The sequence below is a fragment of the Schistocerca gregaria genome, chromosome 7 (genome assembly GCF_023897955.1).
Source record: "Schistocerca gregaria isolate iqSchGreg1 chromosome 7, iqSchGreg1.2, whole genome shotgun sequence".
Lineage (NCBI taxonomy): Eukaryota > Metazoa > Arthropoda > Insecta > Orthoptera > Acrididae > Schistocerca > Schistocerca gregaria.
In genome coordinates this window covers 459,457,050-459,529,138 of record NC_064926.1, presented here as the reverse complement: position 1 = coordinate 459,529,138, position 72,089 = coordinate 459,457,050, and positions in this window count along the sequence as shown.

The window sequence follows — 72,089 nt, the reverse complement described above, 5'->3', positions numbered from 1 at the left end:
ATGAACTAACAGGAGAAGATTACTCGAAGCTGGGTTGCGATATCGAGTCTTATACGGCTCACTCCATACGAGTAATTCCAGAAATAATGCAGAGTTGCATGGAGTACGTTCAGAATCAACTGGGTTGTCGAGCCATTCTGTGGTGTTCAGTGAAGAGTCTCGCTTCTACCTGTGGTTGTCATGTTGACGTCAGCGTGTCCGTAGGCGAAGGAGGTAATGGTCATAGCAGCAGCGATTCTTGAGACCAATACGTCTCCAACTCCTTGATTCATGCTGTGGGGAGTTATTGGATATGACAACAGGACCAATTTGGTAATGTCAGACAAGTGTGGTAAGAGCGGTAAGCCTTGCTGTCGTACTCTTCTTGACCAGGTTACCAGATGCCATACAAGAACCCACACTGGAGTGCACATCATAAACATCTTCAGGAATACACGGATCCTAGATTCCCCTTTCAGGTCGCTGATTTGGCACCCATAGAGCATGTCTGGGATGCAATGGGAAGATGTACACTATTACACCAGTCTCTAGCCATGAATCTTAAGCAACATACATAACTTTTCTTTCGGGCATGGTAACAAATGCCTCAAGATGTCATTGAAAGGTAGCTGATTCCATGCAATAAGGAATACAAGAGTGTATTATGCCTGTGAATGTCTCACCTCATACTGATGATAATGGACATCAGTTCCGAATGAAATGAAAGTTTCATTATTTAATACCCGTTACATGATAAACATCTGCTTAACCTTCGAAAAAACAACGCTTCCCATTTCTGTCACCTCAGCTTTATTTTGTTCTAAATTTTTCGGTGCCTTACATTACTTAACATTGGATGACTAAACTGTTGTTGCATGTAAAATAATTTTCTACTTGAGACCTACTGGGAGATTCAAAACTGTGAGTAGAACTTGCAACCTCACCTTTCACGGGAAATGCGCATACCGGCTTATGTCTATCCATGCACTACTCACGACCTGCCTTCACCGATGGTTTTGAGGTGTTTGGAGCAGGGAGGAAGCGGTAAGAAGCTGGGCCTAAATTATGTTCCACAGATTGTTTAAAATAAATTATTCCATATAAATTAAAACTTCGATATTAAAACCCAAAAAACTTGTTTTAACTTGTCCAGAATGAATAATACCTGCTCTGTTCTTCATATTACAATTTCTGAATGACATAATGCTACAAGTAATAACAGTTTAACAGTCTGATGGGGATCCACATGAAACCAAGCTGTAACCACAAATATTGCACACTGAAGAATGAGAAGGTGTCAGAACTAAAATTACTTTAAAAGACTTTAGATAACAACTGTGAAATAACAGCTACACTGTTTATACAAGTTAGCCGCTGAGATGAGCCATGTAACTGTGCTTACGACATTTCTACGTAATCCAATTACAATATTCCCACCTGATCAAGCTAGTATGAACTTTTAACTATAATATAAATTATGTTCTATGCAGTGAACAGATTTTAAGAAATTAGAACAACAGGTGTATGACTTCAACTAGTGAACAACTCTTAAAATTTAAATCCTGAGTACAAAAATACGAAATAACAATAATCAGAAGCACAGAGTCTTTTCCAAGTGGTATCTGCTTACAGAAGCCGATTTACTGTATCACGAGAAACCATATTCAATGCGTCAGTTCAAGAAACAGTATTGACAGTGTGGAATTAAACAGCAAATTTTCCTAATTAATAATCTCCACAGTGTACAGAACCCAAATAGGAAAGTAATAATTGCAAATGACTAACTGAAAATAGGGTGAAAAATAAAAAAACCAAATTACTTAACTTAAGGATCTGGTTCCAAATAATAACACAGGCTATTCCGTGAGCTTTCTTTTTAAACATCAGTTATCAGTGTAACCTTTACAATGTATTAAACAGAGCAGAACATTTGGATAGAAATACCTGAAACATAAGTTTGTTACTATAAATATACCACAGACCTAAAACCTAAGGGTGGGCGCTTATACACTAACAAGATCGAATTAGTTGTACCTCTTGCACACAATAGCTACTGATTTAAAACTTAACAAAACACGACCAAGTTGACTTCACGACACTGATCAAAATTTGAGAGGAGAGTAAAACATTACTCAGACTTCAGGTGTAACCAGGACACGGGAACACTATAATAAGCACCGCAATTCTCACCGGTTTCTGGTGAACTCGTAAGAGGAGCGCCAACCACCCCATAATTTAGATCTCAAGACATATTAGAAATGACATCGTGACCAAAGGCTACCAGAATGAAGAAGGATTTTCGAGACTTCCGTAATAGTCCGCCAGAACGTCACCAACTCATTGGGGGGTCCACAAGATTCTGAGCCAAAGAATTCGAGAACATCAGGCAGCACCTCGACGTGTTCTTCAAGTTGCTGACAGAGCCCTTCGAGACACATGCGCCTCTAGCAGTCGCAAAGCGGCCCACGCTATTATTGAACGCACCACCGTCGACGGCTCCTGTCACCACACTCCGTTTCACTCATGGTACCTGGCGGGGGAGACACCACACAAACCAGGCGCTGCAATCCAAGACTCCCTAACGACAACGTGAACGCACCCACATAGCCTCCCGCTTTCTGTAAAAGAAACCCTCTGGCGGGAAGTTTCGAGAGCACGACCGAAGCAACCACGGAGGTAGAAGGCACAGCAAAACCATCACATAAACGAACTGCTAAAAGCTAGCCAAGGATGGCACTGGTTTTATCAGCCAGGTTGTTCCAAAAGTGGTGCAGAGTAATAAATTCGATATCGAAAACGGTCCTAGAATATTGTGAAGCCATTTCTTTGTCATATCCTTTCTTTCAGGAGCGTTAGCCCACCAAAAAGCGCAGGACAAGTTCTGCAAAATTTGGTAATGGTGATGTGTCCACACTGGGGGATTGCTGTGAAGCCTGTGCGGATAGCTGAGTCGGTCATGACATTAGTTACAAAGGCAAAGGTTCGAGATTCGAGTCGCGGTCCAATACACAGATTTACAGATTTAATCTGCCACAAGGATTAGAAATTGCACAGACGTCGCTGCATAGTGAAAACTTGATTTCTTTTTTTTCTGTTTGTGTGGGATAGTAGCGCAGTAAAATTCAACAAACATGTTGTGAGGGCGAGCTTCATAAGAAGATTAAACACTGTCTCGAATGGAAGAAAAGACGGCGGAGGAAAGTGTCCTTAGTCTTGTTGAAGGAAAAACCCCAGCGTCAGATTAGAGTGAAACTGGTCGAGAGAAACGAGGTGGAGCCTGTGGGGAACTGGTTGGCAATGTAACGTGGTGTGCCGCCTGTCGAAAAATCCATACTATCGTTGCTCAGACGAAATCCAGCAGGAAAATTTAGAAGGCAAAATTCTGAAAATGAGGTATTAATACTGGGCTCAGGTCGTAATGAAGCAATACCGGTAACTATAGTGCATTTAATATGGTCAGTAGAAAAAAATAGAAAGCAAAACTTAATACGAAAACTGATACGCCTGAACACCAAACTTTGAGTGCAAGAACATGCTTATGTGTTTGCTCCTGGTTGCGAAAACATTTGGTTAGCTGACAGTGCTGCGTCACACAAAGAGTGGTTCAAAACATTTAAGCCAATTCAGTTGAATGACTCATTTATTCAAATTGGACACAACTCGATCGTCAAAGCAGAAGGCATTGGATCAACTGAAGTATTGATGTGAAATGGGTAACTCGCACTTTGGAAAACACATTATATATTCCTAAGCTAAAGAAAAATTTAGTTTCAGTAGGAGCAGTCACAAAAATGTTGTTTAAATGTCCAAATATACTACAGACAAATCCTGATTCCCTGAATTCCGCTATGATCTGGCATGAGAGACTTGGGAAGATTAATTTCAGTGGTCTCAAGAATTTGGCTGATCTGAACTTAATACCTGGTTTCAGCATGAAGAAAGTTGAAAATCTTCGTTGTGAACCGTGTCAGTATGGCAAGACGAAAATTCCTGGTGAATGTATTCATGTAGGTTTGAGTGGATGGATGAGAAAACCGTCTCTTGGGAGTGCACAATTGTAGATAGTTCTCAAGGATGATTGCACTTCATACAGGTTCATGTATTTTCTTAAAAGTAAGCATGATACTTTCCCTGAGTTTTTGGAATTTCAGAGACTGAGTGAAAGACAAAATGGAAACAAAATCAAAGTTCTGAGAAGTGAGAATGTGACAGAACTCATAAAAAACCAATTTGAAGATTATTTCAACCAAAACAGTATAATACATGAGAAAGCAAGTCCCTATGCACCACAGCAGAGTGGCCGACTTGAACGAGAAAACAGGTCCATTACTGAGTGTGCCCGCACTATGTTATTAAGTACTGACTTGTCTCACGAATTGTGGACTGAGGCAGTAAACTGCGCTGCATATATCTTAAATCGCCGACCATGTAAAGCAAACAACAATGTTACTAAATATGAAAAATGGTTTGGAAAACCTCCTTCTTTAGGACACGTGAGGAAATTTGGATCAGTAGTATACGTACATGTTCCTGATAAATTTAGATCAAAATGGGACGGTAGATCAAAGAAATTGATCATGGTTGGCTATGATGAGTATAGTACTAATTACCGGCTCTACAATCCTGAGTCAAAGATAATTACAAACTTCTTCAATGTTTCTTTCAATGAAGAACAAACCCACAGCTTAAATAAAGAATAAATATGTACTGAATTTTATCTGGGAGACCATGCTGCAGAAGATGTTCAAGAGAACTGTAAAGAGAATGATATTGGTGAACAAACGAAAGAAAATCAAAGGATGAATCTGAGAGATCAGTCTAATCTGCGAGCACCTGCTCGTTTTTGGGACCAAGATATACCTTGTTGTGCCTTTATCTTTGAACCTCAAACTTCTGAAGAAGCAATGGCATCGAAAGAGTTATCACTGTGGAAATAAGCAATGGAAGAGGAAATTGCATCCTTGAAGAAGAACAAAACTTGGGATCTAGTACCATTACCACACAACCGCAAGGCAGTTGGATGTAAGTGGGTATATCTGAGGGAATAACTGACCGCTTTAAAGCTAGATTATGCCAAAAGGTTATTCACAACGAGAGGGCATTGATTATGAAGAGACATTCTCTCCTGTGGTCCGATATGATTCAATCAGAGTTTTATTAACCAGTTTCACAATATATGAAAATTAGGCAGTTTGATGTTAAGACTGCATTCCTGAATGAGGATCTGAAAGAAGAAGTTTACATGGAGCAACCGAAAGGTTTTGTTGTAGAAGGCTCAAATAATGTTTGCTAACTGAAGAGGAGTCTTTATGGACTCAAACAATCACCACGTTGTTGGAATCAAAAATTTGTACAGTTTCTGACAATGTTTAGCTTTGTGCAACTGAATGCAGACAAAAGTGTTTTCCATGCTTTGACAGATGACACTGATGTTTACGTGGCACTTTATGTAGATGATGGCTTGCTTATTTGTAAGTCTCCAAAAACACTGGAAACTGTTTTGACAGCACTGGGAACAGGGTTTGAAATTACTGTGGGCAATGGAAAAATACTTCTGTGGATTGAAAATTGAACACAGTCCTTCTACAAAAGAAATCTATACATACGCCAGCAAAGATACATCAGTTGTTTACTTCAGAAGTTCAACATGGATGATTCAAAACCGAACTCCACTCCTTTTGGTGTTGGAACCAATGAGGTGAAGAGGATGGAAAGAAAACCTAAACTCCAGGGAGTTGGCACCTTAATGTTTGCAGCAACTGCCTCACGACCACACATTATGTTCGCTGTGAGCATGGCGAGTAGGTTTCTACATAATCCGGGTCTCGATCATTGGCATGTTGTTGAAAGGATTATGAAATATCAACAGGTGGTCAGGGACCTGGCCATAAGGTACAAAGATAACTTTACTGGACTGGTGGTCTAATCAGACGCCGATTATGCTGGTGACTGTGACACTCGTCGCTCAACAACAGGCTGTGTGAGCTTGTTAACATGTGGGCCTGTGACATGGTGTTCACGGCTGCTGAAATGTATAAGCGGATCAACAACGGAAGCCGAATACATAGCAGCTTCAGAAGCTGCTGCTGATGTTGTTGTTTGGTTGCGTAGTTTTCTCAGTGAACTTTCCAGTTAGACAAACCAACAACACTCCATATTGACAATCAAAGTGCTATTCGCCTGATTAAAAACACAGAACATCACAAACACACCGAGTACAATGGCATTAAATGCCATTATATACGTGAACACGTTGAAAATAATGGGATTAAAGTCTATTATGTTTATTCTGAAAATCAGTTGGCAAACTTACTCAGAAAACCTTTAATTAGAGACAAATTCAGATCAAATAGAACAGCTCTGTCAATGATCTCAAAACAAACTCAATAAAACAGGAGTGAAAGTGTCGACAGCAGTGAGCTTGTTGTATTGAGTTTTCTTTAGTGGCTTCATTTTCTGTTTTCGTGGTGTGAGTGCACCAGATACTTAAGTTCATTCTGTGTGCAGCCGCGTTCTGTGATATTATAAAATTATATATTCGTTTTCTTTGTTTCTGTTGTTACTGTTACAGTGTAACTTTGGTTGCAATAACGAAAGGACCTGTAAGTTATTTTTAGTCCAATATACCGTATTTCTCTCAGTGATTTTCTGCCAGACAAAATTAAAGATATCAGGATGTGTAACTACGTGTGTGTGTGTGTGTGTGTGTGTGTGTGTGTGTTTTGAGGGATAAAGTACATTCTTTCTAACTCCTTGCCCCCCAACCCCACCCTTCCTCGGCCTGGCTACTTATAAGTTAAAATAACGACAGATGTCACTGGAGTGAAGGCATAAACTGTCCGTCCAAAAATTTCGTAAATTGATTTTATCCCTAGTTTTCAAATTACGTCTGCGCCGTAACAACGGCGGCAGGTTGAACTAACAACTTAAACAACAAATGTGCATTCGAACAATCAGTTGTGAGCAGGCAGAGTTATATAGTGGACTTGCAGCTATAGTGTGTCAGTGTTGTTGTATCACAAATGGCAACGGAGAAACATCTCTAAATCAAGTGTCTGTGGTATCATACAATCACATGGTCACACCAACGTTGGCAGCGCGAATCGATACCACAGATATTGTCGAGGGCTGGCAGCATTCCGCAGGGACGTACGGGAGGCGCTCCTGAAAATCACACCTCCCTTATCAGCGTAGCAGCGCCCTATTTCCAGTTTCAGATCAAGAGGTGTTTCATTCACTCAGTATTTCGATATGCAGAATTCAATGTGTTTATGTAGATGTCAATGGATGATGATGCACCTAGGTGTAACAATTCACAGGAGTGGCGACTGTTTACTGACACCAGCTTGAAAGGAGTACTACTGCATAATGACAATGCATTTCCATCCCACCTTTGGTTTACGCAGTAGATATGAAGAAACGTATGAAACCATGGCTTTACTGCTGGAGGCAATCAAGTGTAAGGAACATCAATGACTGCTTTGCTGTGATTTAAAAGTTGTTGCACTCCTTACAGATTTACAGGCTGGGTTCACAAAATACTGCTGATTTTTGTTCCTTTGGGACAACCGTGACACCAAGAACCGCTATACAGTCAAGGAGTGGCCTATAAAGAATTCATATGATCCTGGGAACATGAATGTGAAGAATACTTATTTGGTTGAGCCCGATAACAAGCTTCCCAAATTAAGTGAGGCAAAGCTGAAACAGGGTATATTTGTTGGATCACAAATAAGAAAATTGTTGAAAGATCCAACCTTTGATACCAAACTCACAGATGTCTTTTAAAGCATTTGTGAAGGGCTTTTTGGGTAACAGAAAACACAAAAACTATGTTATCATTATGAATGATCTGTTGGACTACCATAAGAGCATGATGTGTAGAATGTCGCTTAAAATTCGCCTTTTAAATTCTCACCTTGATTTCTTCCCAGAAAATTTGGGAGCCGTAATCAATGAGCATGGTGAACGCTTTCAGCAAGACATTATATCCATGGAACATCGTTATCAATGCCATTGGAAACCTTCGATGATGGGTGACTACCGCTGGGGTCTTGTTAGAGAGAGTGATGAATCGACAAACAAAAAAAAGAGCTCCGTCGTCGTATTTTTCAAAAACTGAAGACGACAAAAGGTGAAAACATCTTCTGAACTAATTTGGACCTTTTATTGCCAACATGCCCATATATACATACAAAATAGTATCGGTTTCAAACGTTCTGATTGTGTATTTTAGTTTGACTTAATTGTGTCCATTTCACTATTACCATTCTTTATTCTGTTGTGTATCTAGGAAATGCGACGTCATAGAGAAAAACTGATTTTACCAGTGTAGTCAGGACTCCAAAATTAGGCAAGTCCACCCATTTACAAACTAGATACAGAAAAAAAGCTTAAATTTGTTTACTAGTGCCATAATTCAGTCTCGAAACTTTTGAACTGGCCAGGTAGAAGAGTAGTGGCAACGTTAAGATGTTGAAAGGGGAGGCCACGACGTGCGTTCACGGATCTACTTCAAACTTTGTACACCTTTAGTAGGTCATTAAAAATAAACTTAATGTGTGAGTTGTAAGGTGCACTACTTGGAAAATTCCGGGAAATTCGTAAGAGGAATTTTACGCATCTGTTATGTGCGTAATGCGGACGTCTGCGTTTATAGTGGCCAAGTGGTTAGCATTCGAGTGTCGTAATACGAACGTATATCACGCGACGTTTCAACTCCCGCGCAGACTTTAATTTTGATCAGTAGTTTCTTCGTCACTGGTGATACATGGTTTGCATCCAAACTATCGGAAGAAAGAGAATTTTTAAAAATGTCAGCAAGGTGTGGTTTCGCTTGGAAACACTGAACATTCCCTGTAAATGTGAGAAAAATGCATTCATTCGAAGTAGTAGATTCTGTATCGATTTACGTTTACCGTAACTGTATTACAAATACCATACTGCAACGTGTAGTGCCGAGAGCACACCAGAAAAGTAATTGTACATTACTCTTACGACCTAGCACATTGTGACTTAGCTATATTACTGAAAAACTTCTGTCGCATCATTATTTATGGAGGTTTGAGTTGGGCCTTCCAGACCCGTCCCTTGTCCCTAAAAATTTGAATAAAAGAGCAATAGTAAATAGTGAAATAACATACGAAATTCATTACAACTTCATGAAAATGCATGTGATTTTTTCCATTATACTACCTCTCAAATGTCATATAAATTAAAAATGTGACCAGTGATGAAAAGAAAAGTATATTGAGAAATAAGAACGAGAGGGATTCGAAAAATCACCTTCTTTTATTTATAAAGTCGTCGTGCGACTTGTAGTTAAAGACCAGTTCTTACAGGAGCGCCTGAGGTGTCTCCGCCTACAGCAGGCAGCTCGTCCAGACGTGTCTTTTCATTGCGTAGGCGTGGGTTCTGGGTAGCAGATCTATTCAGTTCGGATCGCTTAATACAGTTTTCAGCTTCTCAGGGCTTGGACGTTCCAGCTACGAGGTGGGTCATCGAATGTGCTCCGTAAGAAATTGGAAAAATATTGCTTATAGCGTGGGTTGCGTATCAGGACTCAGTGTCGTTCGTTGCGATAAGTCCAATATCCTAGCGTAGACTTGTCTCCAGAAGTAAAAAGATAGCGGATCGTGTGGCCACAGATCCAATTCACAGAGTGAGTTTTGGCGGAGGGGTATAAAGTCTTATCGGGGTACAAAAGCATGTGGACGTCGATCTGAGCTGCTGTCTGTCGAGTAAGGAACGCCAAAATTCGCCGCGCAAGTGTCCAGACGTCGAACGCTGTGCCACAGTGGAACCGGTGGACATCCGTGTCATGAGGATGAATCGGCGAGATGGATGCGGTACAGACGATCTCGGTTAACTTATTTGCCATTCACGATGATTTACCACGGTGATTGAACGTCTGATTCGAGAAAACGCGCATAGATCGCCTTCCATATGTGTCGCCACACGTACTGTGGATTCTTACGTTCGATGGGGTTGGACGGGCGGCACTGTTGTAACAATTTTTCTCGACGACACACTCACTGAGTGTGAACGCTAATCACATGACCACACTGACTCCGTACAGCTGATAGCTTCACGCATATACATACGGCACAAAGTAGACCTGTAAAACTTCTCTTGCGATTTTCTCGGCACTGCCAGAGGTAGTGCACCTTTCTGCTTGCACAGAATGTTGTTTTAGTGGCCTACTAAAGGTGTACAAAGTTGGAAGTAAATCCATGAGCCCACTGCCGTGGCCTTCCCTTGCTAGTGCCGGGTTCGTTATTTGTGGCGGACAGCGTGCGGTCTAGCACCTCGTTTCGCTTCCTCCTTTCTCTCCCAAAAACTAGCACGCACGCGCAAACACACACACACACACACAAAGGACCTGTTTGCAGCTCGCAGCGACACAATTGAGCCTCGGGGCCGCTTCGGGGAACAGCCTTTGCTAACATTTCCTTAATCTCCCAAAACCGAGCAAAAGGACCGACAACTTGTATGCAGAGGCCGGGCCCGCTCAGCACGTCAGCTTCGCAACGGCTTCCGCCGAGAAGACAAACAAAAGCGTCAGAGGGTGCGCAGTACGACGGTCTAGCCGCTCTGGAGAAAGACCTCTCTGACTATTATGCTTCCTCATCCGTCTTAGTTCCCGCGAAACTCGCCGTACCAGTAAGGGGAATAGAGATCCATGTCTGGCACGTCTGACGAGGGGAGACAGAGAGAGAGAGAGACAGAGAGAGAGAGAGAGAGAGAGAGAGAGAGAGAGGTGGAGGAGAAAGAAAGGGACAGAAAGAGAAATGGCAGCACCAGTGCGCGCTGAACAAGTAGCGAGCAGCGCCGCGTTTTAAAAGGCTGTCTGTCTCCACTGGGCGGAGGACGCAAAAAGTTCCGCCGCCGACGGATGAGTCCTCGGAGCGCTGCCGCGCTGTTCCGTTCCGTCGGCGCGCGCAGACAAACTTTTTGCAACTTTCTCCCCGGCCGCGCCGCCCGCGCACAGTCTTACTGCGTCAGCTCCGCCAGTCACAATGAAAGGCGGCCATTGTGCTGAATGAAAGGTTTAAATTGTTCCGTTCTCGGAATACTGAGGTGCGCGAACAATACTTCCTGCCCCGTCGCCATCGCCGGAGACGTCGTTCTGCATCCAGATGAGCAGCTCCATCCGCAGATGGGAGGGTGGCTGACAGCTTACCCCGCCCGTAACCGGTCCCTCGCCGCGGAAGGAAAAAGCTGCTCGCGGCTCCTCGCGGCAGGGATTTAGACCAGCGCAGCCACGAACGTTACTGGGATTTCACTTTTCTTGCACTCCGGGAAATGAGTTGTTAATGCGCGGTTCGTGACTTGTCAAATACTGCCAGCCTCAAATAGCGTGGCCTACACTGGTAATTTGCCCTGTGCAGTAAATCAAATTATGGGAATTAACGTCTGCCTGTTACCGCGAACAGTTTTTCATTTTTATGCCCGAATATACACGGTGGGTGAGAAGTCACTCCCTAGTTTTAAATGTCCGTACTGTGATTGCTGATATTTATTAATGAACGTTGAAACGTCTCTGTGCAGTCGTTTCATAAGACCAATGTCGAATTCACCACAGCTTATTCACTTTACTACCTGGTTTTATCTCAATGCATGAACTCTTCCAGAAAGGCTAAGCACTCAAATACTTACTTACTTTCTGTGTCCGGAACTAGACTTCAGACTTCCAAAAATCAGCAGCCAATATGGCCTTGTCATTTCCCTCCCATAAGTCATTCATTGTGCAGGGCTGGTCTAAATATGGACAGATAAGCAGGTGTTGAGGATCTTGGTCAGAACCACACAGACAGAGAGTGTTCTCATTCTCTTTTAGGAAACCCCATTGCTGCAGGTTTGTCTTCCACTTCGGCACTTCTACTCTCATACGGTTTAGGGTTCTCCAGACTGTGTAAGGTAGGTCTCCACCAGGCGCCAGTTCTTCTTTTACATCTTTATGGGGGTTTCTCAGGTCGATTTCCCACCTTTTCAGGCTATTCTCTGCAGCCGACCCTTCCAGGGATCGGGTACGTGACAGGAAACTCTTCCTCGAACAAAGCCGTCGGTCAGCAGGCTGGCGTCCATGTAGAGGGTGACGCATGTCCTTTTCTTGCTTGGTTTCTTCGGCTTTGGCAGCGATGTCACGTCGTATGCTGGGCGGTGCGATCCCCATGATTAAGTACATCTTGTGCACTGAGGTTGGACTCAAGCATCCGGTAACAATCCGTGCCATTTCATTCACCGCGACATCAACTTTTCTCGCGTGTGTTGATCCAGACCATACTGGAGCGGCGTATTCCGCGGCTGACACACTGGGCGCAAGGGCTGAAGTTCTCAGGACTTTTGGGTTTGCACCTCAGAATCCGCTGGTTAGTTTCCTGATGATATTTTTCTAGTTGAGACTTTTTCCCTTGTGGCATTACAATGATATTTATAGGTCAGTGTGCGATCCAACGTGACGCCTAGCTATGTGGGCGTTTTACAATGCTCCAGACGTTCACCTCTCCATATTACATTTAATTCACGATTTGCCTCCCTGTTCTTTAAATGGAATTCACAGACCTGCGTCTTGGAAGGGTTCGGCCTTAGGTGGTTTGCCCCATAATACTGGGAGAGAGCTTCCAAGGTACTGGTTAATTTCTCCTCTACATCCATAAAATTCTTATCTTGGGCTGCAACTGCAGCGTCATCGGCATACATAAATTGGCGCATGATGTTTGGCACTGGTTGGTCATTTGTGTATATATTATACAGAGCTGGGGCGAGGACGCTTCCCTGAGGTAGGCCATCCCTCTGATTTCTCCACCTGCTCTTCTTACCATGGAGACAGACGAAAAATCTCCTATTATGCAGGAAAGTACCTATCAGTGATGTCACATTATGTACTTTCCTAAGGAGCCGCCGATGGTTTACAGTATCATATGCAGCTGAATGGTCTATAAATGCCACTCCGGTGATCTCTTTCCTCTCAAACCCATCCTCGATATGTTGGGTCGGGTTCAGAACTTGACCGCAGCACGATTTGCCTGGTCGGAAACCTGCCTGCTGTGGGATGATCTGTTGTTCCAAGACGCTTTCTATGCGACTTAGCGTCAGGCGTTCCATGATCTTAAAACAGTGACATAAAAGAGACACAGGTCAGAAGTTTTTTTGGATCATCAGAGTCCTTTCCTGGTTTCAGAAGTGCAGCCACTCGGGCTTTCCTCCACATCTTTGGAATATGGAACCTTTCTACACATGCGATTATCAAATATAGCAGCCACTGTAGGGTATTACTGCCAAAGTTTTTAATTTTCTCGACTCTAAGTTCATCGATACCAGGAGCTCTGTTAATCTTCAAGCTGGAAAAGGCTGCAGTAAGTTCTGACATTGTAAATGGTGCCTTCAGGTGATAATTTTCCTCTGCAGTCACGTGCTAATGGCTCTTGGTACTTTCTGCCGTGGTTTTTGCCATTCATAAGGAGTGTAGTGGCGACTTGGTCTGCCGTGACGTTAGTAAATTTATCGTTTGACTTTGTGGCGTCACCGTTAAGGTTCTTTAACAGTTTCCAAGCCCGCCTACTGTTCACTTTCATGTCCACCTTCGCCACGGGGTCATACCATTTGGCTTTACGGTTCTCAGCTATGACTGACAAGAGTTCATCGCCTGCTAGAAGTGTCTCATCATCAGATGGGTCGTTATCGAAGAGCTGCTGGTATCTTTCCAGTAGTGGCTTTGCGTCCTCAGACAGTCCCATAATCTACTGTGTTCTGCATCCTCGTGGTATTGTTTTCCTAGACACCTCCTCAAATAAGGCCTATTGAATATTATATGTGTGTTTTAATGTGCGGTTTCGGGTTTGTTTTGTGGGAAACGCTGAGTTGGTCATCGTCTGCTGGGAACAGACGATGTTGCTTCTCGTTGGAAGGAGAGCACAGGATGACCAACTTAGGTTTCCAATACCTGAACAGAGAGGTTTACGCATCTTAGTCGAAGGCTGTTTTTGTGTGTGGGGTTGGTGACGGGGGGCTACCCCTGTGGTATCTACCGCTGCACGGGGAAATAGGTAATCCCGAAAGAGAAAGGGGCACTCTTCAGTGAACGCTTGGTGAGTACGGATCATAGCTCTTAGGGGGGATTTCAGGTGATAGGAAGCAGTTTGAGTTAGGACTTCGTTATGTTTAACTGTTGAAATACTTAAGAACTTCAGCTTAACTGAAGCGTGTGAGGCGAGTTATTTTTCCGAATGTGGCATAAATATATTCCTTTAAGCGGGGTAGAACGTCAACTTGGAGCAGGAGAGGCACCACAAGACATTTTAATTTCCACTCTCTATACTTTTACAAATTCATAAAACTTCGTCAGCATGACCAGGAAGGATTCAGAATTCACACTTATAGCAGTGGAAGTTCGAAAACATAACGAAGTAATTTTTTTACATGTGAAATTTCATCATTTTTTTCACTTACTAATGGCTGCATTTGTTGCTATAGGTACACTTTTCTTCATAAGTTAGAGAGACTGTTCGATGAATTTTGCACAGCATACATACCATACTTACAGGTGTATGGAACTCTAGAATTTTCCAAATCTATTAGAAACTGTGGTAAAAATTGAGGTAATTAACTACAAAATTTGTGTTTTTTCTAAACACGAAGTTTAATATACAACAGATCATTCGTTTTCTCATAAATTAAATAAATTCTAGAGTTTCACACACCTGTAAGTATGGTATGTATGCTGTGCAAAATTCATCGAACAATCTCTCTAACTTATGAAGAAAAGTGTACCTACAGCAACAAATGCAGCCATTAGTAAGTGAAAAAATAATGAAATTTCACACGTAAAAAAACTATTTTGTTGTGTTTTCGAACTTCCACTGCAATGAGTGTGAATCCTCAATCATTCCTGGTGATGCTGACAATGTCTTATGAATTTATTTGTAAAAGTCTAGACAGTGGAAATTGAAATGTCCTGTGATACCTCTCCTGCTCCAAGTCGGCCCATTGACGTCCTACCCCCCTTAAATAGGCGATCTTTGGGTGTTTGAGTTAAAAGTGTGGAAGTTACTTTGTTGATTTTGAACAACGGTGAAGTACAATTTCAAACGGTAAATCTGATTAGGAAAAGCTGGCCAGCATCACTTCAACCGTACGTGAGTGTAATACTGTGTCGACGCGAGTATGATTTTTAATGATTGTTAATCTTATATTTTGTGGAAGTTGCTTTTGTCGTTGTGTGTCGATTTTGTGCCACGTGTTTGGTAATTAGTGACCCTTCTGGCCCACCACGGCACCGCAAATAGGCTTTATTTTAACAGTTTGCTTGTTTAATGAGCTATAATTTCTGCAAGAATCTCTGTTCTCTCGTGCGCTTCCTACAGAGCAGCACAACAGCTTGATTCGGAATGCACCACGTGCTCTAGTTCGGCCGTTGTTTGCAAGCAGCAGAGGCAGTTAGTATGTTGAATAATTATCGCGCAACCTCGTGCATTGGTTAAACCTCTGTCCAGAATAGTGCGTGCGTATAATCATAATGGGAAGATCACTGAAATATTTTTATGGTATGAATGCAATGGAGATGATAGCATTATTGTCTCCCAACCCCGTTTTCTGTGTTTCTTCTTGCTGTAGTTAAGTTGTGCTCTGTTACATTCTCACGTATTTCTTACTTAAATATTTCTAGTCAGGCACTAGTTAAGTGTAGTTAGGATGTGCAACAAAATACTTAGATACAATAGATAATCTACGTGAAAGATAAATTCTGTGGTGTTGATCTAACCCACTGACTCCCATTTCCAATCCTGAATTAATCAAGTTGCTTCATGCACGACATGGAGTGCGATTTATCTGGCTACTTAAAGAAATTTGCGTACTTGTACTTAAATTATTAAAGTAATTAAACTAAGAATTTTCCAGGTTCGTTTTTCTTTCTAAAGGGTTAGGAAGGGCTTGGACTGGTGTCGACCCTGAATTTCTGAATTTTTGTCATTATTTGTGTGAGAGAAGCAGCTAGAAATGAGAGATTACGTATATGGCTCGATGAAAAACGTCGCCGTTGTTGTGTGTTTTTTTTTTTTTTTTTTTTTTTTAACAGTATCCCTGAGAATACTTCGACCATCCGTAGCATCTTCTTACGGTGAACGATGAGAAGGCAACAAAATTGACTTTACAAGAGCGTGGCTAGCCCACTTAGTGGTTTGAAGTGTGGCCATCCGTAGCTCTTGTTCAGCGACGGTGACGTGGTGTTCATGGCTCTCATGCTAAAATCATTAGGAATTTTCACACGAAGCTAATGACAACTGCGCCAGTTGTGGGTAAACCACGAGGACGATGATCTTCTGTGGCGCGATCTCCAGAAAATGTAGCGGCACTGAGGGACACCTTCACGCACAGTCCTGGTAAATCAGCACGCCATTCGGCGCGTGTGAATGGAGTCAGCAGACACACAGGGCGTTATGTTAAAGAAGGATCTGCTCTGGAAACACAGGAAACCCCATTATCTTCAGGAGTTATCGTTGAGGGACTGTTGCTCGCGTATGGAATATGGGGAAATTATGCTGTCAGGGCATACCCGTTCGCCGGAACTGTTCGAGCACATTATTTGGAACGATAGGCGGTGTTTCACGTTGGAGGCTACTGAAGAATCGCAAAGTTGAACAAAATTGACAGTCTCTTGCGGCGAGACACCATCAACAGCTACAGATACTGCCAGATGCTTAATGAATGTCTGTGGCCACTGGCGTTGCGAATATTCTTTTTCAGCAAGACGGATCACCTCCTCATTTTGCCTGCATCGATCCCGATTGGCTGTAAGAACACTTTCCAGGAATTTTGCTGGAGTGGCGAGGATCCCATGAATGGCCGCCGAGAAGTTTCGACCTCACCCTTGTGACTTCTTCTTGTGGAGTAGGACCAAAGAAGACGTGTAGCGAACAAACCCACGCACTCTCGACTGATTAGAAGAGAGGATCACAGTAATCCTTGGACATTTACCAGTGACTACCCTGCAGAAATCAATTGATGACATTCCTACGGTATACATTTACATCGTTTGGTCTACAACGCAGGAGCATGTGTGTAATTGTAATGTAGTGCACATTTTGTCATCACCCTGATTAACGACTACAGCTTGTTCCACGCCCAAATGTTCATTAATAAAAAAGTTATGGACGTTTAAAATTAGGGAGTGACTTCTCACCCAAGTCACGTATCAGGTATACCTCGGTAGCTACGCGGTAAGCGCGACGAATTGTCAAGCGAAGGGCCCTGCGGTGGACATTTTCTTCGCTTGGGGACTGGCTGATGAGTTGTCCTTACGTTTGTATCATCATAACTGACATTACACCCTTGAAGTGCCTGAATGGGAACACCACAAAAGTCAACAAATTGCAGAAAAGAAAATATATATATGCGGACATGTGTGACACCATGATAGGATACTTGTGGTCAGTTCTTATTCTTTAAAATATTTGATACTGTAGTACTTTTTGCATTATTATGTAGTGCGCCTTACCTCTCCTCGTGGATGTTTCAAGCTGTAACAGAAAAGAATAGTTCAATGGAAATTGTTTCTACAATATACGGCCATGCAGATGAGCTATATAATAATGCACAAAAGGTACGAGGGATGCCGGAAAGTAAGGTCCAGTATCTTATAAATATAAACCATCACAGATCCTTTTCAAAAAACAGTTGTTATTTAATTCCTTGCATCTTTCTCCATTTTTCTAATTAGCTTAAAATTTGTCATAACGTAGCCCTAAGCATAGACGTCTGCCGCCTCTGAGCAGACCTTTGCAGCTTTCCAGAGACAATTTTGTGCAAAGATTGTAACCTCCCAACAGATGAATTCCGTAACCTCCCAATAAAAAAGCGACTAACCTCCCAATAAAAATGTGACTCATATATAACCTTTCAACAGAAATCTCGTAATGTAACCTTTCAATAATTGGCTGACTGTGAATCTAAACTGGTAAATCTGGACGTCAGCAGTGCTGCGTCATGGTCCTAAAAATCATTCTGAATAAACTGAAAATTCTTACCTCAATCGTGTTGCCGGATACGCGTATATATCTGTTCCTATAAGAAATTTTTCTGGCACAGCCCAGTGCAATACTGGCCATTATATTTTGTTATGTACGAAAAACAATTGACATTCTTCACGATAATGGGGATGACTATGGATAGGAAAAATTAGTAAAAATTTTAAATTCAGATGAATGACTGTCAAAAGTTATCTTTACAAAAAGATTATTATTGAAAGATTTTTTGAAAACATTTACATGAGACTTCGATATAACAAGAGTACAAAAATCAGTTGTAGCAATTAACACCTGCGCGCGGCAATAAAGAACAATAATACTTGCGTTTACCTTATACTATATCTCTCAGGCAGGCCTTGGTAGTTCCATAACGCTACCGCCCTTCGCGAGCTACAAAACGCCACTACTGGACTGCATTGTCCGAACCCCAGGACACAAGCGCCCTGTGTGAGCTATACATCTCGACAACTGCTCTCTTCGAGCGACCTTACCCAACCGCCCGACCGCGGGCTACTACCACTACTACTACTACTACTACTACTACTGCTACTGCTACTACCACTTCTGCCGACACTGCTCTCTGGTCTGCGATTATAATGTAGCTTACATATCGCAGGCAGCGCGTGAGCAATCCATCGAAGTTACATCTCCTCGCGTGCGCTAGCAATAAATTCCTTAGTCATGGACCTCTTACACGCTGTTCTACCCACATTCGGAAATTCCAGTGCAAAAGTTGAAATTACGAATCTACGGTTTCACGAACCTTTTCACCCACGGCTTTGATTAAAGCTCCTGATTTCACTGATGGTCGGCCTGATTATGGTTCATCATGGAAATTTTCCTGGCAGTCCTTGAATGCTCTCATCTACTTCCGCACTTTACTGTCACTCATCGCACCGGGGTCATGCACCTCACTTATCTGTCGAAGAATTTCCGATGCAGCAACGTTCCTTTAGGTCAAAAACCGAATTATTGACCGTATTTCACAGTGGCTGACTAATCAATTTTTGTAAACGTTTTGAACTGATGATGTAAACAGCGCCCTACAACAGTAACAACGAAAATGTAGTCGTTTTGTGAGCAAGGCATGTTGGGAGTCGGTGCGAATGAGCGTTTCAGTGTTTGCGCAACCTTCGATGAGCTACGGCGATTCGGATCTTACTTTTCGAATAACCCTCTGTCTGCAGAATCTAACATTTTGAAGAACAAGATCTGAACCTACTCTGAGACTATAAACGTGCTGAAACATTTGGACATGACAATGTATAGTTGCTTGTATAAAGGACGAAACCAAGTTTAATAATTTTAGCTAAACTCTTCTCGGTACTTACACCGCGTCATGTATCTTTTATCTCACGACGTTTCGAACCCTCTGAAGAGTCGAAATGGGGACCTTTACCTTTCGCGGGCAAGTGCTCTACTATTTGAGCTACCCAAGCATGATTCGCGACTCGCCCTCTCATTCTGGAATCATCCCTCAGGCTGTGGCTAAGCCATGTATCCGCAATATCCTTTCTTTCAGGAGAGCTACTTCTACAAGGTTTGCAGGAGAGCCTTTGTGAGGTTTGCAAGGTAGCAGACGAAGTACTGGCCGAATTAAGCTGTGAGGAAGCTCGTGAGTCGTGCTTGCGTAGCTCAGATGGTAGAGCACTTGTCCGCAAAAGGGAAAGGTCCCGAGTTCGAATCTCGGTCCGTTACGCAATTTTAATCTGCGAGGAAATTTCAGGACTGGCAGTCTTTACCATTTCCCCTAGCCGTCCGAAACCAGAGAGAATCTCCTCCAATCCAAAGCGACACACGTCACTGGTATGTGCGAATTGCCACTTTGCCTCTTGTGGGAAAATCTTGTGACTTAGTTTCACAAAAGGAAGGAAGATTAGTGGCTAACGTCCCGTCGACAACGAGGTCGTTATATACGAGACCCAAATTGGACTTAATCTGTAGTAGCAGTCCTTGACAAAGCACCGATTCGGGCTAAACTGATGAGCCATAGCATAGTGATCGTCCTCTGAATAACATGTTGCTTCGCTTTTGTAATGCATTACAGCAGCGAATCTGTGTGCCAAGGATTCGGTAAGGTCCTGGTTGATTTCCAGAGCTATGTGACACCAGATCTCTTTGCACAGGTCACGTAGTTACCTTTGGCGCGCATCAGGCGATCGATAGCGTCACACATGTGCTGCACTGGGTTCTGACTGGTGGGTTTGGTGGCGAAGAGTTCAACATGAGCTTAGTGACATGTTCCTCTATTCACAGCGGCACGATTCTGGGGCAGTTATCCTATTGATAGATGGTGTGAACGTCGTGGAAGATACCAATCATGCTCAGGTGCAGGTGATTCGCAAACGATGTTCAAGTGGTGCACGGCTGTCATGGTGCCTTCGATTTTTGCTCTGGTACCCAGCGGCGCGGGTTTCGAATCCACGCCAGACGACATGGAACTCGATGACCACTAGCGGTCTCTGCAGCAGTCGCGCCGTAAGCCGTGGCAGCGCGCGCCCCTGGCTCCGAGTCTAACATGAGGACGCCACTGTGGAGCACGTGGTCCCAGCGGCCAATAGCGACATACCTTGTGGTGTATTTAGGTGGCTGTCTCTCACTCAGCAAGGCAGTCTGGCATTCGCATTGATTCGGTTGATATCTCCTTTACAGATATCCTGTTTACGTTGCATTCCGTTTACGAGTGGGCGTTGTTTTGATTTCGTGAGGTTATCTCGTATGACGCTGTTGCTTAATACATTGTTGTTGATCTTGGTGTCGTGTTCTGTTGTCTGTCGTTGTCCCTGTCTTTCCATTCCCGTTCGTCCGTCTTGTTTGTTCGCGGGCCGATCCCGTTGGGTCCCGCCGCGTTTTCGCTGGCGGCAACCCTGGGACCGATCCTGCCGCGGTTACAACAATTGCCAGAAGCCCCATGGAAGCCCGTACCATACTAGTGCCTCCTCCGGACTGTCACCGTGCTGCACTGCATGTTTCGAACAGCTGTTCACCTGGATTTAGCCTGTCCAGACATGATCGTATAACGAGTCACACTCCTCTAACATTACCTATTTTTTATTGCCATAACCGATCCTATGTATACTGTCGATTCTTGCATAGGTTAAAATTATGTCAGCTGTTTCACAAAAAGAATTCATATGATTTGGTATACGATGTATTATATTTCAGGCTAAAATGTATAAAAAGAAATTAATGTGTTACAATCGATATGTATTAACAGTTAAAATTACTCCTCTTTAAAAAAAAATTTCAAAATGCGATATTACTGGCACATTTAAAATTCATATTATTAATTGTACAATCTAATGCTAATTATTAAATTTATTTCTGGACTCAAATATAAAATAATGTTGTATTTTGGTTATGATTTTTCTGTTGTCAAGAAAATATGTAAAGTCTTTTGTTCTGTAAATTTTTTTGGAATAGTGTTAGTACCGCAGAATGTAAGTGGTGGTAGCATGCCTCAGATGGAAGCAGTCGTTTTTAAAAGTTTGTCACCAACAAAGTAATTATTGGTTTTTGAATGTGGAAATTATAAGTCGGTGTGATTTAGAAGAACGGCATGAAATAAAAAAGATATTCATAGCAACAGGCAACTCTTCATCAGTTATTTCGTCTTCGCCGGCCGAGCGGTTCTAGGCGCTCCAGTCCGGAACCGCCCTGCTGCTATGGTAGCAGGTTTGAATACTGCCTCGGGCATGGATGTGTGTCATGTCCTTAGGTTAGTTAGGTTTAAGTAGTTCTAAGTCCAGGGGACTGCTGACCTCAGATGTTAAGTCCCATAGTGCTCAGAGCCATTTGCACCATCTTTTATTTCTTCTTCAAGAGCTCGCAACATCAAATTAAAATTTCCAGCAGCTATAATGTCCTCCTACACACAACAAGATTTTGAGCCAGCTACAGCAACATCGAGATAGCCAAGATAAGTAAAAAAGTTCTTCTTTTGTAATCTTACTCCTTTCAAAGTTTTCAAAATATCTGCAGAGAATGAAAACTTTAATGGTTATGAGTGGGAGGGTAGGATTACAAAAGCGATTCATCCGACCAGGAAACACATTTCCACTGACCCACTGTCAGATCTCAATGATCCCATGCCCATGGCAAAATTAATTATGTGACGCCGTAGGCTTTCCCGGTATAATAAGTCTCAAAAGTCTCTTCGGGTTTGCTGTCGGACACTAAAATCAACGTACTTCTAGAGGTATGTAGATGACAATTTTTTTCGTCTGGCCACAAGGACGTGATGATCTCAAAAGTTTTTTTCTTACCACTTCAACCATCTTCATCCCAGCATTATATTTACCATGGAGGTTGAAAGTGATGGGAAGCTTCCATTCCTGGGCGTTATGGTACCGAATGGTACTCTCGGACATGGTGTTCACCGAAAGCCGACGCACATTGATCAGTATATGCATGCTGAGAGTTGTCATCCATTATACCAACGCAGTGTCGTCCTTAGGACCTTGATACGCAGAGAATATGCCATTTCTGACGTTGACAGTTTTATCCAAGAATCTGATCATTTGACGGCTGTTTTTAGGGAAAGTGTATGCTCTGAGAGCAGATTCGTCGGGTTATGAAGTTTGGACCATGAGCGGAGGTGGCTGTAGAGGAGCATGGATCGGTGGTCTTTATTCATGATGCTGTAGGCATATCGTTCAAGACTTGAGGAATTTTAGGGATTTTTTACATTATTAGTGTATTCCGTCCATCCTCGGCTCTGTGAAAGATAATTTGGGGCTTAGGGAGCCTGTTATATACAAAATTCCGTTTCAATGTGGAAAGGCCTACATCGGCCGTTCGATTCGCGCAGTTCATGACAGGTGCGTGGAACATCGCCGTCATGCGAGGCTACAACAGCCGGAAAAGCCGACGGTGGCAGAACGTAGCTTAAACGAGGGATACGGTATGAAATTTGACGAAGCTGTGACAGTTGGAAACACTTCCGGTTTTTGTAACAGTGTTTATAAAGAGGGAATTGAAATTAGATTGACGGATAATTTGATTAATAGAGTCAATGGGTTTCCTCTTAGCAGGACGTGGAATCCTGTACTACCCGCATCAAAACAGAATGTTCTTCGGTGCGGCCAGTCCGACTGTTCGAAAATCGTCTCTGATTGCGATATATCGTTGTCGCCGGTGTTCTACTAAGGGCGGCACCACCTGCCCAGCCCCGGAGGGCAGCAACTGTGATGGACGGCGCATTCGCCGTGTACGGAACGGAGGCCTATGTAGGTCGTCGATCCGCTCCCTTGCCATCAGTTCGCAGCGGGATCACAGCGTTCTCCTTAAGATGGCGAACAGCTTGATCACCGAAATATTGAATCGATTTGATTTTATTATCCGGCAGGAAACCCGAAGAGACTTTCAAGAGACATCAACTGATTATGTAGTTGGTAGAACATGAGAACGTGTGGAGGTTGTCTGCTGCAGTACGCCATACGTGCTCCGAAATATTTACGCTTGGTACAGCATTGTACTCTGTCGTAAGATAGGTCACAGATCGCTGCCTATACTGCTTTACATAGCGAGTAAGCCTCCACTCTTCACGTTCCGGATGAGGCCTGGACTTTGCGCCTCCTCGTGGCTTCAGCATCCTTCAACCACCTTTCATATATGCTCACGACAGTAGCATACGGAGAGCAGAACAGTTTCTTAGGCGCCTGACCATGCCAATACTCACTTTGCCGAAGTCTATTATGTCAGTGGTTTTCCCCATTTGCGGCACATATCGTCGTTACAATGACTGTCCATTCTGTTCTGAACTCTTGTGTACATACATTCCTTGCCGCACTACGTGCCTGTAAAGCACCAAGCGGTACTCAGTCTCGCGGTGGACAGAGGTCGTAACGTTTCGACTCAATATACACTCCTGGAAATGGAAAAAAGAACACATTGACACCGGTGTGTCAGACCCACCATACTTGCTCCGGACACTGCGAGAGGGCTGTACAAGCAATGATCACACGCACGGCACAGCGGACACACCAGGAACCGCGGTGTTGGCCGTCGAATGGCGCTAGCTGCGCAGCATTTGTGCACCGCCGCCGTCAGTGTCAGCCAGTTTGCCGTGGCATACGGAGCTCCATCGCAGTCTTTTAACACTGGTAGCATGCCGCGACAGCGTGGACGTGAACCGTATGTGCAGTTGACGGACTTTGAGCGAGGGCGTATAGTGGGCATGCGGGAGGCCGGGTGGACGTACCGCCGAATTGCTCAACACGTGGGGCGTGAGGTCTCCACAGTACATCGATGTTGTCGCCAGTGGTCGGCGGAAGGTGCACGTGCCCGTCGACCTGGGACCGGACCGCAGCGACGCACGAATGCACGCCAAGACCGTAGGATCCTACGCAGTGCCGTAGGGGATCGCACCGCCACTTCCCAGCAAATTAGGGACACTGTTGCTCCTGGGGTATTGGCGAGGACCATTCGCAACCGTCTCCATGAAGCTGGGCTACGGTCCCGCACACCGTTAGGCCGTCTTCCGCTCACGCCCCAACATCGTGCAGCCCGCCTCCAGTGGTGTCGCGACAGGCGTGAATGGAGGGGCGAATGGAGACGTGTCGTCTTCAGCGATGAGAGTCGCTTCTGCCTTGGTACCAATGATGGTCGTATGCGTGTTTGGCGCCGTGCAGGTGAGCGCCACAATCAGGACTGCATACGACCGAGGCACACAGGGTCAACACCCGGCATCATGGTGTGGGGAGCGATCTCCTACACTGGCCGTACACCTCTGGTGATCGTCGAGGGGACACTGAATAGTGCACTGTACCTCCAAACCGTCATCGAACCCATCGTTCTACCATTCCTAGACCGGCAAGGGAACTTGCTGTTCCAACAGGACAATGCACGTCCGCATGTATCCCGTGCCACCCAACGTGCTCTAGAAGGTGTAAGTCAACTACCCTGGCCAGCAAGATCTCCGGATCTGTCCCCCATTGAGCATGTTTGGGACTGGATGAAGCGTCGTCTCACGCGGTCTGCACGTCCAGCACGAACGCTGGTCCAACTGAGGCGCCAGGTGGAAATGGCATGGCAAGCCGTTCCACAGGACTACATCCAGCATCTCTACGATCGTCTCCATGGGAGAACAGCAGCCTGCATTGCTGCGAAAGGTGGATATACACTGTACTAGTGCCGACATTGTGCATGCTCTGTTGCCTGTGTCTATGTGCCTGTGGTTCTGTCAGTGTGATCATGTGATGTATCTGACCCCAGGAATGTGTCAATAAAGTTTCCCCTTCCTGGGACAATGAATTCACGGTGTTCTTATTTCAATTTCCAGGAGTGTATGTTAGCATACTGAAGAATGTAGGTACATTTTAGAAAGAAAATAGATGGAAAATGATGTAAGACTATTGCTGCAACTGCCAAAAGGCCCTCTATGGGTAGCAAAAGAGTCTGAATTGAACCAGGGACAAGCAAGGAGGTTATACCACCACAGAAAGTTTTGGAACCTGATCTGGAAGGAAGAAAGGGAGATTAGGGTTTAGCATTTTCTAGGCGACAGGGTTGTTAAATATGGAGGTATTAGGTTAGAACAGGAAAGAAAATCGCCCGTGTTCTTTTGAAAGGAATTGTGACGGCTCTCGTCTTAAGTAATTTATACATAACGATGAGCAACCTATGCAGGGGAGATTTGAACAGCCGACCTCCTGAATGCGAGCCCTGTGTCTTGTCAGTGCGCCCACTCACTTGGTCCCAAAACTGGAGGAAAGAAGACGCCATAAATCCTATCGGAACACGCCTGAGCCACGCTCATTTTGCTGATGCCTTTGTACCCGGTGCCTCCAGTATGCATAAATTTTAACAACCAACTGGAAAATGGGACTAGCTGAACGATAAACTGCACCCGGTGGTTGGAACAAAGCACTAGTCACACCCACGAGGGCGTGCTAAAAAGTAATGCCTTTAAATTTCTTACTCTTCTCAATCTCGACTGACGTATCAGATGCCATGCGTGCTACTCTCTCGACTTTTCTGTTTCACTAGCGCAAGTTACAGCCATCTGCCGCTGGATGGCCCCGGATAGTGGGGGTGTAACATGGTTGTGAGTAACATAAACGTGTCGGCGTGCGAGAATCAACGTAGACGAGCTTCCAACAGAAGAAAATTTGCCTCCAGTTGAAATCTGTGTACAGTGATGATTGTGTCGATATGAGCACTGTGCTACGTTGGGTAGTTCGTCCTCGCAATGAAGGAAACGGTCGTGCTAACTTCAACTGTATGACAGAGCTCATCTGTTTCCAAAACTTAAAGAACACCTTCGAGGACTTCGCTTTGTTAGCGATCAATCTGTGCAAGCACAGGTGATGTGGCTCCGTCGACAAAGTGAAATATTTTAGCGCGGCGGTCTCAGCAAACTGGTCTCTCGTTGGGGGAAACGTCCTCGTCGACAAAGTGACTGTTGAGAAATAAGTAAGCAGACATGAAGACTAAACACGTAGGATGCGAATAAAGCTAGTTTTATTATAAAAGTTTTAAAGGTTTTCACGTAAAAAATCCGGGGGCATTACTTTTCGTCACGCCCTTGTGTATTACCGAAATGCTACCCCGGAACGAAGAACCTAGCACCAGTTGCAGTGTAGGGGCAATAAAAATTTCCAAATCTTCGCCTTGTTTTGGCCGCATCTAAAAACAAAAATGCTCTTATAATCTACTCATTAATAGATATAATCTTATGTTAAAAATGGTCTTTATTCAGCCAATATTTAATAACGAGACCAATTAGCGATTTTCAGCAAAGCTTACACATTACACTTTACGGAACTATTTCTTACAGATATCCTCCACGAAATGATGGTGTGGTCCCATACTCCGAGGAGCGTAGGGAACTATGCGGGAGACCCGCACCGCTCACTAGGCAAAGTCGTAGCGGAGGTGATTTGGCACTGCCTTCCTCCGACCGTAATAACGATGAATGATGATGATGAAAAGAAGACAACACCCAGTCATCTCGAGGCAGGAACAATCCCTGATCCCACCGGGAATCGAACACGGGACCCACTGCGCACGAAGCGAGAATGCTACCGCAAGACCACGAGCTGCAAACAATAAGACAAGGAAATTAAGTTCATCACAAATGTTTTCGCTGTTCATACAGTCTTATTTCGGCATTAGGCATGACCTTACCCCTTTGCTACTCAATCTATTCGCAACACAGTTTGCACACAGTATCCACATATATCACCCTATGTACTTACAAAATTACATTATTACAACACGTTGGTGAGGAGATTGATTTACACTATTGGTCCATAAAATTACTACACCAAGACGAAATGCAGATGATAAACGGGTATTCATCGGAGAAATATATTTTACTACAACTGACACGTGATGACATTTTCACGTAATTTGGGTGCATAGATCCCGAGAAATCAGTACCCAGAACACCCACCTCTGGCCGTAATAACGGCCTTGATACGTCTGGGCATTGAGTCAAACAGAGCTTGGATGGCGTGCGCAGGTATAGCTGCGCATGCAGCTTCAACACGATACCACAATTCATCAAGAGTAGCGCCTGGCGTATTGTGACGAGCCAGTTGCTCGGCCACCATTGACCAGACGTTTTCAATTGGTGAGAGATCTGGAGAATGTGCTGGCCAGGGCAGCAGTCGAACACAGGACGTGCAACATTCCGTCGTGCATTATCCTGCTGAAATGTAGGGTTTCGCAGGGGTCGTAACACATCTGAAATGTAACGTCCATTGTTCAAAGTGACGTTAATGCTAACAAGAGGTGACCGACAGGTGTAACCAATGGCACCCCATACCATCACACCGGGCGATAAGCCAGTGTGGCGATTACGAATACACGCTTACAATGTGCGTTAACCGAGATGTCGCCAAATACGTATGCGACCATCATGATGCTGTAAAGAGAACCTGGATTCATTCGACAAATGACGTTTTGTCATTCCTGCACCCAGGTTCGTCGTTGAATACACCATCGCCGGCTCTCCTGTCTGTGATGCAGCGTGCGCGGTAACCGAAGCCATGTTCTCCAAGTTGATAGTCCATGCTGCTGCAAACGTCGTCGAACTGTTCGTGCAGATGGTTGTTGTCTTGCAGACGTCCTCATCTGTTGACTCAGGGATCGAGACGTGGCTGCACGATCCGTTACAGCCATGCGGATAAGATGCCTGTCATCTCGACTGCTAGTGATACGAGGCCGTTGGAATCCGACACGGTGTTTCGTATTACCCTCCTGAACCCACCGATTCCATATTCTGCTAACAGTCATTGGATCTCGACCAACGCGAGCAGCAATGTCGCGACACTATAAACCGCAATCACGATAGCCTACAATCCGACCTTTATCAAAGTCGGAAACGAGATGGTACGCAACTCTCCTCCTTACACGAGGCATCACAAGAACGTTTCACCAGGCAACGCCTGTCAACTGCTGTTTGTGTATGAGAAATCGGTTGGAAACTTTCCTCATGTCAGCACGTTATAGGTGTCGCCACCGGCGCCAACCTTGTGTGAATGCTCTGAAAAGCTAATCATTTGCATGTCACAGCAAGTTCTTCCTGACACCACGTCATCTTCGTGGTGTAGCAATTTTAATGGCCAGTAGTGTAATAAACATTGAGATGTGTGGAAAATTAATTTCTCTTTAAAATGGACCGAAATTTCCCCTGTTCGTGTTCATACAGCTTTTGATAATAGGAGCATTTAGCGACGTACAACAAACTGAGCATGATTTGAAAGCTTTACTAAATCTTTTCTCGCTTATACGCTTAAACACAAATATTTAAAGCATTAACTCATTTGTGTAGTAGTTAGACATTTGAACCTGTTTTATACATGAAAGTTAGATTCTTTAAACAATCGAGGATTTGCTGGTGCTTTCCTAAAGATCAAAAGCAATGGACTCCGGAAACATCGGTCACGCGGAACCCCATTCGCACATTTCTACGTAACATCTGAAAGTCATTTATCAAAGCAATCAAGTGAAAGCATTATTTCGTGACCTCCGAAACGTATTGCACTCAGTATCATATGATTGCTTGTTAATGGAACTACGATCATGTGGGATATCAAATGTTACTTGTGACTGAAGATTTCTTGATAGGGACGATGTGCCCACCGACCAATGTTTATTAGTTCACAGATAATGGCGTAACTACGCCCCGAGCTCCTGCACACAAGCAAGGCGAGGTAGCGCAGTGGTAACGCACGGGACGCTTATGAAGCAGAACGGCAGTTCAGATCCCCGTCTGCTCATCCGGACTTTGATTCTCTGTGGTTTTCCTTAATCGTGTGACTCGAATGATGGGATGGTTCCTTTAAAAAGGCAAGGTCGGTTTCTCTCCCAAACTTACCTCGTGATCCGTTTTTAACGACCGCGATGGTGACTGGATGCGAGACAGCTAATTCGCCCATTTTTTTTAAGATGACGTGCCTTAACCGTTAGAAACGAATCCCTTATAAGATTACTCTGTTGTCCGTCTTCCTGTCCAGCTGTTATGACCCGTTTTTCTAATGAACGATTACAGTCATCAAGTTGAAATCTTCTACTTTTTTCTGCAAGTTTTCTACACCATGCGACGTCTCTCGCACACAAGTTGCCACATCATTCCATTCTTCCGGCCCTCTTCTTGCTTGGCCCTGTCCTGCATCGCACGCCTCGCTCCATCGTTCCATTGTAGCAGTGGTCTTCCTCTTTTTCTTCGTCGTGGAGGTCTCCAGTGCCACATTTTAGAGGGCCGTCTTTCTTCTGGCGTTCTTCTAAGATGTCCATAATATGTTAGCTGTTTATTTTCAATTGCACGACGCTGTCTTTCGTTAACTCCCATATGTTCTCGCAGCTGTTCATTCCTTATTTTCACTCTACTTCATTTCCATTGTCTTTAATTTCTCCTCATTCATCATGGAGACTTGCCACAGTTCAGCACAATACAGAGCACTGCTCTCAACTACAGTTACGTGTATCCTCCGTTTCAGATTTTTTGACGTCGTTTTATTCGAAATAGTTGAAGTGTTCCTGCTTAATTGCCACCTTTTCCTTTCCTGTTCTGTGCTTGAGTTCCTTGTCGCCCTCATCTTTATGCGAAGTGGTTGTTCCTAAGTATTTGTGTGAAATACTAAGTTCGACGGTCACTCGGCAGTGTAAAAAGTTCATGCTTCTAACTTAATGCAATCAAAAGACACGGTTATTTATATCACATTTTGACACTCGCAAACTCACTCATCAAAACTTGTAGAGTGCCTCCCGTTGACCTAGAATGATGAAATTTGGCAAAAAGCAAGCTTCAAAGCACAAATATAGGTAAAACTCCGAAAATTATTACTTTTTAATGATATTACATAAAATATTTTTAAGCAATTTTTGTCTGTCTGTCCGTCTTTTAATATCCCCTCCTTCCTCAGGAACAGTCAGAGGTATCAAGTTGACAGGTATAGCAAACAGTAAAGTCTTCGGTCCCTTGGCGATGTAAAAAATTTGAGCTTCTAAGTCAGTGCAATCAAAACGACCATTTATGTCACATATTTTGACAGGCAAACTCACTCATGAATATCAATAGATGAACTGTCTACGTACACAATTAAGTTCATTCATGTATTACGTTAATATAATTCACTCTTATTTGGCTTGGGACTTTTGTTTCATTGCAGTTTAGAAAATTTAATTACACCATATGCATAGTTGGGAGGAACATCTGATTATTACGTAGACTACTGGAAAAATGGTATTACTTATCTTTTAAAATAAAATTACAACGATGCTCCGCTGATGTTGTCAATTTTGAAAATCAGGCACTTTTGTGAAAATACTTTTAGTCACGTTTATTAGTCAGCCATTACTAAGACGTAACTGAGACAAAACTGAGATTGAGATATGCAGTCATGTCACTGTTAATATTTACAAGTCTTTAATAACGAATATACTTATCGTATTCGTTACAAATATAGTTACAACTTATTTTATAACAAAGTTAAGATGTTATAGCAGTCCTCATCCGATAAATTAATCGACATTTTTGCCTAATATTATTAACATTACAAAGTTCTATGAAGTTTGCTTTTTATTAATATAAATAAATGTATATCTCTTGTCTGGCCTTCGTTATGTTTAACAAATAATTTTTACACTTGCCCATTTGTATGCAGTGATTTATGAAACTGCTATAGACGATATCAATTTTAAATATTACAAAAGATCTAAATGTAAAATTTCCGAATCTATAAAATCTACGCAGTAAACTACGCTATACTTGCTTATTTTCTATGTTGCATTACTTTCATTGCCGGCCGTGGTGGCCGAGTGGTTCTAGGCACTTAAGTCCGGAACCGAGCGACTGCTACGGTCACAGATTCGAATCCTGCCTCGGGCATGGATGTGTGTGATGTCCTTAGGTTAGGTAGGTTTAAGTAGTTCTAAGTTCTAGGCGACTGATGATCTTAAATGTTAGGTACCAAAGTGCTCAGAGGCATTTGAACCATTACTTTCATAATCACTAAAATAATTTAAAAGAAATGTGAAAAATTGCTATTAGCATCTACAAACTTTAACTACACATTCAAGCCTACGTCAAAATGCCACATCCCCGAAAGGGGATGCGCCTGTATCGCAAACTTCAGTGAATTGGGGTATCGTATATTGCATTAAATCCTAGCTGAGTGAATTGCATTTGACGCTACACGTTGCCTGGAGCACGTAGACTGTCGTAGCGGATGGGAGGAACATTTCATTTTGAACAGATGGCTACGGCAGCTCCACTGCGTCTCTCCTCACGTGTTAGCGGGGTCGTTGCGGGGGTGCTGGACGTGCTCATGGGAACCCAGCACGCACAAGCCGCGAGTTCCCGCAGCTACGTCGTAACGCGGAGTAAAGCGTGGGCAGTCAGCGCAGCACTGGACAGCAAATCTCGGCGGGCGCGTCACCGCTCACGGGGCCTACTATATGCGCATGCGCAGTACGGCGATCCCGCCTGATATATGCTCCTGTCCCGCTCGGCGCGCCGACGGACAATTGGACGCGTCCCCGACGCCACAATTGGTGAGCCGAGGCCGGCGTATAACACCGAAAATAAGAATAACAAATAAAGGTAGCGTACACTTTCCACACGATATATGTAAATTGTGTTTCGTAATTTAGATATTCCCCCGGCGCGGCAGCTCGAGAGTACCTAGGAAGCTTATGCAAATGGGCTGTAAGTTCGTCAGAATACCGGCCGGCCGCGTTTGGGGGAACATAACGCGCACTGCCTACTGCGAGGAAAATAAAGACGTAACAGATCCGCGATATTACGGCGACGGGGACGTCCGAGGCGCACAAAGAACGCGGCCTTGTTTCCGGACGGCCATCTCGATGGAGGTTGCTCCCGCAGAGAAGGCCGCCGCTGGATGGAGCGCAGCCACCATCAACACCTACGTCCATGACTGCATCTCGCAGCTTCAGCTCCGTTGCGCCGCGGGCGGTACCCGGGAGAGGTACTGAAGCGCTCACTTCATGTCCCACTCTGCAAACACGCTGCGCGTAAAGGAGAGTTCGTATATAGTCCAACAGTTCCGTCATGTTGTTACCGTCTGCGTTGCTATTTATTGCGGCAGCACTGCTACGTAACATTCTGCTTGTGAAATCCGCCCGGGGATTGCGTCCTTTCCTGTTGACGGCAGTTACCAACTGTAGTCATACATTCCGGCTCATCCGTAAAGGCACATTTACTGTCTTCCAGTAGGTCAGCAAAAAAGTTTTTTCTTTAATATTGTCAATTATGATATTTAATCTCGATCTCGAGAATACTGTGATCTAAAGGGTGTTTGACTATTGTACGTACAAACGAAAATTGCCAGTAGAGAACAAAAGAACACGCAATTCATCCTTTTCGCAATACAATGTATGCAAAATTTAGTTGTACCAGTGTCAGAACATTATTTATGTCTAAAGCTAGGTTTATTTTGAAACACCACAAGTGAGGCGTAAATTTCAAAGTGATAAACTGGATCTGATCACCATTCCGGATACGTAAGTAGTGGCGAACAGTATCTCGACAACAAGTGTATCGGTCGTGGCTCGCCAATACCACTGTCCTTCTGATCCCCCAACTTTAAGCTGTTGCATTTTTTTGTGTGGCGGTATTAAAAAGCTTCAGCGTATTCTAGGCCAAGTGACGATGAACTCTTGGAATGCACTGTGGATGGTTCTCAGTGAAATCGAATTTTTTAACATGTACGGGTACCGAGGAAGAGACGTGCTGAAGCCTAATTTCATATGTTTGGTGCCTACGCGAAACACTTGGAATACTTTTGTTTTCTGGAGTGCCCCAGACAAGTGTGGTTGGTCTTCTGTTATTTTCTGTCTACATAAATGATCTTTTGAATAAGGTGGATAGCAATGTGCGGCTGTTTGCTGATGATGCTGTGGTGTCGCTGTTGAGTGACTGTAGGAGAATACAAGATGACTTGGACAGGATTTGTGATTTGTGTAAAGAATGGCAGCTAACTCTAAATATAAATAAATGTAAATGAATGCAGATGAATAGGAAAAAGAATCCTGTGATGTTTGAATATTCCATTAGTAGTGTAGCGCTTGACACAGTCACGTCGATTAACATATTTTGGCGTAACATTTCAGAGCGATATGAAGTGGGATTAGCATGTAATGGCAGTTGTTGGAAAGGCGGATAGTCATCTTCGGTTCATTGGTAGAATTTTGGGAAGATGTGGTTTATCTGTAAAGGAGACCGCTTATAAAACACTAATACGACCTATTCTTGAGTACTGCTCGAGCATTTGGGATCCCTATCAGGTCGGTTTGAGGGAGGATATAGAAGCAATTCAGAGGCGGGCTGCTAGATTTGTTACTGGTAGGTTTGATCTTCACGCGAGTGTTGCGGAAATGCTTCAGGGACTCGGGTGGGTGTCTCTAGAGGAAAGGAGGCGTTCTTTTCGTGAATCGCTACTGAGGAAATTTAAAAAACCAGCATTTGAGGCTGACTGTAGTAAAATTTTACTGTCGCCAACTTACACTTCGCGGAAAGACCACAAAGAACAGATAAGAGAGATTAGGGCTCGTGCAGAGGCATATAGGCAGTTATTTTTTCCTCGTTCTGTTTGGGAGTGGAACAGGGAGAGAAGATGCTAATTGTGGTACGAGGTACCCTCCGCCACGCACCGTATGGTGGATTGCGGATTATGTATGTAGATGTAGACGTAGATGTAGAGTATGCAGTCTGGATCGTCGGAGCGTCTGTTATGAAGTGATAAAGTGATGAAGTACTTAGTCGTACTACGCCATAGAGGGGAAACCGGTCGTTTCCGGGAAACGTTTATTGGGATTACTTCCTTATTTCCTTGTCCTCTACTCCCCCCTTCGTCTGTAAGTGTAATATTCAAATACAATGTATAGGTTGTTGACGACGAGTAACAAATATACAAGAGCCGTCCTTGCGTCCTTCGTGGTCTATCCGACGCAAGAACGATCGCCGTCATCATCGTCATCACCATCAGCAACAACCATTTCACATCCAATACTGGATAAAAGTCAACTCTAGATAATGCCATACATTGCCGTCTTGAGTTATACTCACCCACGTCGGTCGTGAATGCTTATTATACCATCCACCAAACTTCCATTGAGTTGTCATCTCACTATTTTCGTATCACTTGAAATCCAGTAAATAAGTTCCGCCGGCCGTCGTGGCCGAGCGGTTCTAGGCGCTTCAGTCTGGAACAGCGCGACTACGGTCGCAGGTTCGAATCCTCCCTCGGACATGGATGTGTGTAATGTCCTTAGGTTAGTTCGGTTTAACTAGTTCTAAGTTCTAGGGGACTGATGACCTCAGCAGTCAAGTTGAAGGGGTACTGTACCGCCCGACATTGAAAATAGGTACAACATTCTTCGTTATTCTTGTCAGTACAACATATTTTTTCTAATAATAACTCAATATCAATTAATACAGCGAAGCCGGATACCGGTGTGGGAAAGAATGGCAATTTATTTATTTAATTGATCACATGTGCACTCCCACAAAATAAATCCCTACAGCCAGTTTGGTGAGATCTGTGAAATGAGTGAATGTATGGTCGTCTGCTAACCACAGATAGTGAATGTGAATATATATCATCTTTGAGACGATCTTTTGGTCACCTTTGGCGGAACCAAAGAGATGAAATTTACCGGAGCTTTGAGCGTCTGAAATGTGACTGACCAAATGGGTAGCATGATCTTCCCCCACCTCGATGGAGATGAGAGCTGACCTGAAGAACGGCCATGTTTCAGCACTCTTCTGCTGGATCTTGTGTTAGTAAGACCTGTCTTAGGAATGCTCCGTAAAGGCAAAAGAGTGGAGACATGGTATGCATGTGAAATACTTAAGAGTAGTTTGGAATAATAATTTCTCTATTTCAGGAACTTTTGTGGGGAGAATTAAATGTCAGGCAGGTAATATTAAGGGGATCGTAGTAATCTTCGCCAGTGACCAACGGTCACAATGAAACCACGTGTAGCAATAAGTTGAAATACTTCCGAGTGCTTAAGTTAAGCTGAATTACTAGCGTGTGTACTATAAGTTGGAAATATTTAAGAAATGGCGTGTGCAGGACTTGAAATTAGAGACGAGTACTTCCACGTGGTGAGTACTGTGAGTCTCAATCTGTGTATGAGACAAAGGATAAAGAGAAGCAACTCGTCCATGGCATCAGTTGAGGACTCGCGTGTGTGATGAATATGTTCTTAATATTACTTTGCGTGTTATGTTTCCGTGTGACGCTTGATTCAAAGTATAATACTCTGAGAGAGAAGCGAGGTGAGTCAGCCGTCTATCCAGCAACGCCACTTGGCTTGCACTGCACAGGAAGACGTGCGTATATCCTCCAGAGTTCGTAGTAGGAAAGAAAAGTTACGAAGTGGGGCAATGTCGTGTGAAACTGGGATACCAATTGAAGTGGGAAAGCTGAAAGTGATGTGATTATAATGTTGTGACTATTCCATGTGTTGTATTCCATGTTGCAGCTGAAAGTGATGTGATTATAATGTTGTGACTATTCCTTGTGTTGTATTCCATGTTGCAGTGTGGTGTATGTCATATAATTTAAGTATGTGTGGTTTGCATGGGAGAGTAGCAAGGTAGTTTCAGAGGTAGTGGGTAATGCATGTTCCTTTTGTATCACTCGGTCGGAGCGTTAAATAATTACAAGACCATAAGATAGAGAATCACCAATGTAAAGCCATGCCCTCTGGGCGGAATTTCTCATGTGTTATTGTTGAAGGTTATAGAATTTGTGTGTTTAGGTTATAGAATTTATCGTAATAAATAAGGTAGTGAAAAGAAAAAGATTGGTGGCCTTTTCCTTCGAATTGTATGTCGTCATGATATCCAGAATTTATAATGTGTGCGCCATTCATATTCAGTGGGATGGCCACGAGTTGCTCAAAGCCGTTGAATAAGAAAAAAAATGTGGTATTGCCAGTGCGTAGTGAAGAACCAGAGTTGTGTAAATTTTTAATAGTCAGATGTGCGTTATCCGTTTACGTTGCGTAATATTCAAACAGGAGAATAATTTGTAACTTAATTGTGAGTACTAGCGCTCATGTTACTTGATAAATAAGAATGAATCCACTCGCTTGGCAGACCACTCATCCTTCAGGCCTGACTGCTTGATGCCACAGTATGAGCAAGGCATGTGGGTGCCTCTCAAAGTCCCATTTTGCTCAGAGCCATTTGAACTACTTGAAATAAGTTGCCTGGTCCAGCTACTATTCATTCTCCTAAGTACCTCTCGTGACCATTTTGCTTTTATTTTCTTTACAATCATAAATACACCATTCGCTGCAGTCCATCCTCTGATCTATTTGTGTGTTTCTGTGTTTCTCATAGAAATTTCCAACATGCATCTCTCCATTTCACTCAGAGCAACCACAAGTTTTTTAACAGCTCTGGTCCATTTGTACATGCTTCACTTGTTTTCTTTTCCTCTTATAATTATATACACTGCTTTCCACACACTTTTGAACTTCACTCTCACCTGCAATTCATACGATTTTTAACTTAAAAACGAGGTGTCAAAAACCCTTACATTACCGTACTCATCGAGAGACGCTATTTCATTGTCTCTGGTCACTTGTTCATCGTTTGGTTTCTATTCAGCGGCTAGTTATGAATATTTGGTGCAATTTTTGTGACGAGTCTGTTGGGAGAGAACTTGTGTGTATGTGTGTGGAATAAGAGGGTGAGAGAGATACAAAAATTGGTCTCTCTCTCTGTCACCCACAACACATTCTCTGTCTCTCTCTCTCTCTCTCTCTCTCTCTCTCTCTCTCTCACACACACACACACACACACACACACACACACTCCATTCTCTCTCTCTCTCTCTCTCTCTCTCTCTCTGCCACACACACACACACACACACACACACACACACACGCACGCACACACAAACGCATTGAATAAGTTCTCCCTAAGGAGAATCATCACAAACAGTTTTACTAAACATTCCTAATTAGTGGCACACAGAACAGAAACGAAACGACGAACAAGTGACTAGCGACAATGAGATAGCGTCTCCCGAAGAGTACGGTAACATAAAGATTTTCTCAGATCTCGTTTTTGTGTAAAAATCATGTGAATACGGCTGAGAGTGAAGCACAAAAAGGTATGGAAAATGGCGTACGTAATTAGTACAGAAAAAGGAAACAGGTGTGGAAAACAGTGTATGTAATTAGAACAGAAAAAGGAAACACGCTGTAGATGTGAAACTGCACAAAAAACATTAAGTGCAAGACATGTACAACCACTACTATCGAAAAAGTATTTTCAAAATTAACAACTCTTTAAGCAAATTCTTCCGTCTACTCTGCAGATGACATGTTGTCAAACATTTAATAACAAGCCAACCTATACAAATCCCCTCCCACAGTTAATGCAGTTTCAGGTGGACAATCGAAAAAAAGAAATGAAATAAAATGCACATGTTATAGTTTTTAAACCTAAAATATAAAAAGATTGAGTTCAAAACTTCTAATTTAATTCGTATCGACGAAAAAACAAGTAAACATGAGCTTCCAACCTCAACAAGATGATTAACTTTATTATTAATTTAAATAACATTCTTTTCGATATACTGGTTATACATTTCTGTAGTGTTATTTATTATAAGTTGCTGAGCCAAGACATTGTGACCAGTTTCCACCGTGAGGCCAAATGCCCCCTACTGGCTTTGTGGGCACGTGGCGTGCTAAGGAAAGGATTTAAGCGAACCAGAGATGAATGCAGGATCATAGGTGAAAATATAAGAGCCACAAATGGAGAAATCCACTGACACAATCGACAAAGAGCACACTGGTACGGCAAGTCGCCCGGGAACGATCAGTATGGAAACAGTGAAGTTGCTGGAGAGCTCGTGCAAGAGCACTAATGGAAAGTGGATGCAGAGCAGTGGAAGTACGAGTACGCGACAAGGTGTTTGACGCCCACGCCTCATCACAGAAAGTGGAGGCCGTAGGCTCACTCATTCTGTAAGGGCGGCCATCTGTGGCAGGTCTGACGACAGAGTACGAAGTTCAGACCACTTTGTTGAGGAAGAGTCTTCGTGGCAGACGACTGCTAAGAGTTCTTATGTTGACCCAACGACATTGCCAATTAAAACTTCAGTGGGTTCGATGCCATTGACAGCAGACCGCATGTAAGTGGACACGACTCTCTCATGTCGGTTAAATCACGTTTATTATTACACCAGGTCGTTGATAATGTACCGGATGCGCCGTCATCCAGGCAAACGGCTCATCACAACATACATCGCGAAAGTTGCAGGCCGGTGGAGGAAGTATTGTGCTATGCGGGCTGTCTACCTGGGCTTCCATGGGACCTGTGGTAGTGCTCGAAGGCACCATGACAGCTGCAGACCACGTGTACATTATGGCCGACCACCTACATCCCTTCATGCTTGATGTCTGCCCCGACGGAGATACTATCTTCCAGTAGAATAACTGCCTGTGCTTCATTGGTTTGGGGAGCATGATGGCCAACTCACGTTGACGGCTTCACCATCAGATCCGGCTGGAGTGAACCAGCTGGAAAACATTTGAACGCTATCATTCGCCAGCTCCGAGCTGCAAATCACAGTCTCGTAATTTGTGATAATTGCGTGATATATGCGTGGACATCTGGTACCACAGACCAGAGGCCGGCCGGTGTGGCCGAGCGGTTCTAGGCGCTACAATCTGGAACCACACGACCGCTACGTCGCAGGTTCGAATCCTGCCTCGCGCATGGATTTGTATGATGACCATAGGTTAGTTAGGGTTAAGTATTTCTAAGTTATAGGGGACTGATGACCTCAGATGTTAAGTCTCATAATGCTCAGAGCCATTTGAAGATTTTGAACCTAAGGACATCAAACACATCCATGCCCGAGGCAGGATTCGAACCTGCGACCGTAGCAGTCACGCGGTTCCGGACTGAGCGCCTAGAACCGCTAGACCACCGCGGCCTTTGAACCACATACCAGGGGCGTTCAATAAGCAATACACACACTCATCTCTGAAAGCAGGTTGGTTTTATTCAGGATACCAAGACACCATATTATTCCCTGTTCTCTTGTCTACAAAACCATATTTTCCGACATAGTCTCCGTTAAATGCGACTCCATTACGCAGTCTTACTGAGAGAGTTTGCAGAGCCGCACGGTATCAGTCTATTGGTCGACGTCGGAGTCAACATCTTGCTGCACCAGTAACCTTTACATCATCCACCCACTGCTTCCCGCGGAGTCCATCCTTCATTGGGCCGAACGGATGGAAATCGGAAGGTGCGAGATCCGGGCTGTAGGGTGGATGAGGAAGAACAATCCGATGAAGTTTTGCGAGCTCCTTTCTGGCGTGAGGCCTTCCACTCTCATAGAGAAGGAGAAGTTTTATAGGTTTGTTTATAAATAAATCTTCTGCTACCAATCACGATTTTTCTTTATTTTACTTTTCGCATGACGCGTTTAGGGAAATGATTCCCATTTTCAAGTTCGTTTTTTGTGTGTATTAAGCCATTTCTAGTGATGTTGTCAATGTGACTTTAAACTTTTCTAATGGTCCATTTGTGCAGATTCTCACACACACTGAACATCACACACAACTTGTTGTACACTTTACACATCGAAAACATATTAAAAAAACTGTTTTCTTGCCGGCTTCAGTCAGTATCGTTTTTACTGTTGCAACAGATACTGTTGTCGTGTTCACTTCGAGCAATTCTACACGAATTTGGGGCGCTGTTTTGAATCTGTTTCTCTTACTGGTGATTCTGATATGTTTTTCATCACTTGTAGTTGTTTTAATACGTCGTCCTGGTCGTGGTATGTTCTTATTGCTACCTGTTGTCTTCTGGAGGAGAAGGGTATATTGAACTCCTACAGATACACTACACTGTTTCACAATTTGCATAATATATAAACGTGCTAGGCTAAGTGCTACAATTGCACCACGTTTTTCTGTGGATATCCCAACTTGTTGAGCCAAACCAGCGATGTGTACACTTCAATGTCACGAAGAAACTGAGGTCAGGAACCACGCGTTGTGTACCGTAGTAATACTTGCTGTTCGCTGCGGACATCGCATCACTATACGGAAGAGCACAGGTGCACAAAATGTGGCGTCCGTCGGCAAACAGGTAAACAAACGTATTATATAGGTACACAACGTTTATGTACACAACATTGTTTGCTGGATACTATTGTATCGCGATGACCACAAACAAAAAAACGTGACAGTCTGGAACCGCGCGAGCGCTACGGTCGCAGGTTCGAATCCTGCCTCGGGCATGAATGTGTGTGATGTCCTTAGGTTAGTTAGGCTTAAGTAGTTCTAAGTTCTAGGGACTGATGACCTCAGAAGTTAAGTCCCATAGCACTCAGAGCCATTTGAACAGTTTCTTGAAAAAAACGTGGCATGTGTACAACTGTTGTACTATTCCTTTGCTTTTTTATTGGGTATATTGCTATTAATTGGCGGTAGTGTAAGTAAAGCTTATTAATTGTTATGTGTCTAGATTCTGTAACAGTTCTCTTTGATAGATTGGTATGTGTGAAATATTAAGTTAAATTTTGGACTAATTACTAACTAATCAAGCACGTCAACTTGTATACATCCGTAACTTTTGAAGGCATGAAAAGAGCAAAGTGACCAAGCAGCTTAACTGGAACACTAACACATTACAATTGCTTTCATTTCACACCAATCATTAGTTTTACCCACCGCTAATTGTTATTACTATAGACCCGATTCATACTATAAAACAGAAGATGTAAATACGCTACTGTTAATGTATTTGTGGACGGGACATTTTATCAGGATAGATTTATATGTAATTAAACCTAAGAATGAAAAATTTCTATATGTTTTAGTTAATTATGAGTATGAAGTAACTATGGAACATTCGTAGCACCGCTTTTGATTAGGTGGACTAGAGAACTACTTAGAGTGACAGCCCGTATTTGCGATGACGTGAACACATAGCAAGCTTCCGTCCAAGCAGCTCCGCCATTTTGACATCGGTTGGTGGTCCTGCCCGTTGGTGACCAGTATATGGCTCCTATATTTTTCAGGGACATATAGCTAATAGCCCACACGTAAGTACTCTCGAGCGATGTCTCACCTCAAGCAGGCGTCTTAAAAACAAAGCACTTGAAAATGGTTCTACCAATTGCTTCCTTGTACTTTAGAAAATTAGCGTATTCTGTATTCTGCTGAACACTTACTGCGTTCAGAACTGCCGACCTAAAACTACTGCCATTCTAGCTGGCGCCCTACCCTCCCGCTTCACAGCCTTAGTAAATACTTTCACCTCCAAATATACTGTATTATTCGTGGACATTCCATTTTGGCATTACTTTTATGAGGTCAACATGCACCAGTTCATTAGGCTGTGTAGTCATAAAACTTGAAAATACCGGTTGGTGCCATAGGTGCAAGCTTCCATACCCTCAGCCAGCTATGTGCTGTTATAGTCATGTTTTCGCTTCCTGATAGTAGTTCTCTCTCGTGTGTCACCTTCCTGCGTGCGCTAGGGTCCAACGGGCATTTCAGTAACGCGCTCTGCCCGTTGCGGAATGTCGAGATGTGCACCTCCAATCCCTGCGAGTTGTTGATACCATAGTATCGCAACGACTTTTTTTTTTAGTCATTAGTCTTCTTACTGGTTTGATGTGGCCCGCCACGAATTCCTCTCTTATTTCAGAGTAGAACTTGCAACCTGCATCCTCAGTTGTTTGTATTGGAACCTGTCCTCCTCTACAGTTTTTGCCCTCTACAGCTCCCTCCAGTATCGTGGAAGCCATTCCCTGATGTCCCAACAAATGTCCTATCATCCTGTCCCTTCTCCTGGTCAGTGTTCTCAACATATTCCTTTCCTCTCCACTTGCACGCAACTCATTCCTTATCCTACCAGTCCACTTATTTTCAACTTTCATCTGTAGCACCACATCTCAAATGCTTCGATTCTCTTCTGGTTTTCCCACAGTCCATGTTTCACTACCATACAATTCCATACTCCAGACGTACATTCTCGGTAATTTCTTCCTCAAATTAAGGCTTATGTTTGATACTAGCAGACTTCTCTTGGCCAGGAATGCACTTTTTGCTACTGCTAATCTGCTTTTGATTGCCTTCTTGCTCCGACCGTAACTGGTTATTTTGCTGCATAGGTAGCAGAATTCCTTCACTTCATCTACTTCGTGACCATCAATCGTGATGTTAAGCTTTTCGCTCTTCTCATTTCTGCTGCTTCTCGTTACTTTCGTCTTTCTTCGATTTACTCACAGTCCATATTACGTACTCATCAGACTGTTCATTCCATTCAGCGGATCATTTAATTCTTCTTCACTTTCATTCAGGATAGCAATGTCATCAGCGAATCATATCATTGACATTCTTTCCCCTTGAATTGTAATTCCACTCCTGAACCTTTCTTTTATTTCCCTGTACAGACTGAACAGTAGGAGCAAAAGACGACATCCTTGTCTTACATCCTTTTCAATGCGAGCAATTCATTCTTACTCCTCGACTCTCTCTCTCTCCTTCCCCCCCCCCCCCCCTCTCTCTCTCTCTCTCTCACTCACTATCTCAACAAAACTGGAGAAACGACTTCAAGCGTGTTTCTCGCCACAAAAATGCAAACAAACTTCTCCTTCTCCATAACAGTGGAAGGCCTCACGCCAGACAGGAGCTCAGAAAACTTCATTGGATTGTTCTTCCTCATCCAGCCTACAGCCCGGATCTCGCACCTTCCGACTTCCATCCGTTCGTGAGCTAAAACCCGTGCATTTCGGCCTCCTTTAGCAATACGGTGTTGGCTCTCCTGGCAACCACAACAAATAGTACCCCATGATTACATGTCAATGAGTCTTAATCGGAGTCGGCCATTTTATACAAGTGCACGGGTGTAAAAGTTTGTAGGAATATAAAATAAAATGATGACCTAGGTTCAGTCGTAGAGTAAAACAGGCCGCAGAGTTTAAATTCACTGGTAGGATACTGCGAAGACACAAAGCAGACTGCTCACAAAACACTCGTAAGACCTATTCCAGGAGATTACTGAGGCATGTGGGACCAATAATAATTAGGGCTATCAGGAGACGTTGAACGTAAACAGAGTAGGACAGTAAATGTGGTCACACAGTTTTCTGTAAGAGAATCACAGATATGTTGATAACCGAAACTGGCAAATATCTGAAGGTGGATGCCAACTGTCTATCGAAAGTGTACTAGAACAACCTGCGAATCGCTTCCATAGGTACTGCGAAATCATACTAAATGCACTGTGCACAGGGGGACAAGGGTGATCATTTTCCTGTGATCTATGGAATGTGAAGAGAAGAAATTCTGATCAGCGCCACACCTTTCTCGGTGATTTGCAGGATACTGATGTGCTTGCGGAAAATCTTAAAACAGCTCGTTTATACAAGAGCTTAGTCACCTATTAGTAGCCACCACGTCGTGTGGAGTATAATTTAGCTATCGAATTTCCATTGCAGTCGCAATTTTTACAACATTTTGCAATTTACACAATTATTTGAACATACAGTCGCATTGTTTGGAACAGGACTAATTCCTAATGTGAATGATGCTATTAGTTTAAATCTTGTTGGTCTGTTTAAATGACTGAAATATGATCCAAATGAATAGTATAGGTTTTTGCAGTATGATTTGCTAATTTCTTTGATATTTTACTATCATCAATATCAAACGTCCAGAAAAGGGACGAGTTTCTAAATAATATTGACTATCATTACCAGCAAATCAAGAGCACATTTTTCAATTTTTGTAACGTCAGTAGTAGGTTTATGTTCATATTCAGATTTAACATATTAATCAATAGCTTTAGAGCAATATCTAATTCGTAAAGGTTATATAAATGATTCACTCCATGTACTTCATCAGTGGTAAATAAATTCCCATTGCCTTCTGCCTGTGGTTGTATGCAGCCTGGTCCTGGGGAGTGGAGCGTACTGGTAGTTCCACCAGACATAATTCAGGTCATCATTTATTGATAATAACACAATCAGTATATTACACTTTCTGGTAAGAGCAGTTTGACAGTCGTCAAACTTAACACGCGCTTCATTATATGTCCCAACAGGGAAAACAGATCTTTCTCCTTGCGAATCAATAATGACACTTACAGGTTCTCTACTTCCTTAAAACCTCTCTTCTACCCACAACACTAAACACGTAAGTAATAAGCATATATTAGTTGCTTCACATTTATTGTACCCATCATAGCCTACTGCACCAAACCATAATTCAATTAAATGGTGGAAACCTTAAACCAATAGCTCTCACATATATTCCTCTACCTGTTGCATAGTCTCGGCGGTTTTTAAAAACCAATGCTGGCAATCATCACAAATTAAAGTTTTGATTCCTTACAGCGCTTAAGACACACAGCTAAACATGCGTAATCAATGAGAAAAGAGAAACTTAACACTAATTTTAAACAGGAAATGAGAAGGAAGAACTTTGGCAGCGAAAACAAGCCTCATACTAGGGTCAAATACGTTAACATATACACTTTAATAAAACACCATCTCATTCTGGGAGACACTATTAAACTGGCCAAATCCATGACACAAGCATAATTGAGCAGACACAACTAAAGAGGACAATGCTGTAATAAACTATCACGACAATTTAAAACAACGTCAGTCATACACTGATCAACGACGTCCGGGAAACAACGTTGCTCAAAACACTGATCAACGACAGTGTCTGCCAAACAGTATCATTCAACTACTGATGAACCACACTTTATGTACCCGTCACACTACTGTGCCATCACACGGCTGTCAAGAGGAAAACAGACTAAAGTGCCTTACTGGAACAGAACGCACGGTAAATCATGACAGACAGAGGGTAACTACAACTCCGACCATCACTGACGTGGTGGCTGTTTATCCGCTTGCGAGCACACCTGAGAACCACAGTAGCGGGATCCCGTCACTCCCGCTTGCATCTCTATTGGAACGTGACAGACCTATCCACTGAGTACACGGCAGTGAGAAAGAGAAACCAGCTTACCTCTTTGCTTGCAGGTCGGCACAACCCTTGCCTCTCAGGGCTCGGGTCTCCGTGTGCAGAGCACAGGCTGGTCGCTCGCTGACCCATTCCAGCGGATAGTCCACTTCCTCTTCTCCAGGCACACTATTTGCCTAGAACGTGAAACTGAAAGGGGGAGGGGAGGGGTGAAAGCAAGGGAGTTCATAATGTCAATTTCATCGAGACTTTATGCAGAGTCAACTGCCACAAGTGAAAATGTGTGCCACACTGGGATTCGAACTGGGGATCGTCTGCTTACCAGGCAGCTGGGTTAACCGCTGCGTCACCTGCGTCTGCAATTACGCATCTCTGGGAGCCCCTCGGCTGACCCACATTCCCACCTAGCACCACCTAACTTCAGTCGCTGCCCATGTAACCCTTGCTCGCTACGTTGAGATTCCCGTACGAGGTCGAACGTGATACCACCACACTGAACGTGGTAGATTCATAGCCATTAAGGCGAATCAATTATGAACTGAAGAGCCAAAGAAACTGGTATACCTGTAGGGCCCCCGCGAACATGCAGAAGTGTAGCAACACGACGTGGCATGTAAGCGACTAATGTCTGAAGCAGTGCTGGAGAGAACTGGCACCACGAATCTTGCAGGGCTGTCCATAAATCAGAAAGAGTACGAGGGTGTGTGTGGAGATCTCTTTTGAACAGCACGTTGCACATATGCTCAATAATGATCACGTGTGGGGAGTTCGGTGGCCAGAGGGAGTGTTTAAACTCAGAAGAGTGTTTCTGGACCCACTCTGTAGCAGTTCTGGACGTATGGGCCGTCGCATTGCACTACAGGAGTTTCCCAAGTCCGTCGGAATGAAAATGGTCATGAATTGGTGGAGGTTATCAGACAGGATGCTTACGTACGTGTCACCTGTCAGAGTCGTATCTAGACGTATCAGGGGTACCACATCACACCAACTGCAGACGACCCACACCACTACAGCGCCTCCACCAGCTTAAACAGTCCCCTGCTGACATGCAGGGTCCATGGAGTCATGAGGTTGTCTCCATACCGGTACACTTTCATCCGCTCGATACAATTTGAAACGAGACTCGTCCGTCCATCAAACATGTTTCCAGTCATCAACAGTCCAACGTTGGTGTTGATGGCCCCATGCTAGGCGTAAAGCTTTGTGTCGTGCAGTCATCAAGGGTACACGAGTGGGCTTTTGGCTGTGAAAACCCGTATCGGTGATGTTTGGTTGGATAGTTCGCACACTGACACTTGTTGATAGCCCAGCATTGAAATCTGCAGCAATTTGCGCTTCTGCCACATTGAACTATTCTCTTCAGTCGTTTTTGGTCCCGTTCTTGCAGGATCTTTTTCCGGTCGCAGCGGTGTTCGAGATTTGATGTTTTACCGGGTTCCTGATTTTGGCTATACACTCGTGAAATCTAGGCGCTCAGTCCGGAACCGCGCGACTGCTACGGTCGCTGGTTCAAATTCTGCCTCGGGCATGGATGTGTGTGATGTCCTTAGGTTAGTTAGGTTTAAGTAGTTCTAATTTCTAGGGGACTGATGACCACAGATGTTAAGTCCCATATTGCTCAGAGCCATTTGAACCATTTGAACCACTTGTGAAATGGCATGCGGCAAAATCCCAGCTTCACTGCTATGTCGGAGATGCTTGAGCTACCGCTCGTGCGCCGACTATAACACTACGTTCAAATTCAATTTAATCTTGATAACCTCCCACTGCGCAGCAGTAACCGATCTAACAACTGCGCCAGACACTTGTTGTCTTATATAAGCGTTGCCGACGTCAGCGCCATATTCTGCCTGTTTACATACCTCTGTATTTGAATACGCATGCCTATACCAGTTTCTTTGGCGCTCCAGTGTATGGGTGCGTGGTGCTCAGTCGTAGTATAGTATGCAGTTTCAACTGCCAGGTTGAGTCCTGCTCCTGCTGAACAGATACGATGCATTCATATAAGATCGATTGTAGAGACTCAGCAGCAGCTAACGGTGCCTCCACTTCCTCCTCAGCCACAGATAACACCAGCCACTAGAACTGAATCATAAAAAAGGCCGATTTTGTGGAACAGTTAAACGTGTAGCATAGTCATTCTTTCCATTTGAACGCCACACAAATATTCTTTTGTATTAATATTACTACTGGACGTGAGTTTAGCAGTTTGAGCAAGTGCAATATTTGCACCTTCGTTACAAATTAACTCTGGATCATGTCTTGCAGTCTCATACATTCTACACTCGAGATAGGATAATGGTTTTGTTAAATGATGCATTCTACATGCTTTACCAGTAACAAAAATATTTCCAGTGCGCTCTGGCTTTGCTTGTCACATACGAAATAAGTGACAAAAACGTTACTTTTACTTAATTCTTAAACATGCAGGATAGTCATTTTTCTGAATTTGAGCCCCACATTATCTCTTTACATCACCTTGCAGCAGCACTGCTGAAGTACGTGAAGTTTATAGTTCAATTAGCAAATTTACTGGTTCATGAAGAAGTGTAAGATTAGGTTGTTAACTAACATTGGAGATGAGTAACAATATCACTTTCTCAGAAATAACTGAGAGTCGGGAAACTTGCTTCTAAGCCAACTGCAAACTAGTTGTGTGCAACTGAATAGTGACTATCTAAGAAAACGCAAATTAACAAGCTGAGTCGTTGTTTATTATGTAGTCTGGAATGCCAGGTTGATCTCTTCTTCTGCTGAATGGAATTCCACTGCATTAATCATTCTACTAAAAGTCGATCAGCGGGCGTCAGTGGACAGTAATGGAACTAGAGCTCAAGAGCCGTACCATCAAAGTATTTTTTAATTTGGACAGCTAGTTTCAACGCTACATTTGCATCATCTTCTGGTCCTACCATAAATCAGACGCGTAGTTGTAGTCAGTCATCAGCTCACGTATCGCGTATAACGCATTGGAGTAGCTGACCGGAATAAGCGGTCCACTGTATGACATGAGTCAATTACTGGAATTGTATATTTGGTTCATAGTGAGACCTGAAGGAGACGCAAATGTAACGTTGAAACTTGTCGTCTGAATAATAAATAATGTGACTTATATTGACAGCCGCTATCCTACATCCACAAGAATCATAGACTTTCGTAAAGTAATACTGGGGACGCAGCTGGTCGACATAACGACATTTCTCGTTCGAGCTGTTGTTCTCTTGTCACTGCGGGGCTGAGAGGGACGCACGGAATATAACCTCACAGGAGCAGGCAGCGGCACCGCGTCCTCGGTGGGGCGAGCAGAAAGGATGACCACTCGGCTAAGGAGGCAGACAATCTAGCGATCACAGATTGCTAAATAAGGACAAGAAATATAAGAACAGCAAAAAAAGTGATTCACCAGCGAGGTGGCAGAAGACACAGCTATGCCTTATAAACGTATCCGCCGAAAAAGGCGAGGAGGGAAGAAAAAAAAAAGCGAAACAAAAGACAAGCAGCACGGGACGCAGCGTGGCGTCGGCGCGGCAAGTATTTTCTCGCGTTCCCCCGGCAGGCATTGTCTTCCGCGGCGGGCCGCCGGTTTGGGATACTTGCTCCGCAACCCTCTCTGCAGACGGAACAATGGGCGCAGGTGGCGGCGCAAGAAGGGCCGTGTCCCGGCTATTGTATGCACGCACCTGCGACATTCCTCAGGGCGGCGGACGCGGTCCGGCGACCCGGCCGCAAGAAGCGGGCGCTGCCCGGCCGGGGCATTAGTATGAAATTAATTTAGCGGCGACGCAGTGGGTAATCTCCGGCCGATTATTTCCTCCGAAACGGGGCCGCGGCCCTAGCCGGCGCTGCCGCCGCCCCCGGTGGGCCGGCGTAATGGCGGCGCGGGCCTAATAACAGTGCCCCGGGATCCGGTTGCCGGCCGCCGGCGCGTCCTGTATGAAGATCGCCTCATTACCGTCGGGCGACGCCGCGCGGAGACAAAGGCGAGCGCCGGCTGCCGGCTCGAGGGACAGGCGCGTACAAACAAAAGGCCCCGGCCGCTGCCGCAGCCGCAGCCGCGTCCACGGCGCCCGCGGCGGACGGAATACATTACGCCGCCGCCACTTGCGGAGAAAAACAGGCCGGGGCGAGCTGAGGCGCTGCGCTGCCGGCGGTGGACGCCGCCGCTGGACGAGATGCGAGCGCCCGATTTCATTGTCCCCTCGCCGCGCCCGAGGCGGCCTCCGGGACCGGCGCGGCACGCGATGTCCGACACACTTCCAGCGGGAGGCGACGCCGGCCGCTCCCGCCTCCCGCCTCCCGCCTACTGGTCCAGAGGCGATTGCAACTCCTCTCTCTCTGCAACGATTACATCCATCGCGAACTGCACTACTGGCCATTAAAATTGCTACACCACGAAGATGACGTGCTACAGACACGAAACTTAACCGACAGGAAGAAGATTCTGTGACATGCAAATCATTAGCTTTTCAGAGCATTCACACTAGGTTGGCGCCGGTGGCGACACGTACAACGTGCTGACATGAGGAACGTTTCCAACCGATTTCTCATACACAAATAGCAGTTGACTCGCGTTGCCTAGTGAAACGTTGTTGAGATGCCTCGTATAGGGACGAGATATGCGTACCATCACGTTTCCGACGTTGATAAAGGTCGGATCGTAGCCTATCGCGATTGCGGTTTATCGTATCGCGACATTGCTGCTCGCATTTGTCGAGATCCAATGACTGTTAGCAGTATATGGAATCGGTGGGTTCAGGAGGGTAATACGGAACGCCGTGCTGCATCCCAAGGGCCTCGTATCACTAGCAGTCAAGATGACAGGCATCTTATACGCATGGCTGTAACGGATGGGTGCAGCCACGTCTCGAATCCTGAGTCAACAGACGGGGACGTTTGCAAGACACCAACCATCTGCACGAACAGTTCGACGACGTTTGCAGCAGCATGGGCTATCAGCTCGGAGACCATAGCTGCGGTTACCCTTGACGCTGCATCACAGACAGGAGCGCCTGCGATGGTGTATTCAACGACGAACCTGGGTGCACGAATGGCAAAACGTCATTTTTTCGGATGAATCCAGGTTCTGTTTACAGCATCATGGTGGTCGCATCCGTGTTTGGCAACATCCCGGTGAACGCACATTGGAAGCGTGTATTCATCATCGCCATACTGGCGTATCACCCTGCGTGATGGTACGGGGTGCCATTGGTTACACGTCTCTGTCACCTCTTGTTCGCATTGACGGCACTTTGAACAGTGGACGTTACATTTCAGATGCATTACCACCCGTGGCTCTACCCTTCATTCGATCCCTCCGAAACCCTACACTTCAGCAGGATAGTGCACGACCGTATGTTGCACGTCCTGTACGGGCCTTTCTGTATACAGAAAATGTTCGACTGCTGCCCTGGCCAGCAAATTCTCCAGACCTCTCACCAACTGAAAACCTCTGGTCGATGGTGGCCGAGCAACTGGCTCGTCGCAATACGCCAGTCACTACTCGTGATGAACTGTGGTATCGTGTTGAACCTGCATGGGCAGATGTACCTGTACACGCCATCAAAGCTGTGTTTGATACAATGCCCAGGCGTATCAAAGCCGTTATTACGGCCAGAGGTGATTGTTCTGGGTACTGATGTCTCAGGATCTATGCACCCAAATTGCGTGAAAATGCAATCACATGTCAGTTGTAGTATAATATATTTGTCCAATGAATACCTGTTTATCATCTGCATTTCTTCTTGATGTAGCAATTTTAATGGCCGGTAGTGTATGTTGTGAGGACAGTCACTGGTTTTATATATGGGGTCATTATTATTAAAGATCGAGTTTCAAAACGCTCTAAAAAAGGAACCGCAGCTAATAATGACGTCGAATTTGAACAGAATATTATCGATAAACGGGGAAGCATTATGAAAAAGAAAAGGGCCATGTGTGAGTAAACCTCGCACTTTGAGAGTTCCTTATAAACTTAAGCTTTGTATACAGGGTTAATGAATTAAAACATGCACCGTAAATATTGCAGAAACGGAAAGCGCTATTGATGTGCGGTTTTCAGAGTCGATTGGTCCTCTGGGGCTGGTATTGTTAGCCAACAAATAATTTCGAACAATAAATAGAAAGTGTGTTTTCTGTGCATACACTTTTTCAAGTGGAACAATGCCTATTGACATTAACAGACTAAAAGCAGGGGAAAGTATAATGTCAGTGGTGTCTGTTGCAGGATTCTAGTGATATCGTATTTTCAAAAGGTCCTATAACAACACTTGAGTAATGCCTGTGGCAGCACACACTGAAGGATTCTAGTGTGAGTCGCCTACGAGATATCGTATTTTGAAAAGGTCGTACACCGACGCTTGACCAATGCATGCGGCTACCTGTGTCTGCGTTTTAGGTGATTCAGCCTGTGTAAAGAGCAATGCCCAGAACGACTGACTCACTTAGTGACTCATGATCACCCAGCCCAAACAAATAAGTATAGAAACTTACAATTTGAAAAGGGTTTTATAATATAGGGGCCATTTAAGAAGGGATTTTTTTGACATTCCATCCCTAAGGGTGTGAAGAGGGGATGATACGTTTTTTGAAAATATGTTGTTATTAAGGCAATTGGTATATGGTTTCGTGGTCAGAAACAAATAAATAATTGTTTCAGCATTATTTGAAATTTAACCACTATGGCGGTGAAATAGTGGGTGAAAGTTATTTTTGAAAATAAGTCACAATTAAAGAAATACTGAAGTATTTTTAAACGTACATCTATGAAAATTGGTATTTGACTTCTGTTTTAGATGTAAAGAAATATGTGTTAGGGGATGAAAGTTCCTAGCGAAATATCAACACAAGAACGTCAAAGGCATGATTAGCAGAAATCTATGACTCCATCTACTAGAATCGCTTCTTGGTCAGATGTACATTGCAAAATGATCATGCTTCCAAGGGCTTTATTAGTTTATTAGTGTGAAAAGCTTAGAAGGTGTTTAAATTCGTGAACAACGTAACAATTCAATTAAAGATAAAAATGATCTACGCAGACCATACGGTCTACGCGAGCAAAGCAGTCGGTGCTAAGTTAGTTATGTAATAAAGACAGTTCATCCATCCCCCGAATTGAGAATACTGACGACTTTTGCCTATTGCCAATACTGACACTGGAGAAAAATCGACCCCAGGAGCCCAAGACTTTTTGATAGTGTTTTGAATTTAAGTTTGAAGTCAGATAACAAATGAGATTTCTTTCGTGCGACGTAATTACAGATTAACAATTTTCAGATTTTTCCCTTTACTTGTACTGCGAAACATAGATTATTTCCCAATTTCATGATTCTAGGTCAACAAGACGTACCCAGTAGGTTTTAATGAGTTTGCAAGTATCAAAATATGTCACATAAATGACCGCATCTTTTGATTACATTGTCTTAGAAGCTTACTTTATTTTTACATCAGCAAAGAGGCATAGACAGTATGTGACATAAATTTCAACTTGATACGTCTAACTGTTACTGAAAAAAAAAGGTTTTCAGCAGTTGAACAGGCGGAAACACGGAAAAGAAAGTGATCCTATAAAGGTTCGCTTTTACCGAAGGGAACAATGAACCCTATAAAACGAATATTACCAACAGCTGGTGCTGTAAATGTCGTAAAAATAATGGTTTCGGCTAAAAATGACAGATGATGTCAATACGATTGCTATGGTGTGAGTTGCGCATTAAACGTTGCAATGTGCATGACAGTAACAGTGTCAGTTAGGTAAACTCATCCTCCACTACAAGTTCATGTCGTAGCCGATGGCGGAAATCAGTTCTTAATTCTTTTGAGGCCAAAAACTCGTAAAAAACCCAAACGAAATCAGTCTTAGTGTCGTGAGACTGGCGCAAAACGTGTTCAATATGCTGTCCGCCATTTTCTGCCACAGGATTAAATCGAGAATCACCGTGTCCACAGTAGATGGGAGTTGTCTAGGGTCAAGTTCAGAATGCGTTGTGCACTCGTCAATTCAGCTACTTTTGTTATTGGGGAACTGAACACAGCGTCTTTCGGCTGACACCCAGACAGAAGTCATACGGATTATCAGGTGATCAGGACGGACAGCCTGTAGGGAAATGACGGCTGATAATTCTAGCATTTCCCAAATTCCTCTACAGCAACTGCTTCACTGGACGTGCAGTGGGTACAGGAGCGCAATCTTGCCTAATAGTGACTTTACGCATACATCCGCGCTATTGGAGGGTTGGAATGACGTTGTTACGCGAAAAGCCCTCATAATGTTTACCAGTGGCCGTACAGTTAAGAGGCCCTACAAGATCCACCTCCTTGAAAAAATACGACCCGATGATAAACGATGACGTCAACCGGCACCACACACTTCCGTTTGCAGAGTGAAGCGGTTCTTGTAGATAAGCTAGCGAATTTTAAGTCGCCCATATTCCGTAGTTGTGTGTACTGACATGTCCTAGCAGACAGATCTCTGTTCACAGAATACTCTGTGCCATTCTCTGTCCACTTCCACGCGAGCAAGAAATTCTAGAACAAACGTTTGCCATAACTGGCAGGTGAGCAAGAAACAACTCCTCAATATGCGTAATTTTGTATTGATAGCGATGCCGGATGTTTCATAGAATCTTATCACCGTGCTGACAGGCATGTCCAGAGTTTGGGCAATTCCCCGTTCACTGTGTGTTGGCACACCACCGCTCGCATCTTCCTGTAATGCTACGGCCAAATCTTCTATTGACGTCTGATCGATTGTTTTCCTCCCTCTGCCACAATGCACTTAAAAGGAACCCGTCTTTTCGAGTTTTGTAACCATTCTTCCAGACCACTGTCAGACATTTTTCATACCCCTGAGTGTCTGGAACTTTTGCAGAGCTACTGGCTTAAAATTACTGTTCTTGTAAAAGAGCTTTACCAGCAGCACACGGTCGTGTATGCTTGCTCACCTTCCCCTTGTCAGGCCTCTCCCGAAGATACAGACAGAGGACTAATCCGTAATCTTTTGCCAATGGAGGCAGCATCATGACACTTATTCAGTTACAGCTCCTATGGATTCACTTTGTGTCCTTAATGCAGTGTTCTACATTGCCATCTGCATCAAATGCGTGTGAATTCCTAGGTGACCAAACTCCTTAGGTCACCGGTCCCTTGACTTAGACACTACTTAAACTAACTTATGCTAAGAACAACACACACACACACCCATGCCCGAGAGAGGGCTCCAACCTCCAGCGGGAGGGGCCGCGCAGTCCGTGCATGGCGCCTCAAACCTTTTGGCCACTCCGCGCGACGCGCAATTGATAATCATGGCGCTCTGCAGCAGGCAAACCCTACATACTCCCATACTGACCCAATGACATCGTCAGTTACGACTGATATACACAGAGAGCCATCAAGATCAGACTGTGTATCTATGGAAAAGTGTCATTTTGACGTATCAGTAACATTTCTTGCTACACCGAGTCCCAACGGTTATTCAAACGTCCCCTTAGAAAAATTTATCAATTACTGTACTGGTTAATCCCTTACGTTATTTGATTTTCAAACAGCTGAGCAAAACTGAACGTACTCAGACCTTTCTCTCTTTACTTATTCTGATCATCACTAAACTGACACACAATACTTTTAGCGCAACGCAGTCTGACTTTCAATAATCCCTACAAAAGAATGGCCCTGACTAACAATAACCTATACCTTTCATGAATCACTTACCTCACAAAAATCTTCGTTACTCAAACTACTGTAATACAACGTGCGTCAATACTGCCAGCTGAATAAAAGATTCTAACTACTGAAGGCACTAACTACTGATAGGCACAGTTAGTAAATAAAAGATTTTGATAGAGAACAAACAATGTATTTACTTTAATAATGTTCAAAGGTCATCATATATATATATATATATATATATATATATATATATATAAATAATCGTGGAAATGAAAAAAAGAACACATTGACACCGGTGTGTCAGACCCACCATACTTGCTCCGGACACTGCGAGAGGGCTGTACAAGCAATGATCACACGCACGGCACAGCGGACACACCAGGAACCGCGGTGTTGGCCGTCGAATGGCGCTAGCTGCGCAGCATTTGTGCACCGCCGCCGTCAGTGTCAGCCAGTTTGCCGTGGCATACGGAGCTCCATCACAGTCTTTAACACTGGTAGCATGCCGCGACAGCGTGAACGTGAACCGTACGTGCTGTTGACGGACTTTGAGCGAGGGCGTAAATTGGGCATGTGGGAGGCCGGGTGAATGTACCGCCAAATTGCTCAACACGTGGGGCGTGAGGTCTCCACAGTACATCGATGTTGTCGCCAGTGGTCGGCGGAAGGTGCACGTGCCCGTCGATCTGGGACCAGACCGCAGCGACGCACGGATGCACACCAAGACCGTAGGATCTTACGCAGTGCCGTGGGGGACCGCACCGCCACTTCCCAGCAAATTAGGGACACTGTTGCTCCTGGGGTATCGGCGAGGACCATTCGCAACCGTCTCCATGAAGCTGGGCTACGGTCCCGCACACCGTTAGGCCGTATTCCGCTCACGCCCCAACATCGTGCAGCCCTCCTCCAGCGGTGTCGCGAGAGGCGTGAATGGAGGGGCGAATGGAGACGTGTCGTCTTCAGCGATGAGAGTCGCTTCTGCCTTGGTGCCAATGATGGTCGTATGCGTGTTTGGCGCCGTGCAGGTGAGCGCCACAATCAGGACTGCATACGACCGAGGCACACAGGGCCAACACCCGGCATCATGGTGTGGACACTGAATAGTGCACGGTACATCCAAACCGTCATCGAACCCATCGTTCTACCATTCCTAGACCGGCAAGGGAACTTGCTGTTCCAACAGGACATTGCACGTCCGCATGTATCCCGTGCCACCCAACGTGCTCTAGAAGGTGTAAGTCAACTACCCTGGCCAGCAAGATATCCGGATCTGTCCCCCATTGAGCATGTTTGGGACTGGATGAAGCGTCGCCTACGCGGTCTGCACGTCCAGCACGAACGCTGGTCCAACTGAGGCGCCAGGTGGAAATGGCATGGCAAGCCGTTCCACAGGAGAGCATCTCTACGATCGTCTCCATGGGAGAATAGCAGCCTGCATTGCTGCGAAAGGTGGATATTCACTGTACTAGTGCCGACATTGTGCATGCTCTGTTGCCTGTGTCTATGTGCCTGTGGTTCTGTCAGTGTGACCATGTGATGTATCTGACCCCAGGAATGTGTCAATAAAGTTTCCCCTTCCTGGGACAATGAATTCACGGTGTTCTTATTTCAATTTCCAGGAGTGTATATCAGTTCATGATATCCAATATTACAAATTTACTATTTCTGATGGACAAACGCCAGATCGTCCGCTCTCAAAATTCTGCCATCTCTCTCCCCACATCCACCACTGCTGGTGTCTCACCTCCAACTGCGCAATGCTACGTTCTGTTCACATCCAACTACCCAACACTACAATAGCAAATATTCCAACAATGCAAAACAGCCACAGACTGCACACAGCACAGTCGGTGATTTCCATATAGTGCGCTACGTGGCGTTACCAACATATAAACCTAAACAGCCTACTTACACTATATACAGATACTCTGTTGTTAACGAGCGAAATGGCACAGTGGTTAGCACACTGGACTCGCATTCGGGAGGACGACGGTTCAAACTCACGTCCGGTCATCCTGATTTAGGTTTTCCGCGATTTCCCTAAATTGCTTCAGGGAAATGACGGCATGGTTCCTTTGAAAGGGCACGGCCGATTTCTTTCCCTATCCTTTCCTAATCCGATGGGACCTATGAGCTTTGTATTTGTTCCCCTCCTACACATAAACCAAAGAATATTCTTATCAGTTGTACGGGTGCTCGACAGATGTACCGCGTCACGGATGCTGGCCGATGGGGGCAGTATTATGCTATTTGGGGGGGGGGGGTTGCGGTAGGGCAATCAACCGGTCTTCCAAGGGACCTTTAGCGGTAACCGAAGGCACCACGACAGCTTTTGGATTACACGAGCATTATTGCACGACTCCTGCATCCCTTCATGCTTGATGCCTTCCATTACGCCGATTGCACCTCCCAGCAGGATAACTATTGGCGGGCTTCTGTTTTTTGAGGGGAGTAATGATGAGCTCACTTTGGTGTCTTGCCCACCAATTTCGCCTGACCTGAACGCGATGGAACATACACCGGGCCTGTAATTTATGCGAACTGCCTGACCTGTGCTTCAGAATCACCTGCAACATACAGTACCTCCGGAAACCTACCAAAGACTCGTCGAATCCAGGCGCGACAGAATCGTCGCTGAGTTGCGTGCCCAGTGTGAAGCAAGACGCTGTTAAGGAGACAGTATTACTGTTTTGGCTCATCTGTGTATGTTAGAAGTATCGCGGTTAGGTTGCAGAGTAATTCTTAAATTAATTATCAGCTTAGTAAGTGTATAAGCTCCCTGCGTCTTTGGAGATTATATGGGTTAATTAATGATTATTATGTTACACTCCTCTTGTTGTGTATATCCAGACTTCGTTCATTGCTAAATGCAATGGTGTGGTACTAACTAATGGAGACGCATTAAGGACTGGTAAAATTTAATTTATTTCCTTTATCACACTGCACAAACATAAACTCACTATTATTCAAACTGTGTGCCACCACTATTAAACACAGAGCAGAGATAAACCCTTCGCTACGAACCGCCTTTGGCTCACGCAGCCTACACTTTCCACCGCCTCTCAACAACTGCTTCTGCTTGCGACTCTCTGCGCCAATGGGCATTGTCGCCTTCCAAAGAACAATCACTTACAGATACTACACACCAGTACCCTCACAAGTGCTGTAAAACTTCACGTCGTCTTTTCTTTAACAAAGTGTTCACGTTTTGCGTCGGGTGTAGTTTTGCGTCGGGTGTGTGGCCTGCGCGGGACCCTGGTGGCTGCTAGGAACATTAGCCCTGTTAGTAACTGACAACATTCAAATTCAAGAAATCCGACAGCGGCAGGTGCTGAGAGGGCGAAGCGTCTGTGTGGCGAATGGATTTCGGCAGCCCTTGGACCACCCAGCGAAACGGCAGCAAGCTTTCGGCTCTCCGGTGCACCCACTTCTTTAATGTGGAGACCGTTCCACTGCTTGCTATTCTCGCGACATAATAGCGTAGCCCAGGGCTGTGCTGGCGGTTTTAAGTAACTTGGGGCAGAACTCACCGCTTGCGAAGAAGCTGCTGAATATGCATGCATATGTGTGCGGCTGCGGTCGCGGCGACACAAACAGCCGGCCTTTGATGTGTCGCCGTTCCTTGTGCCAGCCAGGGGGCGCCCCGCGGCAAGAATCGTTCCCGCGAGCTGCCGAGACAGACAGGCGAGCGGGTACAGCAGGCCCGTGGCCAGCGGGTAAGGCGTCATACCGCCAGCCGTTGTCGCCTCTCTTCGCTAGCGGTGCAAAGTACCCCAGACTGTGCGAATGGTACGCAAAACATCAGTCAAGGACAGTGGTTCAAAACCTTCCTGAAACCTTTACCACTGAGTGCAACCGGATGTTACCTAGCGTACTCCGCCCGCACTCTCCCCATGTTCATCAATATTATCGTATAATTAAATTTAAAATGAAATATAATTTTTAAAATTTTGTGGGTGTTTCATTAAACCACGAACTAATGAGTCAGTAAGACGATTGATATTTATTATTTCTAACAATATCTTCTTTTATACAGTGGAATGGTGACGCATTTCTGAACACATCGATAGTGTTACCTACCACTCCTACTCAGAAAAGAAAGCTAACTCTCGATATTGAAAGTAGAAACTTGTTACCAAACACGTTTCCTCTGCATCACTCCACTCCCTAGTGATACTTGCTTCACCCACACCCTACACCCCCATTTAAAAAAAAATGGCTCTGAGCACTATGGGACTCAACATCTTAGGTCATAAGTCCCCTAGAACTTAGAACTACTTAAACTTAACAAAACTAAGGACATCACACACACCCATGCCCGAGGCAGGATTCGAACGTGGGACCGTAGCAGCCCCGCGGTTCCGGACTGCAGCGCCAGAACCGCACGGCCACCGCAGCCGGCACCCCCATTTAAAATCTGCCAAGTTAAAATGTAGGCCTACTGTTTGTAAATTACTTCATTGCTGGACTACTTACTTCTGAACTGCCAGAAATCGAAAGACTTGGCTGCCATTGCCACTAAAATAATAATAATAATAATAATAATACTGTTCAGGCACTACAAGAGTGTAGTAGCCATTATATAACTACATTTGTGTTTTTCCGTCGATAAGTTCGTTCATTGTTACAGATTGAGTGATGAAGCATTTTATGGTCACTATAACTCGGAGAAGGCATTTTCATGAGCTATTTAAGCATATCTGATGAATTTCTGTCAAAATTACTGACGTAGCTGCATGATACAAAGTAGGAAATATGATTGTATTGGGTGGACTTTCCAATGGAGATGATGGTTATAGTTTCTTTTCACTCGCTGTAAACTCCACCACATTTTATCACACGTTATTGCTTGTATTTGAAACAAAATATGAAACTGATGGTACTCTGTGAACGGTAATCAGTATTACAGCCTTACGAAATACTGATAACAGTAACCCTCTTTCAACAATTATGTAACCATTTTGTTTTTACCACTCAGAGAATTTAATTTTACTGATCAGTGAGTTATCATCCACAATCTAGGACTTACTGGTGTACAACTATCAAAGCTTCATTTCTTTCCCGTCATAAATGCATATTTTAAGAAAAACAAAATTACGAAAATATAGAATAAAGGCAAAGTTCTAACTACTTATTGGCCTATCCCCACATGCAAGGCTTTTATCTGTTACAGCCTGTAACGCTTGTGGCTCTTTCACCCTTTGTTGTTTTTGTTATCTGTCAAAGCAGCCTACGTAACCGTTAAAAAGTATTGACGGATGTATGCCACTAAAGAACCCAACTCGTGCCTTTTTGCACGCGGCGTCCTTCATTTTGTGTAAACCCCAGTAGCGATTCTGCGCTCTGTTAGCTACTGGGAACGCCAAACCTTGTAACTTCATTATTTATTATTTGTTATATGAAGCTCAAATAGGAGTTCGCTTGAGTGTAAAGGGTTTCTGAGCAAAATAGACATTAACAAAAATCAAATAATCTAATAGCAACATATGAAACATAAGGAAAGTTATAACAACCCGAGTCGCTTTGTGCAGTGTCATGCTGTCACGAATCAGGCGCTATAGAGTGACCCTCATTGGCTGCGAGTAGAGCTATACACTGACTGGGAGAAAAATCCCAGCACTACGAAATAATTAATGTAGAGTAATGAAATTTCGAGAATACATTTGTCTTGGCCGGCCGGAGTGGCTGAGCGGTTCTAGGCGCTTCAGTCTGGAACCGCGCGACCGCTACGGTCGCAGGCTCGATTCTGCCTCGGGCATGGATGTGTGTGATGTCCTTAGGTTAGTTAGGTTTAAGTAGTTCTAAGAGACCGATGACCTCAGATGTTAAGTCCCATAGTTCTCAGAGCCATTTGAACCATTGGAACATTTGTCTTGGTAATATACAGCGTGAGTCACCAAGAATAACTCTGAAAGTATGATAGTAGCTGAAACATTTGTAGGACAAGTGTTGCATGGGGCAACGGGGCCCATAATATGACGTTCGTTTTTTGTTGCTAGGTGGGGTCGCTTCAGAGATATGAAGGTCAACTTTTTTTAAAAGTGGGATGCTGTAGTCTGGCACTCGTTTTCTGATAGGGGCTATCGAGACGAATCCAATGATATGTACCATAAGGTCTTTGAAGGTCAACGAAGGCCACAAAGGTGGCATGAAAGTCTATTTACAGAAGGTGTTCGAAGTGATGACCATTGGTATCAACGCAGTGCTGCAATTTTCTTATCATGGATTGAGTGGTATTCCTTGTTACTTCTGCAGTTATCAAAGCACTTGCTATGACAATTCTCTCTCGCATATCTTCAGGTGTAGTTGGAACGCTTTTATAAACAATGTTCTTTATGAATCCCCATAAGAAAAATTCCAGAGGCGCCAAGTCTGGCTAACGAGTCGGCCAAAACACATCTCCTCCGCGTCAAATCCAACGATTTGGGAATTGTCTCTGCAGTTCATTTGTAACCATGTTGATATCACATTCTGTACGTTGTTCCTAATGGTATTTCTTCCAATAACAGACCTAATGTTTCTTGCAGGAATGTGACGCACTTCCTACCATTAACATTTCCTTCGATGGAATAGGGGTCTGTAATTCAGTCCTCCAGAATCCCACACCATACATTCACCGATCACGTTTTTTGGTGTGCAGCTTGCCGCAGCCAACATGGATGTTCAAATGCCCAATAATGCATGTTGTGCAAATTAACATTTCCTTGGTTCGTGAATGTAGCCTCGTCAGTAAATAACATCAAATTAATAAATGTATCATCCCTCTGAATCTGAAGTTGAGCCCATCGTCAAAATTCAGTGCGATGCATACGATCCGTACCAGCTAATTCTTGGTGGAGACTGATATGGTAAGGATGATATTTATGGCGATGCAGAACACAAATAACTCCACTCGGGCTCGTGCCAGATACCCTTGCGATTTGACGCGAACTGTCACAAGAATCTCGAACTACAGTGACAAGACCTTTGACGGATATATTTCCGATGCGTTAAAAATCCATTTGTTCTCAATACACATATTTAAATGTACAACGTGCAGGGTGAGTACGTTGAGGATACCTTTCAGCGTATGTCTCTAGCTCTCACTGCATTTCGTTGGCATTCTCCGTAAATAGCCAGCCGTTGTGGCCGAGCGGTTCTAGGCGCTTGAGTCCTGAACCGCGCTGCTGCTACGGTCGCAGGTTCGAATTCTGCCTCGGTCATGGATGTGTGTGATGTCCTTAGGCTAGTTAGGTTTAAGTAGCTCTAAGTCTAGGGGACTGATGATCTCAGATGTTAAAATCCCATAGTGCTCAGAGCCATTTGAACCAATCTCCGTAAATGAGAAGCATATCGACTTGTTCTTCGAAGGAATGTATCATTCACATTCGCCTGATTCGACCATACTAGTCTTAACGTTCCTATTAGTGTTGTATTGCGAAACAGTCGAACTGGTGTTTACATGTCAATCGGGCGTTAGATGGATACGCCGTATTCGGCGAATATTTACTATTTGCACGATATACGAGAGAGGTCAAAGCATGTGCTTTGATAAGTACAGAAGTGATGAGGAATACCACTCAATCCATGATAAGAAGACTGCAGCAATGTATTGATACCAATGGTCATCACTTCGAACACCTTCTGTAAACGTACGTTTAAGCCACCTTTGTGACCTTCGTTTACCTTCAAAGACCTTACTGTTACACATCATTGGATTCGTCTCGATAGCCGCTATCAGAAAATAAGTATGAGACTACAGCATCTCATTAAAAAAACAAAAAAAAACAAAGTTGACCTTCATATCTCTGAAGCGACCCCACCTAGCAACAAAAAACTAACGACATATTATGGCACCCGTATGTCCCACGCAACATTTGACCCACAAACTTTTCAGCTACTATCATACTTTCGGAGTTATTATTGGTGGCAATAGTTAGTGACTCACCCTGTATTTAAGTGATTAACGTTGGAAAATCTGAGGTTAGTGTATGTGCCAGAAAAACCATTTCAAATTAAAATACTGGGACATTAATAACGGGCTTATCTACCAGAATGATGAATGCTAACATACAAACGCTGGAGTTGTCCGATCACGTCCCATACTTTCTAGATTGGAGACAGGCAAAGGCAACACTTCCACACTCTGTAGAGCATGTTGGGTTACAACAGCTGTATGTGGGCGTGCATTAATCTGTTGGAAACCACACCCTGGAATGCTGTTCCTGATTTGCAGCATAATACTCCTAATCACCAGACTGAGGTACAGATTTGCAGTCACTAAGTGTGGGATAACCACGAGAGTACTCCTGCTGTCATACGAAATCGTACCCCAGACCATAATACACCCGTGTGTCTAGGCCACAGAGAGGTTGGCTGCAGTCTCTCACCTGGCCTCCTCCTAATCAGTACACGGCCGACTCTGGGGCTGAGGCAGAACCAGCTTTCATCAGAAAACACAACAGACCTCCACCCTTCAATGAGCTCTCACTCGACACCACTGAAGTTGCAAACGTTTGAGGGTCAGTGGAATGCACACTACGGGGCGTCTGGCTGGGTGATCTCTACACCTACATCTACATATATACTCCGCTAGCCACTAAGCGGTGTGTGGCGGAGGGCACAATTCGCGCGAGGGAAAAACGACTGTCTGAACGCCTCAGTACGAGCTCTTATTTCCCTTATCTTTGAATGATGATCAATACGCGATTTGAAAGTTGGTGGTAACAATAAATGCTCTACATCCACGTTGAAGATTGGATTTCAGCATTTAGAGAGCAGCCCCTTCTGTTTAGCGCGACGTCTATCTGCAAGTGTGTCCCACTTCAAACTTTCTATGAGATTTGTAACGCTCTCGCGATGGCTAAATGTACCAGTCACGAATCTTGCCGCTCTTCTTTGGACCTTCTCAATCTTTTGAATCAGACCCAACTGGTAAGGGTCCCACACAACAATACTCTAAGACTGGAGGAACTAACGTATTGTAAGCTATTTCCTTTGTTGAAGGACTGCATCGCTTGAGGATTACAACAATAAACCGGTATCTAGAGTTCGCCTTACCCGTTACTTGTGTAATCTGATCACTCCATATCTCCTTGAAGTAACCGATTCGTAATAGTTCGTTGTGCCATCGTGGTGCCAGTTGCTGCTCAAATTGCTGCTGCAGACGCAGTGCGATGCGACAGAGACATCGCCGAACACGACTATCTTCCCCCTTGGTAGTGTTACGTAGCCGTCTGGAGCGCAGTCGCCCTGCGACAGTACATTCCCGTGACCACCACTGCCAGCAGGCATGTATACTAGCTACATTCCTGCCTTTATGCAATATCGCGGATGGGACATGCAGCTTCTCGTAACCGTATTACACGACCTCGTTCAAACTCAGTGAGCTGTCGGAAGGCATTCTTGACTAACAACAAACCACTATGTCCAATCTCAACGGTAACTAACGCTCACGACCGCTACAGCGCTATTATAGCAAACCTGATTAGCTTCCTGATTGTGGTGCTACTAACGCCATTCTTATACGAGTAGCGAGAAATATGAACAGACTTCATCTTTCCGATGTAGAAACAGGCCTACAACTTTTATTTTTATCGCACAACTCTTTCTAGGTCTTGGGATTTTTTCCGTCAATGTAGTCTTGCCAGCGGCCTGCGAAGTGTTGTATTGGGACGCTGTGAGGTTAGAATTCAAGTATTTTATGCTGTAAGTTTGTAATCAATGCAGACCAGTTACTTAGTAGAAAAGTTTTATATTCTATTCATCTGTAAATGAAAAGTATATTAACATTGTGTGTGGATGAGGCCTATCTTGCGTGTGGATTTGTTGATTGCCTATCGATAAGGGCACACGACTTTGGGACGACTGTCTGCTTTTTCTTTGATGATAAACGTCCGTCTTTATCACCTTAAAGTATGCAATTCACAATGGCAAGTTCGACCTACTGTCAAAGGCAGCTCTATTACAAAAAAAGATTTATGTGACAAAAATAACTTAAACTGACTGAGGGCTAAAAATACAGAAAATCTAGGGATACATAAAAAATATAACATGGCTGACAGCTATAAGCACCGTTAACAGTATTCTAATACAACTACACACGTGAAACAATCTGTATACATAGGTGTACATAGATGACAAAGGACACAGAAAACCGGTTGAATGAACACCTACAAAACAGATTGTTAGTTACTTGTTTCATAGGTTACTTGAACAATTATTTTATCGAAATGATACGAACGATTCAGTTTATAGTATATGTGATTAGTGTTAATCTATCTGAACACGTTTTAGTTCTCCTCATGTCACTACGCTTAAAAAAATATTTTTCTTCTTTTTTAACGGGATATCAGCTTTTATATGGAGACTAATTCATGAAATAGGAGCTTTCAAGGAAAAACGAAATTGCAGTAGATTTAAAAGTTGCATTGCTACCTGTCAGACATTTTGTTACACTGGGGAAACGATCAAAGATTCTTGTTGCTGCATAGCGAACTCTTTTTTGAGCCACTGGCTGCTTTAATAATGGGTAATAAAGGTAATTTTTTCCTTTAATCTTGTAGTTATGGATATCAATATTCTTCTCAAACTGTGATGGGCTATGTATGACGAATTTCATTAGCGAATTTATGCGTAGGGACGGTTTAGTTAAAGTGCGCAACTCCTTGAAGAAGTACATGCACGACGGCCACTGGTGACCACGACGTACTATTCATACTGAACGCTCTTCTGTAATGAATACTTCCTCTCTAAGTGATGAATAACCCAAGGAAATTATACAATGAGACATTACTGAGTGGAAATATGCAGAGCAGAGTTGTCAAGAGGTCGGTTCTTTTTGTTTGCAAGATAGTAATAATACGAAGAGCAAAAGTAGCTCAACTTAACTGTTTGAGAGGCTCAGTAATGTCCTTTTTCCAGTTCAAGCTTTCATCAGCAACAACAGAAAATGAAGACTTTTGAGAATTCTGCCCCATTTACTGTCTCCTAATCATGTGCCGTATCAGTTATTGGTATTGCTCTATTTGCCGTACAGAAATGAATACAGTGTGTTTACTCAGAATATAGAGATAGTCTGTTTTCAGAGAAGCACTTAATAGTTCTTCGATAAACGTCATTACCAGTCTCATCAGCTTTTTTTTCTCTCTGAAAGGATTTATGATCACTAGCAACATCCGCAAAAAGTATCAGTTCTCCTTGTTGAATGTTAAGTGGATGGCCACAGCTAAATGAAAAACGCCGCGGTGTGTTGTCCAGAGTCGTTCGTTTTTTGGCTCACAACGCACCAGCTCATTCATCTCAAGTTGCGGTTGACAAAACGATAGCTCAAATGGTTCAAATGACTCTGAGCACTATTCGACTTAACTTCTGAGGTCACCAGTCGCCTAGAACTTAGAACTAATTAAACCTAACTAACCTAAGGACAGCACACACATCCATGCCCGAGGCAGGATTCGAACCTGCGACCGTAGCGGTCACTCGGCTCCAGACTGTAGCACCTAGAACCGCACTGCCACTCCGCCCGGCAAAACGACAGCACGTGGCTTTGAGAGCTTCCAGTATCCGCCTTATTCTCCCGCTGTCGCACCAAGTAACTCCTCCTGCTCCCAGATTAGAAGAATCCGTTGCATAATTATAGATTTGGCAACACATATGGTGTGACTAATGAAGTGGGAGAGTGGTTTAAGACAAAATTTGCCAGTTCCTACAGAAAAAACTGGGAAAAATATATAAATTTAGAAGGTACCAAGGTAGAGAAGAATTAAGAACAGCATATCGAAAGAAATTCTCTGTCAATTTTTTAAGGATGATAAGTAGAATACATTTAGCAGTACACAAGTAATACACTTCTTTTGGCCAGAAACGCTTTCTTTGTCTATACTAGTCTGCTTTTTATGATTTTCTTGTTTCGTCCGCCCCGTATTGTTTTGTTTCCATGATTACAGAATTCCAACGCTTCGTTTACTAATTTTGATGTTAAGTTTATCGCTAGTCTGATTTCCGCTACTCTTCATTATTTTTTCTTTCTGTTAACGCTCAAGACATAATACGTGCTGCGATGAACCGCCGATCCTGTCGCAGCAAACTCAGCAACGATGTCTGCAGCAGGGGAAAGAAAGGCTATGTGCAAATCAACAGGCTTCACAACAGCCTAACCGTGTACCCAATGTCGAAGGTCCGCCGCAGATCAAATTGTAAATTCTTTTCCCAGTTACTTGAAAAATCCATAAGGAAAAGCATTAAGCTGTAGCAGATTCAACCTAGAAGATAGGGATAGACCCAGCAAAATTCACCAGTCCCTGTTGTAGAAAAGTTTTATCGTAAAAAAAAAAAAATTGACAGTTCAACAAAGTCACAGAGTTTCTACATGTTCGTTGTGCGGTCTGACACTCCTTGATATTGAAAGGTGACTACACTGAGTCACAACGTCAGAGATAGCGCCAAAGAGTATTATTCAGCCGCCTCCACTGGCAGTTGCCGCTGACAAGTTGCTGAGGGCAGTAGTAGTTCTGAGGTTGGCGTGATCTGAGCTTGTTGAGACATCGATAGACTAGTAGTTGTTCTGTTGGGCAAGACACCATATGTCATTCGATTGGGGATGTTGTAATGATCAAAGTGTATTTTTCGTCAATATATATGACGGTAAAGAATTTTTTATTTTAGACCTCCTAAATAACAATGCCTCTTGGTCACAGGTTCAGTTAGCAAAGCATCTGGCTCGTGTTATTGTATTTGACTGTAATTCTGGTTTCTATGTGCAATCATAGTATTTCTCGTTTTTTTTAAATTACTTCATTGTAAATGGCGTTTAAAGCATCTTGTCGTATTGAGGAAGAACCGTGCCAGATGTGTACGTTGAATCACACTTCCACACACAGAACAGTTACATTTGTACTTTGTTGTTTCGTAGCTTTTATACTTGCTGGGGACTTAATTAATTAATTAATTAATTAATTGTGTTAATGGAAATTTCCTTTCATTCTTTGCTGTTATTCTATGCAGTCAGATTACGTACTAATATTATTCAGGGCCAACCGGTTACGAGACTGCGTAACCGGACACACAGAGACTAAAAATTAAAATTATTTGCATTATATTTAATTAAGCCCCCATGCAATATCTTTACCAGAATAAATTGAAATTCTCGTAATTTTTCCTTAAATAATTAATTAGTGTCACTAAAGAATCAATCTTGTTCTCATTAACGAAATATTCCACTTTAAAGCCGACTTCTTGACCACAATTGCCGATAAAGTTTTAAAACAAAATTTTAATACACTTCACAGTATCGATTATTTTCAAAATGTCAATACGCATCGATTTCTTACTTATAAAACTTCAAACTAGTTAATTATTGAAGATCGTCCACACTCCTGATAAAATTCTGCCAGAATCTCTTCAAGAAGCCTGAATGTTAATAAAATTTGCAAATTTCACACATAAGTAATAATGTATGTCGTAACAACAGAGTCAACTGACTGTATTTTACTTCTAATTCGCAGTTTATTTAACTGTTGATAACCAATTGACATCTCATTACAAACTTTATCATTCCACATTCAACATTGAACTCATTTTCATTTCATAAAAAAGACACATAAAACATATTTTAATAATGGTCAGCATGATGTTTCAACAGTTCTTCCAACCGCCGGCCGTCGACTACGATGCAATAGTGGTTAGCTTTCGTCGTCCGCTGCGTCTGGAGTCCCCACTGGATCATCTTGCTGCCACGCTCCACATGAAACAAAAGAAACAAAATCTTTTTAAATAACAAGTCTCCAGTTAACATACTATATATATATATATATATATATATATATATATATATATATATATATATATATATTTCTTACCTGGCGTCGCTCAAGCGGTAAAGAAACGCGATGTTTCCTGATTAGACTTTTGAAATACCACAGTGCTCATTAAAATGTTTATTTCATTCAACAAATCCTGCACTTCTTCACTTACAATAAGGAGAGCAATGCCATAAGCAAGCCTCATCAGTGATATCCTTTCACACTGTCTTTTAATCCGTGTCGTGGACCTTTATGTTGTTTCCGTCAGTGGTCACTGGATGTACGGATGATGAAGGTGAAGCGTAAGTCGATAACCAGGAATGAAACGCCCAGCAGGCCATGTTCCGGAGTGAGGCAGAGTTGTGCCGTGTTTCTTGGGGCGGCGTCATTCCGCCGTGTATCGAGTTTTTAGTGGGCCACACAGACACACTGATGGGGGAGTGAGGAGCAGACCCAGGCGGCGCGCGTCGCCTGCTCGTCCCTCGTTACGGCCGGCCGGCTGATTCATTAGCGGCGCTCATCAGCGTTGTGCGCCGTGCCACATGCCATGTGCCATGCGCCATGTGCGCCACCTGCGGCCGACACACAGCGCTAAAACTCGTCAGCCGCGCTCGCTTTGCTACAAATGTCCGCGGCGCGCATTACCATTAGCTCCTCTACTGTCAACACTTCCACGGGGACGGGGCTGACAAGTATCGCTTCTCGGCTCGAAGGGACATTTTTTGTCTAAACATTTGCCATTTCTCATTTCTGACCACGTCTGCGACGGCGTGCGATCATGTTGCTCTTGGTTTTGTACACAACAGCGCTTGCAGTCTCGGAGGGTGGGGCTAACAAGCCCATCGGCCAGTTATCCCAGCAAGTAGTTGCTGAATTTAGTACACATGTGTCAGTATTGTCAAAAACATACGGTAAAAATGAACGAAAACATTATGTGTCATACAAGTTAAGAAGGCGTTATCCAACGGAATACGGGATAGGGCAGGACAGTGACACTTTCGAAACCTTTTTGGAAGATCTGACTATTCACAAACTTGAATATTTATTTGACTGCTTCATTGAAGTTACATTTGATAGGATAACGGATGAAGAAAATGACTTTATAGACGATAAACCGATTTATAGTATTCAAGATTGTAGTTGAAGTGACAGTGGCGGAAGCAGTACTCTTCAAAGATAAGCTGATAGTTATGATAACCATAAACATTCAACACAAAGGAAATCCACTATTGTTACCATTTAATCAAAAGTTTTGGAAGAACTTCTTGAAAGTATTTATGATGATTATCATACACCTCTAGGTAATATTACGACCTACGGCTTGGTAACTGAATAGACATCGATCTACAAAAAGCGCATCGAACATCGAAATAATATTTGATTATGTGGAGAAGAAAAGACGAAATGGACATCCATTTCAAGGAAACAAGGCAACCAAAGTACTGAAGGTAAGACAAGACGTTCTGTCCCAATTTGACATAGCAAGGAATGAAGGAAAATGTGTACATGAGCAGCACCTGAAATTTGGGCAATGCGAAGAGCAAGAGAAATTGAAAACACGAAGTGTAAATGTTCTGCAGCTTTCACGCACGTCTTAAGAAAGAGTACAGAATGTGCAGCAGACAAATCACTGCTTTCATGACAGCCAGAGATGTACATAAAGCCCAAACTATTCACCAGTCTGTGTCCCGTTTTGTTCAAGAAGTAAACCAGAAGACTGCAAGTTTTCAAATACAGCCACACTGCATTAGGAACACTGATCGAAGTGGATTTGATAATGAACTAACTTCTTGTGCGACTCTACCTAAAAAAAAGGAGGAGGGCAAATGATCAGTAGTCTTGGTCCAGTCTGCACACAATACAATTCAAAGTCATACAATAGATCTTGAGCTTTTAATGAATGGATATTTAACAAAAAAAACTTTGTTTGTCTTCAGCAAAAACCTTTCGGCCCGAAAGTTAAAAAGGCCATTGACGACAGTGTTCCACAGAACTTGCATTTATAGGCCAAAGCAAATAGGAAAATGTCAGAAGACCATTTAAAATCCTTTTACGTTAATTTAATAATGACAATGTCGCAAATAACGAAGTGTATACTACTTTGTGATTTGTGGAGTGCTCGTAAGAACACAATAAGGGTAAATGATTCGTTTGCGGGTAAAGGCACTGGATGTATGATCATCCCGCCAAATACAAGAAAACATATGCAGCCTTTGGTTGCACATTTCTTCCGACAGTATAAAATGTATGCAAGAACGATAATAGGGCCTACAAGGACTCTCAGCAGTGACTTCGACACCGTATTATGAAACAGAATTTTCATAATAAAAATGCATTCTGTTGCTCACAACCAGTTGTCTGCTGAAATGTAGCAGCCTATGCTTCAATATTCTTGGAAACGACTGGGTACAACACTCCCGCACACGTTCCTACATTCAAGAATGTGGCTCAAGTGTCATTGGATTTTGCAAGAATGTGATTCTGACGATTGTCTAGATATTGCTTTTGGAAAACGTGGCAGTTGTGATTTATGCTTTATGCTGCTTTATGACAAGGTGAATGTTTCATGCATTTTGTTGAGGAAGCTCACGTACATTACAAAAATCCGATGTCTGACAGTGGGAAAACTAAAGTAACGCAATCGAATGCTTTCAGTATCCTAATCAAAGTGGTATTTAAAGTTTCTAAATTCAATCGGGGCACCGAATTCCCGTTAGAGCCGAGAGGCTTCGTTTGTCAGAGTTCTGAAGTCAAATACGTCAGAACTGTCCCTCTTTCTAAAAAAAAAAAAGGAGGCACTTCCATACACGTCAAACATTCCACAGAATTTACTATCGGTAAATGCGGATTATTCGACAAAGCGAAAAACGACCGGCTCTCAGCGGGAACTAACTTGATTACACACTATCTGACGGCAAGCAACCGAACATCTATTAGTGGACATTAATATGGGGTGTGTCCACCCAGTGGCTTTATGACAACGTCATCTCTGTTCGGGACACTTCCAGCGAGGTATCTGAATGTCTGTGGAAGAATTGGAAGAATGGCAGCCTATTCTTCCTCAAAAGCCAAAACCATAGAAAAGGTATTGGAGTTGAACAGTTAGGTCCGGAGTCAAGTCGACGTTCTAACTCGCCGGCACGATAGCTCAGCGTGTTCGGTCAGAGTGCT